The following is a 71,153-nucleotide window of genomic DNA, read 5'->3' as shown; positions in this document are numbered from 1 at the left end:
AAGGCGCCGCCTCTCGAGGTCGGCGATCGGGAACCTGCCCCCTTGGCTGAGGAGGTATCCGATGTGCCGGCTGCAGGAGGTGTCGGCGCCTTGGAGGAGGGAGGCGCAGAACCGCGGCCCGTCCTGGGGAGCGGCGACCTCATCCTCGCGTGGCGAGGTCCCAATGAGCAGCGTGGGGAGAGGCTCCGGTTCTGGACCAGTGGTGCTTCGGAACCCCTCCTCGTTCTTGACGATGAGCGAGAGGAGCAGACCTGGGACGAGCTTCGCGAGTGCGCCGAGGCGACGGTGGGGTCGCTTCGGTCGACCCTAGAGGCCCTTTCCAGGGACGTTCCCAGGATCCTCCAGGTAAGGATTTCAGGCATACCTTTCATGTGATCAAGGCATTCTTTGTAACGTCCCGCTTCCCTTCCTCAGGATCTGATGGATCTGAGCGCCACCAAGTCGTCGTTCATCCGCCGCGAGGCCGACGTCTGGGGTTCGCTGCGGTTCCTGAGGACCGCGCTTGCTGAGACCACCGAGTGCCTCTCCCAATGGAGCGCCGAGGCGGCGGACCTTCGGTTGCTCTGCGACGAGCTGGGGGCAGAGGCAGTGGCGGCGCGCGCAGAGGCGCAGCGGCGGCGGTCGGAGCTTGGCCAGGTCATCGGCGAACGGGACCAATCTCGGAGCCGGGCCACCGAGGCTAAGAGTCGGGCTGAGGCCCTTGGAGGCCAGCTAGCTGAGGCGTCTGCCCGGGCCGGAGCCCTTGCGGCGGACCTGGCCGTGGCCGTCGGGTCTGCTCAGTCCGCCCAAGCCGCAGTCTCGGAGCAGCGTGCCCGGGCCGAAGGTATGTCTTGGCTGTTTCGAGATTTCGATTCAGCTTCATTCTTCAACTTGCGTTTGAAGACTTCTGCTTTGGCTGTTTGAAGGGCTCAAGTCTGCCCTCAACGAGTCTGCCAAGGCACTTGCCCAGGCGGCCGAGTAGAGGGAGGCCGACCACGTGGCCATGTCCGTGGCTATCTCGGCCTTCTGTCAGGTCTTTGGTCTCGACGACGTCCCCTCGAGGAGCTCCCCTCAGAGTCGCCTGCAGGCCTTGAGTGACCACGCGCGTGGCAGACTCCACGAGGCGCTGCATCACGGCGTCAGGCGGGCCTTCGCCGTGCTCGCTTCCCACTACGACGTGGATCTGGAGCGGGTCAGCGAGGGGTACTGCCTTCCCAACAAAGATGAAGCTGCCCTGGCCAAAGTTCAGAGGCTCGACGCGGTCGCCGCGGGCCTAAGCGCGGTGCTGGCGTCCACCTTCGAGGCGGAGATCCTTCCGCTTGCGCCGCTGTCCGAGGGCGGGGCGGATCTCGCCGAGGGTGGAAACGAAGCCGAGGGTGCAGCTCCTTCCCCGGGCAATGCCTGATTCTGCCGGGACAATTTATTTTGAATATGTATGTGTCTTTTGTGGCCGCCGAGGCCTGAACACTTTGTCGTCGTGATATAAAGTTGTGTCTCTTTTCCTCCTATTTCGCGTATCCGGACTCGTTTGTTAGTAGCAGAATTGCTTACCCAAGTAAGAGTTATTTTTCTCGGTAGGTGACGAGTGAGGTATCCGTATCCCGGAGGCGTAGGAATCCCTCGGCTCGGTCGGCCTTGCCACTTATATACACTCTTATTCGTTTCTCGGGGTTCTGTTACTGATTTAGTCGAGAAACACGAAAGTCGTTTTGGTGGAAGACTTTTTTTGAGGAAAATTTTGACGCAGAGGGGGTTCGCCCCTTCTAGCCCCCGAGGGAGGGTCGGGCTTTGCCGAGGCAAGGCTGACCCTTCCTTGATGGTTAGACTTTGTTGGCGTATGTAAACGAGGTGTATGAACGACTTGAAAACATCTTAAGGGTAGAAGCGACGTAGCTGTCGGATGTTCCAAGCATTGTTGTAGACCTCGCCTTGACTGTTGGCCAGCTTGTATGTTCCGGGCTTCAAAATCTTGGCGATGATGAATGGCCCTTCCTAGGGAGGCGTGAGCTTGTGACGCCCTCGGGCGTCTTGTCGTAGCCGAAGCACCAAGTCGCCCACCTGGAGGTCTCGGGACCGAACCCCTCGGGCGTGGTAGTGTCACAGGGACTGCTGATACCACGACGAGTGTAGTAAAGCCATGTCCCGAGCCTCTTCCAGCTGGTCCAGTGAGTCTTCTGGGTTGGTCCGGTTGTTTCGGTCGTCGTACACCCTCGTCCTCGGGGATCCGTATTCTAAGTCTATGGGCAAGATAGCCTCGGCCCCATAGACTAGAAAGAACGGCGTGAAGCCCGTGGCTCGGCTCGGCGTTGTCCTCAGACTCCAGACCACCGAGGGGAGTTCCTTCATCCATCGCTTGTCGAACTTGTTGAGGTCATTGTAGATCCGCGGCTTGAGACCTTGCAGAATCATGCCGTTGGCACGCTCTACTTGCCCATTCGTCATGGGGTGAGCTACAGCGGCCCAGTCCACCCGGATGTGGTGATCCTCGCAGAAGTCCAGGAACTTTCTGCCGGTGAACTGGGTGCCGTTGTCGGTGATGATTGAGTTCGGGACCCCAAAGCGATGGATGATGTTGGTGAAGAACGCCACCGCCTGTTCGGACCTGATGCTGTTTAAGGGTCGGACCTCGATCCACTTGGAGAATTTGTCGATGGCGACCAGCAGGTGCGTGTAGCCCCCGGGTGCCTTCTGTAAGGGACCGACGAGGTCCAGACCCCACACAGCAAACGCCCAGGTGATGGGTATTGTTTGCAGAGCCTGAGCGGGCAGGTGCGTTTGCCTTGCGTAGAATTGACACCCTTGGCAGGTGCGTACAATCCTAGTGGCGTCGGCCACCGCGGTTAGCCAGTAGAAACCCTGTCGGAAGGCATTTCCAACGAGGGCTCGAGGTGCTGCGTGGTGACCGCAAGCCCCTGAGTGTATTTCTTGTAATAACTCCTGACCTTCGGCGATGGATATGCATCGCTGGAGGACACCTGAGGGGCTGCGGTGGTAGAGCTCCTTCCCGTCACCCAGCAAGACGAACGACTTGGCGCGCCGTGCCAGTCGCCGAGCTTCGGCTCTGTCGAGGGGTAGCTCTCCTCGATGGAGATATTGCAGGTACGGGGTCTGCCAGTTTCGATTAGGTGGGACCCCATTCCGCTCTTCCTCGACGCGCAGTGCCTCACCCTCGGGGGTCGAGGATGCCTCGGGCTGAGCCGAGGGTGCCTCGAGCTGAGCCGAGGGTGTCTCGGGCTGAGCCGAGGGTGCCTCGGCCAGGGCCAAGGCCTTCTCGGGCTCGGGCGTGTTGTCGGTCTTGACTGAGGGTTGATGTAGGTCTTGGGAGAAGACGTCCGGGGGAACCGTTGTCCGGCCCGAGGCTATCTTAGCCAGCTCGTCCGCAGTCTCGTTGTATCGTCGTGCGATGTGGTTGAGCTCGAGCCCGTAGAACTTGTCCTCCAGGCGCCGAACCTCATCACAGTAGGCTTCCATCTTTGGGTCACGGCAATGGGAGTTCTTCATGACTTGGTCGATGACAAGCTGCGAGTCGCCACGAGCGTCGAGGCGTCGGACCCCTAGCTCGGTGGCGATTCACAACCCGTTACCAGAGCCTCGTACTCGGCCACGTTGTTGGACGCCGGGAAATGGAGGCGCAGCACGTAGCGGAGGTGCTTCCCGAGGGGTGAGATGAAGAGCAGGCCCGCGCCCGCTCCTGTTTTCATCAACGACCCATCGAAAAACATGGTCCAGAGTTTCGGTTGGATCGGAGCTACTGGAAGCTGGGTGTCGACCCATTCAGCCACAAAGTCCGCCAAGACTTGGGACTTGATGGCCTTCCGAGGGGCGAACGAGATTGTCTCGCCCATGATCTCCACTGCCCACTTTGCAACCCTACCCGAGGCCTCTCGGCACTGGATGATCTCTCCCAGGGGGAAGGATGACACCACAGTCACCGGATGAGACTCGAAGTATTGTCGCAACTTTCGACGCGTCAGAATTACCGTGTACAGTAGCTTCTGGATTTGCGGGTAGCGGATTTTGGTCTCGGACAGTACTTCTCTGATGAAGTAGACCGGCCTCTGGACGGGCAATGCGTGCCCCTCTTCTCGTCTCTCGACCACGATCGCGGCGCTGACCACCTGAGTGGTAGCGGCGACGTAGATCAAGAGGGCTTCTCCAGCAGCGGGGGGCACCAAGATGGGCGCGCTTGTGAGGAGCGCCTTTAGGTTCCCGAGGGCTTCCTCAGCCTCGGGGGTCCAAGTGAAGCGCTCGGTCTTCCTCAAGAGGCGGTACAGAGGTAGGCCTCTTTCGCCGAGGCGTGAGATGAAACGGCTCAGAGCCGCAAGGCATCCCATGACCCTCTGTACTCCTTTCAAGTCCTTGATGGGGCCCATGTTGGTCATGGCCGCGATTTTCTCTGGGTTGGCCTCGATGCCCCGCTCGGAGACGATGAACCCCAAGAGCATGCCTCGGGGGACTCCGAAGACACACTTCTCGGGATTGAGTTTTACGCCTTTCGCCTTAAGACACTTGAATGTCGTTTCAAGGTCGGAGAGGAGGTCGGAGGCTTTCCTCGTCTTGACTACGATGTCATCGACGTAAGCCTCGACCGTTCGACCAATGTGCTCTCCGAACACGTGGTTCATGCACCTTTGGTATGTCGCACCCGCATTCCTCAAACCGAATGGCATAGTAACGTAGCAGTACATGCCAAAGGGTGTGATGAAAGAAGTCGCGAGCTGGTCGGACTCTTTCATCCTGATTTGGTGATACCCTGAGTAGGCATCGAGGAAAGATAGGGTTTCGCACCCAGCAGTGGAATCCACGATTTGATCGATGCGAGGTAGAGGGTAGGAAACCATCGGACATGCTTTGTTTAGACCAGTATAGTCTACACACATCCGCCATTTCCCTCCTTTCTTTCTCACAAGCATAGGGTTGGCAAACCATTCGGGATGGAATACCTCTTTGATGAACCCTGCAACCATCAGCTTGTGGATCTCCTCGCCTATGGCTCTGCGCTTTTCTTCGTCGAATCAGCGCAGAGGCTGCTTCACGGGTCGGGCTCCAGCTCGGATATCCAGCGAGTGCTCGGCGACATCCCTCGGTATGCCAGGCATGTCCGAGTGACTCCACGCAAAGACTTCGGCGTTCGCGCGGAGAAAGTCGACGAGCACTGCTTCCTATTTGGGGTCGAGCTCGGAGCCGATCTGGATCTACTTGGAGGCGTCGTTGCTGGGGTCGAGAGGGACGGACTTAACCGTCTCAGCTGGCTCGAAGTTGCCGGCGTGGCGCTTCGCATCTGGCGCCTCCTTGGAGAGGCTCTCCAGGTCGGAGATGAGGGCCTCGGATTCGGCGAGGGCCTCGGCGTACTCCACGCACTCCACGTCGCATTCGTACGCGTGTCAGTACGTGGAGCCGACGGTGATGACCCCCTTGGGGCCCGGCATCTTGAGCTTGAGGTAGGTGTAGTTGGGGACGGCCATGAACTTAGCGTAGCATGGTCTCCCCAGCACTGCGTGGTAGGTTCCTCGGAACACGACCACCTCGAACGTGAGGGTTTCCTTTCAGAAGTTGGAGGGGTCCCGAAGCAGACGGGTAGATCGAGTTGCCCAAGGGGTTGGACGCGTTTCCCGGGGATGATCCCGTGAAAGGGCGCCGCGCCGGCCCGGATCGAGGACAGATCGATCTGCAGAAGCCCGAGGGTCTCGACGTAGATGATGTTGAGGCTACTGCCTCCGTCCATGAGGACCTTGGTAAGCCTGATGTTGCCGATGACGGGATCGACAATGAGCGGGTACTTTCCTGGTCTCAGCACGCGGTTGGGGTGGTCGCCCTGGTCGAAGGTGATGGGCTTGTCGGACCAGTCTAGGTAGACTGGCGCCGCCACCTTTACCGAGCAGACCTCCCGGCGCTCTTGCTTGCGGTGCCGAGTCGAGGCGTTCGCCACATGCCCACCGTAGATCATGAAGCAGTCGTGGACCTCGGGGAACTCCTCTGCCTTGTGATCCTCCTTCTTGTCGTTGTTGTGGGCTCTGCCACCTTCCATCGGTGGCCCGGCCTTGTGGAAGTAGCGCCGAAGCATGACGCATTCCTCAAGGGTGTGCTTGATGGGACCCTGATGATAGGGGCATGACTCCTTGAGCATCTTGTCGAACAGGTTGGCGCCTCCGGGAGGCTTCCGAGGGTTCCTGTGCTCGGCGGCGGCGACAAGGTCCGCGTCGGCGGCGTCGCGTTTCGCTTGCGACTTCTTCTTGCCCTTCTTCCTCGCGTCGCGCTGAGCGGACGCGTCGGGGACGTCTTCCGGCTGGCGCCCCTGAGGCTGCTTGTCCTTCCGGAAGATGGCCTTGACCGCCTCCTGACCAGAGGCAAACTTGGTGGCGATGTCCATCAGCTCGCTCGCCCTGGTGGGAGTCTTGCGACCCAGCTTGCTCACCAGGTCGCGGCAAGTGGTGCCGGCGAGGAACGCGCCGATGGCATCCGAGTCGGTGATGTTGGGCAGCTCAGTGCGCTGCTTCGAAAATCGCCGGATGTAGTCCCGGAGGGATTCTCCCGGCTGCTGGCGGCAGCTTCGGAGATCTTAGGAGTTCCCAGGGCGCATGTATGTGCCTTGGAAGTTGCCGGCGAAAGCTTTGACCAGGTCGTCCCAGTTGGAGATCTGCGCAGGAGGCAGATGCTCCAGCCAGGCTCGGGCGGCGTCGGAGAGGAACAGGGGAAGGTTGCGGATGATGAGGTTGTCATCGTCTGTCCCACCCAGCTGGCAGGCCAGCCGGTAGTCCGCGAGCCACAGTTCCGGCTTCGACTCCCTTGAGTACTTGGTGATGGTAGTCGGGGTTCGGAACCGGGTCAGGAACGGTGCCCGTCGTATGGCCCTGCTGAAAGCTCACGGACCGGGTGGTTCGAGCGAGGGGCTCCGATCCTCCCTGCTGTCGTAGCGTCCCCCACGCCTGGGGTGGTAGCCTCGGCGCACCTTCTCGTCAAGGTGGGCTCGACGGTCGCGGCGGTGGTGCTCGTTGCCGAGGCGACCCGGGGCCACAGGTGCTGTGTTCTGCGTGCGTCCGGTGTGGACCGAGGCTTCCCGCATGAATCGGGAAGTCGCGGCGCGATGCTCCGGGGGGGTACCCCTACCTTTGGGAGGTAGAGCTCTCGGCCCGTCGGACCGCGGCATCTTCCAGGAGATTCTTGAGCTCTCCCTGGATACACCGCCCCTCGGTGGTGGATGGTTCCGGCATCGCTCGGAGTAGTATCGCTGCTGCAGCCAGTTTCTGGCCGACCCCACTGGAAGCCAGGGGTAGCCTCGCCCTGGCATCGTTGGCGATGCGGTGCTGGACGTCCTGGGCCAGATGACGCGCTTCTCCGGACGGTGCTCGGCCTGCCCACTCCTGCCCGATATTTTGCCGAAGCTGCACAAGTTGTCCTGCTTCCTCGTCGAGCCTGGTCTGTACCTCACGGATTTGCTCGAGCTGTGCGTCCTGACCCCCCGCAGGGACTAGGACCACAGCTAGCTCTCGAAGGATGTCAACGCGAGGCGCAGGCCTAGTGGGATCACCGTCCTCCGGCATACCAAGATGGTTGCCTTCGTCGAGACCCCCTAGATCGACGTGGAAGCATTCGCGACTTGGGCCACAGTCCTCGTCGCCGAGGCTGTGGCTGCTATCGGAGCCATATGAGAGGCAGTAGTCACATGCGGTCATGAAGTCCCGCATGGCACTGGGGTTATCGAGCCCGGAGAAATCCCAACCAGAGTCGGGCTCGTCATCTTCCTCGGAACCCGGGGGCCCGTAGGTCGAGACGGCCATCAGTCGGTCCCAGGCTGACCGCATATGATTCCCCGGAGGGTTTGGACATGCCTTTATGAAAGCATCCACCGAAGCGGGGTCGCTTGGTGGGTCGCAGCTGAATCTAAAAGGCATGGGATGGGAAACGGACGGTACCTCTTGATCGACGGGTGGTGACGAAGTCGCGTCAGGGACGGACTGCACCGTTATCTCAGGTACGAGGCTAACGCCCAACAAGTCCTTCGCGAGCGTGCTGGCGTCGTCCGTCTGCTTGGGGTTGGTGTGTTGCGGGGAAATGATGCTCGTCTTCGTCTCAGACACGAGGTCGACGCCCGATGTGTCCCCCGTTGGGGAGCCAGCGCCGTCGACTCGCTCGACAGCCGACGAGGTGCCGCCTCCTGCTTGGCCATGCCTGCCCCGCCTCCTCCTCCGTCGGCGGGGAAGGTGACGGGATAGACCTGGATGTTGTTCTTCCGTCATGTGGGGAAGACGTCGTCGATTCCACCGCCGGCGGGCGGGCTGACGGCCGCCATTGTCGTTGCCGCGCGGCGGAGGAAGGAGTATCATGTCGTAGCTGCCGTCGAGGGACATGAACTCAAGACTCCCGAAACGGAGCATCGTCCCGGGTTGGAGAGGTTGCTGGAGACTACCCATCTGGAGCTTGATGGGAAGTTGTTCGTCAACACGCAGCAGGCCCCTACCTGGCGCGCCAACTGTCGGCGTTTCGACCCCGGGGGGTCCCTGGACCGACGAGTAAATTGTCGCTGCGTGTCCCAGCCCAGATTGGTCGGCGCGAGACGGAACACAAAGGGGGGAAAACAGCAAAGGGGAACCCGCGGCCTTCGTGTTGTCCTGCGCCCAGGGCGGATGCACTTGCAGTAGGGGGTTACAAGCGTTCGCGAGGGAGAGAGAGAGAGACTGTCCGCCAGCCCGTTCTCCCGCGCGGCCAACCTTCTCGTACGAGAGCCCTGGACCTTCCTTTTATAGACGTAAGGAGAGGGCCCAGGTGTACAATGGGGGGTGTAGCAATGTGCTAACGTGTCTAGCAGAGAGGAGCCAGAGCCCTAAGTACATGCCGTCGTGGCTGTCGGAGAGGTTTTGGTGCCTTGTTCATGTGATGTCGTGGTCGTCGGAGGAGCGCTTGAGCCCCGTGGAAGTACAACTGTCGGGGCTATCGGATCCTTGCTGACGTCTCCTTGCTTCCGTAAGGGGCTAAGAGCCGCCGTCGTCACGGAGCACGTGGGGTGCCATCATTACTTGTTTACCGGGGCGAGCCAGATGGGACACCGGTCTTGTTCCCCGTAGCCTGAGCTAGCTGGGAGTAGGGTAATGATGGCTCCCCCTGCGACGTGGTCGGTCCGAGCCTGAGGTCGGGCGAGGCGGAGGCTCCTCCGAGGTCGAGGTAGAGCCCGAGCCCTGGGGTCGGGCGAGGCGGAGACCGTCGTCCGAGGTCGAGGTAGAGTCCGAGCCTTAGGGTCGGGCGAGGTGGAGTCCGTCTTCCGAGGTCGAGGTTGAGTCCGAGCCCTGGGGTCGGGCGAGGCGGAGTCCGTCTTCCGAGGTCGAGGCTGAGTCCGAGCTCAGGGGTCGGGCGAGGCGGAGCTTCTTATGGCGCCTGAGGCCGGTCTTGGCGGCGGTCAGCCTCACCCTGACGGGTGGCACAGCAGTCGGAGCTGCACAGGCGGCGCTGTTTTCCTATCAGGTCGGTCAGTGGAGCGGCGAAGTGACTGCGTTCACTTCGGCTCTATCGACTGAGGAGCGCGCATCAGGATAGGGTGTCAGTCGATCCTTGCATTGAATGCTCCTGCGACGTGGTCGGTTGGCGTAGCGATCCGGTCAAGGTTGCTTCTCCGCGAAGCCTGCCCGAGCTGGGCCTCGGGCGAGTCGAAGGTGCGTCCGTTGCTTGAGGAGATCCTCGGGCGAGGCGTGAATCTGCCTTGGTCTACTGTTCCTGCCCGAGGCTGGGCTCGGGCGTGACGAGATCGTGTCTCTTGAGTGGACGGAGCCTTGACCGGGATCGCGCCCATCAGGCCTTTGCAGCTTTGTGCTGATGGGGGTTACCAGCTGAGATTTAGGAGTCTTGGGGGTACCCCTAATTATGGTCCCCGACAATTATGCTTGGGAAACATTGTTAATCATGTTTTTTGAGGACCTTCGGAAGACGAAGGCCCCCAACAGTTAGGCCCTCAGATCTTTATTTAATCAGAAAAATGCATTTAAAATAGAGTTTTTAATCCCATAACTTTGTCATATGAACTCCAAATCAGGTGCTTCAAATTGTATATTTTCATTTTATTTCTGTCCATCTATTGAAAGTATATTCACCCACTATTTTGATATCTCAATTTATAGTGGGTCTCTAATTTGGAGATGATGCTATTAGAACCTTAATAGAAATAAAATAAGGATAGAAAACCCTAACAAATGTTTAAATGATGAAGTTTATAGGCTTAACACCATCTAATGATTAATCTCATCACTGAACTAATTATACTTGAGAAAATCTTATAGCAACATAGACTTGGTTAGTGAATAATGAACTTTCTTTTGCTATGGTGATCCACCCTAAGCTTAGAGAACACCTCTCTGCCTGTACTTTTCTGTTGAACCTATGATCGCTCTATTGCATATGATCACTCAGTGGCGCCAGCGTGTTTGACCAACTCCGTGGTGCGAGCATTGTGCGATGATGTTCATTTATGTTATCATTGTGTATGTGAATTTCTGATCCTGGTACATACGCACATAGTTCGCATTCGGTTTGCCTTCTAAAACTGGGTGTGACACCGTTGCAGACAGAGTGTTCGGTGTGCCACCGGACACTCTGGTGCACCCACAGACAGAAGGCAATTAGCGGCTTCCAAATAAAACTCCAACGGCTCCTAGGCCTCTTGGGGCTATAAAAGGGACCCTTAAGTGCATGGAGCTTCACACCAAGCATTCCTAGAGCACACCACAAATCCGAGTCCACGTTGTTTGAAGTGTTTGAGAGATTCGAGCGCGTTTTTGAGCCGCAACTCTATCGTTCTTGTTCTTGCGCTCTCTCTTTGGCTTGTGTGTGTGTGTGTTGTTGCTGTGATTGTGCTCTTATGTGTGTACTCTACTCCCTCCCTTACTCTGTTTTGATTGTGATCACTTGTGTAAGGCTTGAGAGACTCCAACGTGTGGAGATTCCTCACAAAAGGGGTTGAATTATAAGGAAGACATACATGTCACTCAAGTTTGATTTTTGGATCTCTTGAGAGGGTTTGAGTGCAACCCTTGACCAAAGGAGGTCACCAAAATGTGGAGTAGGCATTGACCGGACCACGGTAAAAATCATTGTGTCTCTTGTCTCTTTACTTTATTGCGATTATCGTCTTCTTGAGTTCTCATATTCATTTGGAATATTGATCCTAGTTTAATACTCATCCCAAGAGAGCAATCAAGTGAAGTTCTCATCTCCTTCACTCTACTCTCAAACTTAGTTTTATTTACAATAACCCATACTATAGACCAAGTTTGTGTTCTTTTGAGCAAAAATTGTAGGATCACCCATTCACCCCCCTCTAGCTGCTCTTAGAAGGGTCTTGGTGGTCTGGCGCGCTAGAACAGTTCTCTAGAGAAGGCTTAGGAAGAACCAAGAAGCCCCTGGAACACCATCCTAGTTTGGTGGTGCACCAGACCTCAACTCCAACAACTACTTCAAGCCCCAACAGTCGACTCCAACGGGCGCCTGACACGTGGCAGACCAGTGGTGGACCGGACTTGTCTGGTGCTAGACTGAGAAGGAAAGGACCAAACAGGATCCCGAAGTCCAGGCTACATACCTAGTTCAGTTGTGCACCAGACTGGTCCGGTGCCCCCGCTGAAGGAAATTTTCCAGCAATCAAGCAACGACTCTTTTGACCATTTGAGCTATAAATAGAGCTCCTAAATGACTTCTACTAGTACCCAAGCATAAGAAGAGCTATTGATCACTCCCATACTCTGCCACAACACATTTGTGTCATTCTTGAGAGATCCGAGCACCGTTCTAAGTAGTTCTAGACATTTTTGTGAGAGTGTGCTCTCGGGATATACATTCTTCTGTTGTGTGCTGCATTTTTTCTCTTGTGTGGGTGTTAACGTTCTACTCCTCCTCTTGATGTTCTTTGGAGTTTAAGCTCCCATAAACCATGTATGGCTGCAAGAGACCTCGATCTATGAAGATCCTTGCAAGGAGAAATTGATAAGGAAGAATTGTGGCTGTCGGTACCCTGAAATAGGGGTACCCCTTACTACAGTGTGAAGGCCTGGTGCCCGCACGGCTATCTCTAGTCGCGAGGAAAACAGCACCCAACCCCACCACGTGGAGGGCTCCAAGGCCGCCACGTGGCCAGAGAAGACAATATCCTCCAAGATATCAACGGTGGGTCCGGACCCCATGGGAAGGTGACGGACCCCTGCATACACGGACCGGACCTCAGGGCAGGGTCCAGGACCTCCGCAGGTACAAACCGGACCCCCGGGACGGGTCCCGGACCTCTCTGAGTAGGGTCCGGGCCACCCACAGCAAGGTCCCGAGATTCCGAGATAAGAAATACCCAGGCCTTAATCAAGGCCAGGCGGGGATCCGGTGCTGACACGTGTCCGGACCATACCGCGTGCGCTCCCACTCCCTGCTCAGGCGGAGGCCCGATGCTGCAACATGGCCTACTGCCCGTGACATAAGCCAGCGGGCGGAGCCTGACGTAAGGCCTCTGGGCCACGCGGCCTCTACATTTAATGCGGATAAGGTGCGCCGCCTGTCCATTCCACTGGCAGGCGATGTACCGCCTCAGCATTAAATGAGCTCTGTCTACTCCACTGGCAGGCAATGTGCCGCCTTAGCATTAAATGAGCCCTGTCCACTCTACTGACGGGCGGCGACCAGGCCATCTTGCAGGCGGTGTGCCTGTCCATTCTGGTGGCAGGCAGTACGCTCATCATCACTCGCGTGTTACCGAGGAAGCAACGCAGGATATCAATACAATATGCACTACGAACATTATGGCGCTCGGATATCTTCTGGGCGACACTGGCATTGGATACTTCTATATGTATTCCCTCTGTTTTGCCCCTGGGCCCACATGTCGGGGCTCAGTATCCTTGTACGTGTCCCCCTTGAGCTATAAAAGGGAGGGCACACGACGTTACAAGGCAGACCCAACTTAGGCTCACACACTCACTCAAACTCACAAGTTCATACAAGCTCTCAAGCTCAATACATCACACAGTGGAGTAGGGTATTACGCTTCGGCAGCCCAAACCACTCTAAACCCTTGTGTGTTCTTGTGTTTCTTCCTGATTCCATCTAACAGGCAAAATGCTTAGGCCCCTCCTCATCTTAGGATTTAGGGCGGGTGCATTCCACCACCCGGCCGGAGAATTCCTCTCCGACAGTGGCCTTAAGTTGATCATTGGATCACTTGAATAAGGTTGAGTGTAACCCTTGTCCATTAGGACACCACAATGTGGAGTAGACAAGCATTTGAGGCTTGACCGAAACACGGTAAAAATCAACGTGTCTTATGTGTTCTTTATTTCTTGTGATTTATTCTTTCTCCCCTATTCTAAGTTTCTTGATTTCACTTGTGATGTTGCTCTAAGTTATAACTCTGCATCTAAAAGAGCAATCAAGTGAAAGAACTTCTCTTCCTTGTTGCCTTAATTTGATTTACACTTTGTGCTAACATCTAAGTTAGATCAAGCTTGTTTTTAAGTTGTTATTCTCTAGGCTTCACCTATTCACCCCCTCTAGGTGATTATCACCATCAAGATCATGAATAAGGATCACCTATTTGAGTTAAGCGTCATGCAACAAATGATCATGTGTGAAATCGTTATCATGCACTGGGTGTGCCACCCCCATGTCGTGCACATCTCCACGAGGTCATGGCCACCAAGAAGAGCATCTTCATCATCATGGAGTTTGTTGGTGGTGGCTCCCTCGATGCCTACCTCATCCATCGCAACGATTGCGGTATCAGTGAGGCCTCAGTGCACTGGGTCTTCTAGTAGCTCATGTGTGCACTCAACTAATGCCACTCGCTCCCCGTGTACCACCACAACAACTAGTCCGACAACATCCTTGTTGATGCCATGGGCAACATAAAGGTTTTTGATTCCATGCTCTCATCCCTCATCTACATGGCACAACAGAAGGCACTGCTCTGTACCGTTTGTGGGATGCCCATGTTCATCGTGCTGAAAATGTTTTTGTGTGGTGGCTATGATGGCACCAAGGCCAACATCTAGATTTGTGGTGTCGTCCTCTTTGTGGCCATGGCAGACCACTTGCCCTTCAATCACAAGGATAATAGTTTGTACCACATGATTATCGTGCGACTACCACTTCTTATCGTGGTTCAACATCGACCTCGCCTACCTCATCTATCACATCCTCTTCCCTGACCGAGTGTCTCGTATTATCGTACCATAGATCAAGAAAAATATTTGGTTCATGGTGGACTTCAAGGAGATCCCACAGAACCATAGAGAGCCCGGTCTACATAACATTGACTCTGATTCTGACAATGAATCGACGATGTGATCTACATGGTCAGAGGATACGACCTCTCTGATGTGCATGCCCCATGCATACCTCAGTATTGACGTCTTTACTGACCACACTCAAGAGTATTGGCAGTGCCACTATCAAAGCCTAGTCGCACATGAGCCGCCCCAAGAGTCTGAACGGATCTGATGCCATCGTGTCCTTACTAAGCCTTGACCTATCTGGGTTGTTCTAGGAGCCTAGTGAGTATATGCATTTTATGTCTATCACACTCATGTTAGAGATCATCTCTATGCTAGAGGAAATCATTGGTCACATCAGCTGCATGACATGCACCAAAGAGTACCATATGAGCATCAAGGAGACAAAGAATGGGAACCAAGTCATGCTCCTTATCTCTTCCATGATCTTCAAACTCACACCAGAGCTCGTCTTGGTGAAGGTGAGAAAGAAGGTTAGCAACACCACTCAATGCCGTTAATTTATCAACAATGAGCTCAAGCTCGACTTGCATGGCCTCATCGATGGATTATTGAAGGAGTATTTCATGTTTATCATTGTCTACCATATTGATGTGTCCTGCATGACATGTCCATTCCCAAGAATGACACATCACATAACTCCCTATTAGTGTTAGGTTCATTGATACCCGCCATGTCGACACATCCTCCATGACACGTCCACTCCTACGAGCGACCCATCGCGTGACTCCCTGTCTGCGTTGTTTTTGTCATCACCTGCCCTGTTGACACGCCCTGCACGACACTTATACCCATAAGAGCCACCCATCATGTGACTCCCTGTCTATGTCGTGTTCGTTGTCGCTCGCCTTGTCCATGCTCTCTGCATAGTATGTCCATATACGTGAGCGACCCATCATGTGACTACTTGTTTGCGTCATGTTCATCGCTGCCCATCATGTCATTGCATACTGCATGACACATCACTTTGTTCGTGAGCATGTCGCCCCCGATCATGTCCGTGTGTCATCAATATGACCGCTTCATCATAGTACACCAACATATTCACCAAGGGACTGCTCATGTACGTCTTCATGGAATTTCGCTCTAGCCTCAATGTTCGACCACCTACCATTTCGACAACGGGGGAGTGTTAGACTTATTCCATGACCTCTCTATATGTGTTGTCGATAGGCAACTGTGACATGCACAAATTTTTGTATCTGGCGAATAAGCTAAGTTAGGTATGACTAGGATTAGGAGATCCAACTTTGATTGCTTTAAACTCCATACATATATGTCGGTTCGACCAATGCAAAGAACCATTGCATGAAAATCTTTACTCTTTCAAAACACTGCTCACCACTCATAATAGTGCAGCGCAATCGACGCAATAGAGCCCTCCGACAACCAAGCATATGTTAAGAATCACGTTGATGCACCATCACCAAGACGTATACCGACGCAACAGACATCACCTTGACCATGTGCTTAGTCCTAGCTGGCAACATAGACAAGTGGTAGATGCGTTTGTTCTTTTGTCATTCCTAGCGAAGTTTGAAAGCGAAGCCAACAATCTGTAGATCGAGAATGCCTATTCCTGCATGGAGAACATTAGGTGTACATAGAAATTTGGTGCATATGATGCACATATTAAATTACGACAATCTATTATAGATCTAACATCTCTTGTTGCTTTGTATATTTGGTAAAGAACACCCTCCACTACTACCCTTCACCACTTTCAGCCTGCTCTATACATGGAGAGGTATGTGTGGAAGAATGCTGAATCTAAAATGAATGATAATGATTTAATATGTGTAAATAGGGGGTGATAAAGGTTTCTTCACAATTTGTTTGAGCCCTTAATTAATTTTAGTTCAAAAAAAGAATAGAAATAAAGGTCGATCTTAATCCGATCCGATTCTTAAATGTTATAGTGTAAAATTTATAGCCTACTAATCGGTTGCCCGTGCGTTGCGACGATTCACAACAATACCCACATAAACTATCCACCAAAAAGATCTCAAGATTTTTTTATGGATTGTGTCCACTTTGCACATAATATTTTTTTGATTTGACAAACTGGTGTTGTTGTTTACTCCATCCAATATGTTTTGGTACAACACAACCAATGAACGGAGTGATTAGAAGAGAGTTCACAACGACTGACTAAACTAACAGAGATTATAGAATGACATAATTCCACCATACAAAGACCAAATAAGAGAAAGTTTGTGAGCTCAAGTTTCTAAAATAAGTCGCATGAACTCAAACTTATAAAAAAGATAGATCAAAATATGGAGTGGTTGCTAAAGTCATGCATCGATAAAAACTAGATGCGCTCCATACAAATTATGGTACTTCATAGCAATTACTAATGTTTAAAACCAACAAATAACCTTTACTTTTACTCTTAGTGTGACAAATCATTGTTGCTCCATCCAGTTCAGCAACCTCAAACAGCATGGAGTCCATTGCGCCAATGTGGTCTCAGAAACGACCTAATGCTTGCAAGCGTCAAGAACACAAGGGATGAGCACCTTTTGGTAGTGCCCACATGGATCTCCAAATCCTAACACATATTTTGTAGGATCCATGAGCCATTATCAGAAGAACATAAACAATGTGCAGACAATAAATAAAGTATTAACACACCCAAATTATGTTCAGTCCTTAGCACAACAAAAAACTAACACCCAAAAGAACAGAGGAATAACACAATGTTTTTTGCATGACAGAAGGATGGGTGACAGGTACATAGAAGCGGCAGAAGCATACCGAGTCGACATCATGGTAAGGAAAAGGCCATGTAGACATGCGATGTCGAGCCATCGAACGGGTACCATAGGAAGCAAATCAGTGACCCCCATCCCTCACCTCCCCACTTCCAAGGTTTCGTAGAGCAGGAAGGGAAGGGAAGAGGCGAGCATACATGTCCGTTGCCGGAGAAGGACACGACGAAGACTTGGGCATCTAGAAGCGACATAGGTAGTATACCGCTAGATACATATAGGGAGATAGCATGCAAGCGGAGAAAGAAGCCCAGCTGGAGTAGCTCCAAATCGAGAGGCATCTGTACCAGACGTCGGTCCAAGAAGGGCAAGAGAATGCGAGTGCCTTCCCAGCCTTGGACCCATCGAGGCGACACAACACCACCACCAACTCCATAGCATATGCGGACTACTGCCGCGCCAAAGGCCTTGGTTGTCCAATATCTCTGACCTGGACCCCTCATTGCCAAGATAACCTAAGCGTGGCAGGCGCCACCGTGTCCTCCTCGGCGGCACGCACGAAAAAAGGCCAGGAGCAAGACCGACTCGCCCCGTACCCACGTCGAAGAGCATTGGTCGGCTCGCGGCTGCGACCGTGGGCGGGGTAGTTGGACGGGGAGGAAGAACATGGCGAAGGCCGGAAAGACGAACGGGACGCCCGACGATGGCGAAAACGATGGTGCACGCATACTGTGAAACATCCTCGTGAACGTGCAATAGCCATTGCATGGGTCTGTGTCGGGGCTGGTGTTGGACGAATACGGGGAGGAGGCGCCTGCTCCCACACCCTCTGCCGAGAATGGGGTGGCGCGGAGGTGGATGCATGAGGGGAGAGAGAGAAAAGAAGCAGGATGACGAACGAGATGGCAGCAACTAAGGCGAGGAGCATCATTATTGTGCGGAGGTATAGATGGCCAAATGAGACATGTCTGACGGGTCGGCCTGAGGCATGACCCATTTAATAGTGCCTGGGCTAGCCCGGCACGAGCGTTGTGCCGTGCTTGGGCTGTAGCCTCGGCCGTAGTGCTGGCCCGGCTTGAGACGATTATGTTTTTATTTTGCAAAAAATCATATATACATATATACAATTTATATTCAATATTAAAAAATACATGATCATGATGTTCTACTGGTTAGACAGCTTCACCCAGTGTTTCCCGCCCTTTTTTCATTAGGGCGTCTGCACTGTTTTTTAACATTTTACGTTGATTTAACCAAATGGCCCGATGGGCTAACAGGCCGGCCCGGCACAGTCTGCAGGCCGGCATGTGCCTGGACTAGAGCTATGGCGCGCGGGCGTTGGGTCCGTGCCGGGCCACCGTTTAGCCATCTATATGCGGAGGTTTATTTTGTGCAGTGGACGGACGTGCAACAAGTTAATTTGAAATAGATGTGAGGGGTTATTTATAAAAAATAACGCGGGACGAAATATAGTATATATAGATTGCCATCCTTACGCGTAATATGTACACTTTGCCGTTACCATTTTCACGAAATATGTCAATGGTACACATGAATAGTTTTGTGCCACTCAATCAAGAAAGAGTGGCTCGTCGCTAATCTTTGCGTGTTTCAAAGGCATGAGTAGGCCAGATTGCCAGAATGAGGCCCAACAGCAATAGTACATATTCATAACAGCCCAATAAAGCTGATAGCAAAGATTCTGCTTGTCACGAGTTTTCATTTCGTGGCGGAAGCCGGAAGGGAGACTCCTTTCCCTTGGCGCCGGCGCGCCGCCGTGCCGCCACCACCCTTCGAACCATAGCTGGGCGCCATCATCTTCCCGCAGAGCCGCTCACTCATCATGTGCTTGCGTGCGCGTATTCTATGATCACGGGCGCTCATCTACCTCCGCTCCGAGCAGCCCGGGCGATCTCGGCCCGGCTCTGCCTGTCGCGGCGTCTCTGCTGCAACGGTTCCAGAAACGGCGGTGAGAGTCCTCCAGACACTGCACAGCGCAATGGTGACGGTGTCCGTGAGGGAGCGGAGGAGGTGGCAGGCCTGAACGCTGGCCGCTTCCCACGTGAAGTAGTACTCCAGCTGCCACCACCGCGAGGCCAGCCGGAGAACGATGACGATGACGGCGAAACCTTTTCCCCTGGTCAAGATTCCAGGAGGCGGTTCTTTGGGGATGTGAGGCTGGAGGCGGACAGGATCTTTAGGATCCTGCTGCAGGACGGCCCGGGGTTCAGCACCCGCCACGCGCTCGATGAAATGCGCCCGAAGGTGTCTATTGAGCTGGTGAGGGAGGTGCTGTTCAGGATTGTTGTGTCCGTGGACAGTGTGAACCGTGAGAGGTACCCGAAGCTGGCGTATAAGTTCTTCATATGGGCGGGGCAGCAGGAGGGGTACCAACATAGCACAAGCATGTACAACCTCGTCATGAAGGTTTTCGCCGAGTGTGGGGAGGTGAAGGCGATGTGGCGGCTGTTTGAGGAGATGGCAGCCAAGGGGCTACCTGTCTCTTCCCGGACGTTCCACCTCTTGATATGTGCATCTGTGAAGGTTGGGTTGAGGCGGAGACTGGTGGAGAGGTTCATCAGGTCAAGTACTTTCAATTACCGCCCATTTAGAAATGCATTTAATGCAATATTGTACACACTTCTGACCATAGAGCAGTACTCACTGATTGAGTGGGTTCACGAGAAAATGATCCTTGAGGGGTACTCACCTGATGTCTTGACATACAATGTGGTGTTGCGTGCAAAGTATATGCTTGGGAAGTTGGATCAATTCCATCAATTACTTGATGAGATGGGAAAAAATGGGCTTACGCCGGACCTCCATACTTACAACCTGTTGCTTCATGTACTTGGTAAGGGAGACAAACCCCTCGCAGCTCTCAATTTGCTGAACTATATGAGTGATGTCGGATGTAGGCCAAATGTGCTCCATTTCACAAATTTGATAGATGGTCTTGGCCGTGCTGGCAACCTAGAAGCCTGCAGGTATTTCTTTGATGAGATGATGAAGAAAGGGTGTGACCCAGATGTTGTCTGCTATACTGTTATGATCGCAAGCTATGTGGCAGCTGGGGAATTTGAGGAAGCCCAGAGGTTTTTTGATGATATGCTGATGAGAGGGCAGCTTCCTAATGTGTACACATACAATTCAATGATACAGGGGCTTTGCGCAGTCGGGGAGTTTGATAAAGCATTCACTATGCTGAAGGACATGGATTCACATGGATGCACACCAAACTTCTCTGTGTACAGTAGTCTAGTAAGGAGACTGCGGAACGCTGGGAAGGATACTCAAGCTAATAATGTCATTAAGTACATGACAGATAAGGGTCATTATCTTCATCTGCTATCAAGGTTTGGAGGGTTTAGAAGATGCTGAGAAGCCTGAGATGAGAGATGCCCCCCTACTTAGGTGCAGAGGTTCATTTCTTTTGGCTGTTTGCATTTCTGACAGATGGATTATGAGGGAGGATACTATGGAAGTGGTTACTCTATATTTTTTTATGCTTGATGTAGCACATGTCCTGCAGGATTCTTTGTTTGTTGATGAAGTACAGAAAAAGAAGTGTTGTATGCTGTTCTTGTTTGAGATAGGGGACACTAGTCATGAGTCATCAATAAATCATGTTTCCCTGTTCCTCTGATCTGATATAATGAAAAAGATTTAATTGCTCCCTCAACTAAATATGCTCAAGATATCATACCTAGATAGTTGCACGACCTGTTACTGTTAGCAACATCACTGCATTAACTTGTGCCTTTCCTGGTATGGATTCTGCACAGAAAATCTTTTCTACCAACCCTAGCATAGGATTTGTAGATTACATGTTAGAAATTAGACAGGCCTGTAATATGTGTCCTGAATTATCTCTAAGCACTAAGAGGTGAAAGTCTGCATTATTGCCCCTTTCTGGATTCTGGTGCTGTTTAAGATAATTGGCAGCATCTGGTCACTTGACTGCTTTATTGGTACTCATACCTGTTAAAAAGCTTACCTTTTCTTTAAGTAGTAGCGATAGGTGCAACATGGCAGTTTAAGTATATTAATTATTGTTCATGTAGATTTCAAGATTCAGTATGTCCAGTCCTCCGTTGCTTCAAGGAGTATGCATATTATTCTTTTTTTAGATACAGGTCTGGCAGGATATTTGAGTTTCCTGATAATTGTTAGTTAGATTGAGCATCTAGCCAGTGGCGGACACAGCTGCTATGTTTAGGGTGTGCCAAGAAAAAAATAAAAAAACAAACAAAAAATAATGATCAACAAGACTCGAACCTTGACCACTAAGTTTAAAATATAGCACTTACACCACTATGCTAACTACACTTATGTGATCTTAGGGTGTGCCGTGGACCATATGGACCACCCGCTGGGTCCGCCCCTGCATCTAGCCTATAGTCTCTCTTTTCTACCTTAATTGAAAGGCAGAGCTTTTCACTTTACTACAAAAAAGGGGAACACCTACTTACTTATGAACATAAGTTGCTTAGCAGGGAGCATAGATGCTAAAAGAAATGCACAAATTGCACTTTTATTATTAACTAATATGTACTCTGTAGTATAAGTATTACATAGTAACTCCACATAGCAACAACAGTGCAAAGTCAATGCAACTGAAGATAAGTGAGGCCATGCGATGATATATATGTTTTATAGGTTTATCACTTCTTTTCTTCTTTCTTCTCTTCTTTCTTCTCTTCTTTCTTCTCCTCTTTCTTCTCTTCTTTCTTTTCCTCCTTTTTCTCCTCTTTCTTTTCTTCCTTCTTTTCTTCTTTTGCAGGTCCAACAGACACAATGTCAATCTTTCCAATCTTCTTTAACTTCTTGGCAATCGCTACTGCATCCATCTCGCCTATGATGGTCATCTTGTTCTCCTTCAGATCCGCTGCTATGGAGTCAATACCTGTGAATGAAAGAATGTATGTATCATCAAATTTTCTTGCTGACACATTGTTATTTCTTCTTGTTCAGCGCTTTGTAGAAGTATATTTATTTTCCATTTTATGTGCTGTACTACTGTTAAGAAAAACCAGACTGAGAAACCAATCTTTCGAAGATTATAAGTGCTTACTGCTAACAAGTAAATATTCTCATAGCAACTAGAATTGAATAGACAGGTTGCTAAGTTTTCTTCAGTCTACATGTTTTTTTCAAATATTTATGTAGAGGGTTTGAAAACCCTAGTTCTTTTTGTGAAACATATACCAACCTGCTGCATGACTGTTCACCTGCACCGAGCATATATAACAACTTTCATGCATAAAGAAGAGTCCTTCCGACCACACGTGGATGTCCTGAGTGGTCCTCATCTTTGCGTTAACATGTTTTATAAGCGAATTCTTAAGGGCATGTTTGCATGCCCATGGATCCGCCACAATCCATGTGTGTTGGAGTGAATTGGTATGGAAACTCACCCCAACACACATGGATTGAGGTGGATACATGTGCATTCAAACAAGGCCTAATATGATTTATCCTCTCGAGCTTCTGTCTTAAACTCAGCCTAATCATTCAAAGTATGTGCCTTGAACATTGTATGGTGGGCAAACATTGAAACAAACAATATGCTAGTATGTGGAAATATCATATCCAATGCCTTCTTTTGCAGAACATATTTTCCAAGCCTCAACAGCAGAACAATCCATCATCCAGAAGAGAGGAAAAAAAGAACAGGAAGACAGTCAACCAGAGGTGCAAAATGTTACCGTAAATGTCCGCAACAGCTTCGATGGCCTTCTGCTTGATCTTGTCATCTGTCATGGTTGGAACCCTGACCACCACCTTCTGCTGCTGCGGAACCGATGAAGCGACATACAGAGCTATGAGCAAACAAATGTGCTGAGCTACCGAAGAACCAAACCAAGAGGGAGAATTGTGCGTACCTGAGCCATCTCGAAGCTTTGGACAAAGGAGTGGACGAGAGGAGAGGAGGGGAGAGAGAGGCAGAGAAGCTATGCTCGAGAATGCCCTGCGATGGGTTTGTGTGCATACAAGGAGAAGAAACCAAAGCTAATGCTGCTGGTGGATTCCTTTATATAAAGGCGCGAGTGCACTTGGCCGTCTGTTCTTGGTGCTGAGTAGCCGGATAGGCCGAGGGAGGGACTGTTCTGGTTGGCACTGCAGGCTGAGGAGGTGAGCTTGTTTATCTCGCCAACCCACTGTTTTGCATCTTTTCTGCCTGTTTTCTTATCTTTTTTTTTGAAGGAAGCAATATATTGCGCGTTCGCGTACGTGCGGCCGGCCTGATCCATTGCTGTCTTGCTGATGCGCCATGAGTCAGACTTGTGTCACCTTTGTGTTGAGTGTTGACGGAGGGGCTAGTTGTCCCTCCTCGCAGAACTCTGCGTTCAAGAAGAGGTACGAAAAGGATGGTTGGTTATCGATACCACTCTTTCGTTTGGAGGAACTATGGTTGTTTTTTTTATTTATATTCTGTTTGGGCACCTGTTGTGAATAGTTCAGTCTGAATGCATTTGCATGCGTGCAGTCGTGAAGGAAGGATTGCAGCTGCAGGCCCCGCGACAAGCCGACGCCAACCGACCACGCCACCGAACGCAGAAAGGACGCAGGACTTTATTCCGGAACCGGAAGAGGGTGGTTGGATGCGGCGTGCCAGCACGGGGTCACGGTCGAAGCCGTCGGCGTCGGGCTGACGGGGTGGGCGGTGGTGGCACTACGCCTGGTACAGTGATGCCATTCATCTTTTGTCCGATTCCGTTTCGAGCGAATGATGCGACTCGGTCCTTCAGGCGTTACATGATGCTTGGCGCAGCAGCGGAGGGTGATAAGAATGGGTACGAGTGGCTCTTTGTCAGCCATTCCCCGTAGGGATAGGGGGGTCAGGGGTGAGATTGAGAGATAAATGGAGTTTATTTCTGTCTTGTTTGTTTGTGTCGGATTGTATCGAAATCGTTCCGGCTAATCAAAATTTATATAAATTAGAGAAGCAATCTGGTTAGAAATCGTTCCGACCCACTAATTCAGCACAAACGAACAAGTCCTTTATCTTCTCCGATCTCCATAGGGAGTGAATGTATCAAAGGAGCAGGTTGTTGCTCTCCAGTTGTTTGGCACCCAGGAAGAACTATAAGTGTGTGTGTGGCTAACAATGTTTGGGGGACAGGAAACGGTAAAAATTCGGACTCCGCCGAGCTATAGAGCCGAACTGGAGCTTTGAGAATCGCAAGATGAAATCTCTGTGGAAAATTTTCGTTCCAGGGAACTTTTTTGGGCGCTCGGCGCAGAGCAATGCGCCAGCAATTAATTTTCCCGTGCGATTCATCGAGTTGTCAGCAGTGAGCCAAGATATACTACAATGGATTATTTATATAAAATATACTTCTGTACAAAACTTTGACTAGAAACCATCAGCCGATCATTTATGCATGCAACTATGCAAGAAATCTGAATTTGCTGGCATAAGTGCACATGCAACATGGTTTAAAAAGTTTAAAAGTGTTATATCTGTCAAACCGAAATTTCAAATTAAATTCTGATTGCACCATTATATTTCTTATCTGCAAAACAAGATCCCACTTAAGTAACATTTGGATAAAATTTATTAACGGACATTTTTTTTATCATGGAACAGATTATAGGTAGGGAAAATATATTTAGGACTAGTTTGACAATCTCATTTTTCTAAAGAAAAATAGTTCATTTTTTATTGAAAAAATATAAATCCCTTGGGAATATATTTTCCCAAGCGATTTTTATTTTTCTAAAAAAACAAACTAATTTCGTTTAGGAAAATAGAAATCTCTTGACAAAAACGGGTTTTCCCAAACTAGCACTAAATGATTCACAATGCCTCATTGGGAACCCTTTAATTAACAATATGTTGACTATGTTGTCTGACACATTTGGCACCTGTGCTTCGATCAAAAATAATCTTCTGATATGTTGGGTTAAAGGTTCCTTGAGTTGTTTGCGATTAAAAGGTCTACAATTGTGAGCCTCGTTGGCTGAAATATTTGGAAGTCAATGAAAAGGTTGGCCTTTATCTGGTTCCAAAATTTGATTAACTTTGGGTATAATGAAGAATACCATTGCTGAACTAGTCCCGTGATCGCCATGATAAGTGATTTTGTCAATGTTGCTTCATCACCTCCCCTCAAATTAATATTTCTTCGAAACTCATTAGAAATTGTCTTAGATCGGATTGGCCATCATAGGTTGGGAACACATTGAATTTATAGCCTAGATGCCATTAGACCATCTGTAGGTTTGTTGATAGTGGGGAGGTTGGATTAATGGAGATGAATGATCGTTGTGAGCACTTTTTCTAGCAAAGCTTTTGCTACAGATCCAAGGTTATCAGCATGTATGTCATCTTCACTGATATTGTGATTTTTTTTCATTTAAGTGCCTAAGGGTGGCTTCGGGTTTATGGATTCTTTGCTTTAACGATTTATCACTTGCTCTTCTGAGTTCTTCATGTTTGGATTGTTGTTGGTTTTGTAATTCTCTAAGTCTTTGTTTTTCTATTTCATCTTGATTTTGGTTTGTTTGGGCGAAGTCTCGGTTTTCATTGTTGTCGGAGGTTTTGTTTCCATTTATACTGGACATTGTCTTCTTTGTGGGTCTAGCCATTTGTGGTTGTGCGTGGTGTTAGAGAGCGCACACAAACGATGGGCGCTAGATGTTGGGGAGTGAACTAACCCAGACACAATATAATAAACGGTTTTTAAGGTGGTGTTCTTGGTTTTGCTGGTGTCCTCATTTTTACCTTTAGTCGTGTTTTTTTCTCAGTTTTGCCCTTCTAGTGCTATAGAGTAGAAGGGTAAAACGTAGCAAAAAATACAACTAAGGGTAAAAATGAGGAAGGTGACAAAACTAAGGGTATGAATTTAAATAGCCCAAAAAAAGCAAACTAAATTGGATAACAATTTCCTGTCTATGAATAGTCAATGTCAGAGGGTATTTGGAGAGGTCCCTATCTTTGTAATACATGTTCAAATTCCTAACTACCCTCGGACTATAAAATTACAACCACTTGTCTACTCAAGGGTAAATTGGTCAATATCTATCTTTATTAGTTGTCAAGTCCTTGTTGATAAACAATCTTCATAGGCACATCTTTAATTCCATCGAAGATTCTTTGTCATCTTTGCTTGATTGTTCAAAGACATCTCTTTTCTTTGAAGCTTCGTTGGTCCCAAGGTTCAAGATATTGAATAGCATAGTTTAATCGATAGGCTAGACATGAGCTATTAATCGGTTATCGAGGATTAATCGAAAAATAATTGATAGACACTATTCGGCTAAATAGTAGTCCAAATGTGCAATGTAAGAAATTAAAATATAAAATAGAGACATCTAGTCATTATCAATGTTCACTGCCTTGCTCATAATATTTTGTTGGGAGCACTTCATCATAGTCTGACTCAAACACAACATCCTCATCCTCAATTTCGATGTCTCCACATTCGCTATCAAACTTGAAATTATCTTCATGAAGTTCTTTTAACTCTTGAACTTTTATGAAGTTGCATAACTTCATTTTCTTCGTCAATATCATCACATCCTTCAACCAGCCAGTCTTGAGCATTAGAAGCAACATTAGATAGTGGGATTTGTTTGATTAGGCTAGTCAATGGCTAATTAATCAGGTCAACGACCGATTAATCTGGTATACCGATTACTTACCTAATTACCTATTAATCATATTGGATGCCTATCAATAGCCATTAATCATCGATTAATTCTAGTTTTTAGAACCTTGGTTGGTCTTGTGGCTTTGTGTGAAGTCTTCGTAGACGATGCTTCACATGTTTTGACTTTTGAGCTTTCACATATGTTGGGGCTTTGTATCTTGTCTTCATCATTGAAACCTTCAAGCATAGAATGAAAGGCGATAGGATAACTTTGATCTTTGTGTGGTCTTCGTTGTTGGGTTTTGACAGGTGGAACCAACCACTTAGAAGTGTTTAGTAGTGTGATAGAAAGGAACAAAGGCTCTCAATATCTTGTCATGTGTGCCCGTGGTTACCTGCTACATCCTCGGAATATACTGTATAATAGGGTAATTATAGGACATTGTTGTCTAGATCCTAATTACACTCAAAATATACCCACGAGTAGGATGACAGTGTAGTCTAGGTCAACAAATAGACATTGCATGCTTGGTGGAAGGCCCACCAGGTCTCCACTACTTAGGCTCGGTCTTCTGGCTCTATCCCGAGGATCTTTGCTTTGAGGTCTTCGTGGGCGTCCCTTCAGTTCACCCTCAGACTTCACGCTGATGGGGAGACAAGGTCTTCGCATGTAGTAGGTTCCTTGTCTTGATCTCCACGATTTGCATTGGAGGAGGCAGTTATCACAGATGTCGGAACACTCGGAGCCTTCATGCTCAACAGCGTGAAGCCCCCGCTATGGTCCTAGCCTTCGACGCTTTCTGCTTCTGACTAAGCATGTTGGGGCCATCATGTCGAGGGAGGGGACTTCACCCTGTGTCGAGAGGGACGCGGACTTGATGAAGCTCCGTCTTTGGGTCCTGTACGGGGTCTTCCGCCTTGCATTCGCGCATAAGATTACTGTGTTAGCTACATCCGAGTTGGAGGGAAATCGAGGTCCAATTCGGCCTTCACTCCGATATTAGTGTTTGAGTGAATTGATATGTTCAACTTTTCCTTTCTTATTATTTTTGTTGCTTTGTCTAATGTGAAGTTGATTCTAAAAGCCAAATGTAAAACAACGAATTGTTGTTTGTTAGTTCAGAAATATCGAGGGATGTGTTCACCTATGGTGAAATCTCTAACAGACTATTTTGATGAAGTTAAAACTTCTGTTATTCATTATTTCAACAGACCTATGTGCCCATCACTATTTTGTCTTATGGTTTACTACCTCTGTTCATAATAGGCAACTCACTCACAAAGGTGTATTATGCAGTGGAGATTATTAGCATTTACATCTAAGAGGTAAATTACAAAGGTACTTTCCATATCTATATAATGAATTGTTGTTTATTGCACAAAATTAGGTTCAATTTGTTAAGTATTGAATAGACTTAGATTAGATTTATTAGATTTCATGCACCAACCAGATAACCCCAAAAGATCAAACCATTAGCAAGATGTGGACAATCCAGTTCCACACTTCAACAAAATTTAGGATGGTTTGACTTCTAAAAATCCCTTACATTTCAAGACAAAGGGGTGACGATGCAAATGATGACATGCTAAAGTAGCCCCAGCCCTAGATCCATCACACCCACGTTTCTGGAAGAGACCTCGAATTTCACATCAGTATCGGTAGTCAATAAAGTTATATTTTAAGACAATGAGTAGCGAAAGGGCCTCTAGCCGAGTTAGTTAGGTGGTCTGAGTAGCACTTCTTAGGTCCTGAGTTTGAATCCCAGTGTGAGCGAATTTCAAGGTAAGCTTAAAAAGGTCACTCGATGATTTCCCTTGTCGTGTGCACACGAGATAGACTGGCCTATGCAGGACAGATCCTTATGTAGAGGATATGAAGGCTCAAAACACGAGTAAAGATCTAAGCTATAAGAGGACGGACCCTCATGTTGCAGGAAGACAGCTTTCATGACCTTTCTTGGTTGAGGCTTCAATTGAGCTTCTTCTTAATATAATACCGTGGGAGCGATCTTTCCTCTACCGACCGAGTTTGTAAGGCAACGAGTATATACGAAAAAAATTTATGAAACAAGTCATTAACATAGGCACTCAGAACATCCACCAAACTCATTAGCCAGGAAGTTTGGTTGAGCTAGTTTGTGTTTTCTAGAACAAACTAAACTACAAGCAATACCACACTGCTTTGTAAATATTTTTTGGGTTTTCCCCTACATTAACTCCTCGAAGAAGCGCAAAAGGTGAGATGATTCTGCAGAACCGTGTTGGCCATTCCCGCGTGAGGATTGTCAGCACGCTACACGTCAATGACAGCTTTCTTCAGGGCACCCATGTATGTCAAAACCTTCTCCACATGAGATCCGTAGTAAAGAGAGAATATTGCCTCTGCTTGAGCGAATGTGGCTGCGGCGCTTGCCCCATCTCCCAGGGACAGCAGAATCGAAACAAGCTTAATAAGCTCGTGAGCAATGATGATGTGTTTTGGGTGGTACAGCTTCTCGAGGATCTGCAGTATCACAGGGGGGGGGGGGGGGGGGGGGGGGGGCACCTCATCAGCATAATGCAACAGCATATGGACCCCTCCTTTTGCGTAAAGATGTTCCAGGCCCCAGACAAGTGAATATTCTGAGTGGCAACTGAGGATAGGGAGAAACATTAGTTACCTGAATTGATGCTTCACAGTGCTTTCGTGCTAGTTCTTGGTCTCCGACCTTCGCAAAGGCCTCTGCGATTGTGTCTTCGGCCTACATACAACATACTTCCATGTGTTCATAAGTGCAAGGTGAACTTGGATACTGAATTTGAACAAAGGCAAGTGAGCAACCTCACCTGCGCGAGAGCCTTGCTATATGGGTGCCTCAACTTCTTGAGTTGTTTTAGAGATTGTAATGCCTCTGTGATGAGAGTCTTGTCTAGGAATGTATGTTTCTTCAACCTGTAGAGTGCAGTCGTTATCAAAATTCCAGGTACGGAATATTGATGAAACCCCAAATTTTACAGTTCCCAAAAGAACAAAAGAAGTTGAGGTAATCAGTTGAAGTTTCATGTGCAATTGTGAAGAACATACCTATCGATGGTAGATTCTTCCCTGTGTGATGTAGCCAGAGCAGACGACAGATCAATACAGGATCTACAACTCATGCAACATCCATGATCTATGTTCAGACTGACACCACTATTTTGCAAGAGAGATTTGGCGACATTCTCCATATCCATATCAACCTTCGATACATCCTAAAAGAAACTCAGCATCATGTCATATGTGATCCATCAGCATTAAGTACTCACTCCAGTCACAAGTGTCGTTTTGAAGTTATCTCAAGTTAACCATTCAAAATTTTGATCGTATACTAGTTTTTATATGTTGAGTTTGGATATTTCAAAATAGCACGAGCAGATTTGTCAGAGTTTTCATTAAATATAGTTTCATAAAAGTAACCAATTTTCTTTGATTCATAAATATTTTGTAACAAAAACAGTACTCAAAGTTGTGTTTTGAAGATCATATCAATGTTTAAAAGGTCAATTATTTGTGACTAGAGTAAATGAGAAGATATTAAAAACCATGGTAATGAAAATAACCGTACGGGCAATGATAGTTTGCAGACATAAGATCCTCCAAGGGAAACATTCACGAAATTCTCTTTGGACCTGTAGTAAGTTGATTCCGATATGGCACCAAGGCAGTTGCTTTGTGGACAACAGAATGAATTCATAACAAGGTCTGATAGGTTTAGCTCTGAACAACTTGAACATTGACAACTGAAGTAGTAATTCTCTTGAAGTGACTTCTGTCTCTCTGAAATATGCATCTCGCCAACCTAGAAATCAGAAGCATGAAAAGTTCAAAGCAGAAGACATTCATATCTGATTCAGAGAGAAATGGAGGCCTGGAGGGAGCTGGGGTTCAGTGAAACCTGTGGACCATATGACAGTTCAACTGGGCTCCCGGACTTTATAAATTCAGTAGTTCTCAGCACGAACGCACGTGAAAGAAAATATGCGTGCACATTGGGCTGACATGAGTGATTGAACAGGCTACCAGATACATAAAGAGCTTGTGCAACCCTGACCTAACAGTGAGCAAACATAACATAAGACAAAGGTTACAGACACAATACCACAATTTAGAGTGAGATGCCTTTTTAATAAAAAGGCCTCATATACTGTGATTATTGTTACTTGATAATCGATCCAATAACTTTTCAAATAATACTTTCTCCGTTTTATTTTTTAATCTAATCTAGTTTTGACCTTCTGGGTTGAAATTGTGTTTTATCAGCATGAGATAAAGCCCAATGATTGACAACAACCAATCGACCTTTTGCAACTTTAATAGTTGGATGATATATTGCTCCCAGTCCCAGAAAAAAATACAGAAAGTATAAAAAGACAGACCTGCTCCACACTACACATTTTTGCACCTTCAGCTACATAAAAACCTCTATTTATTGTGTGCTCTGGGCCTCTGTCCATCGACCTCATACAGACAATAGCAATTGAATTGACTTTGATTTGAAATATCAAAAGAACCAGCTGTAGAGGATAATCAACACATGAGTTTCTTCTTTCCCAAAAACAAAATGTGAATGTGATACCCCATAGTTTCTCTATACCCCCAGAGAAAAAAGTTTTGGGGGAATTGCAGTATATAGGAAAGCTTAGTAATGAGAAACAAAACCATGGTATAGATAAGAACATCGTTGAACCCAGGTACCTTAGGCATATCTGACTGAAGCTTGAGTTCCAAGCTTGTCTGATTTCTTGTCTGACCACCATGAGTGTAACCAGTGGGCTTTAGGTAACATGTTAGACACAGTTGCAGACTTGCATTGCAGGATGGCTATTGATCTAGAGGCTATTTAGTCATTTAAGATTTGATTATATAACAATAATCCTCGTTGGTTCTGCTTTTCTGCCTATTTTGTTTGGTTTGATGTGTTCACCTAATTTACAAGTGAAAGAGCTTTTATTGTGTCCTTTTTTAAATGTAATGATACAAATTCTTGCATGTTAAAAAATGGCTTTCTAAGTATCAGAACAAGTAAAAGTGTGTAAAGAGGACTATACAGAAGGAAGTTCAAAGGGACTATACAGAAGGAAGTTCGACAAACACTGGTATTGTAGAGATGAGATTAAGATTACTAAGGAACATGAAACTGGCAATCCCCAAGGAGACTGGTTATCTCCACCAAAACAGTATGGACCAAGACATTTGATAACAATTAGCATTGTGAAAATTTATAAAAAATCTTGAGCTGAAATCGCCATCAATTTCAGATCATACTCATTAACCAGGTATATCAGAACAATAATGTCTGAAGATAAACGCCATATATACCTGTGATAAAGAATCTTCTGTCCACAAAAGGTCTGATCTATAATGATTTTGGAGGCATAACAATAGGACAATTGCATATATATGTGATTCCAACTTGTTGGCAGGAGAATGTTGATCATAATGGTGAACTAGATCCTGCGATGGTCAACTTCGCTCATTAATTCCTGAAATGATATCATCTATGGCACAACATTTGAGTGCTAACAGCATAAGAGAATGTCAAGCTAATGAATAAATGAGGTATTTACCAAATTTGGGCCAGAGAAAGCAAAGCTCTTCCCAGACGGCATCCTTTTTACTATGCTGTGTGCTATTATTCGTCCAGCTAAAACTACATCAGCTGGTAAAACAGCTGCCCAGTGGGCACCTCCACATTCATGCCTATGTTCAGCAAATAGCTTAGATCTTGGAGACTTGCAACTCGAAGTTATACTCAGGTTTGCAACATTCGTTGAATATCCAAGATTAGTATCTTCATCACGAGAAATATGACCTGCTGATTGCTCCTGGCACCTTTTTGAACAATAAATTGGTATTGTACATGAAGGACAGAATACAACATCGGCTGGAGTTTCACTGAAGCAAAAGTGGCAGTGTGTTTCACGGGAAGATTTCATGATAATCTGCATTCAACTGTTACAAGTAAGAGGCACACAAACCTTCAGTTCATGCTTATGAAGAAACTGTACAGAAGCAAAAATTATTCAATTAATTAGGGGAAAACAGGCTAACCAGGCCTCATAAAGCAATTTGTATGCACATTGAACAAAAATTTAGGGCCACTGGATTCATATATGCAACTTATTGTGGTTTCAGCAATACATACTATAGGAAGACGGAACAATATCATTTGGCATAAACAGATATGGGTCTTAGTTATACCGCAGCAAGAGGGTCCTCAACATGAATCAACGAAGCTGGGGGGATATCATCTGTAGAAATCATTCCTCTACCTTTGTTTGGTGTTGAAATACTCTCTATAACAATTTTATGAGGTTGTCCTGTCAATTAGTCAAACAATATTTGTTGTTAAGTACGCATCCCATAGAAGAAAATAGCATGGACTGCACAAAGTATGCATAAGAAGTTCTAACCTGCAAGAGGCAAATCTCTATCCTTGCTATCACAGTTTGATGTCCCAGCTTCATTGACACTTTCATGCTTCTCTAAAATCAACTTCAGCTCTTGTTCTATGTTACTCTTCCCCGAAGAAGTCACTTCCTGGCTCAATGCCACCTCTAAATCATGTATTGCAGATGAATAATTCTTGAGCGCTGTTTTTACCATTCCCTTCCTGTACCAAGCCTGAAATGCAAAAATAGGCAAAATGAGAAGAGTGGCTTCCATGCTTTGCTTGAATTATACAAAACAGAGACATCAGTATAATTATGTAAAACAGCAATGTCATGCCTTAGAATAATTAGGAGAAATGGTTATGGCCCTGTCACAGTCCCTTAGAGATTCTTCGAACAGACCTAATTTCTGCATAGTTGAGAAAAAAATGATTAGAATACAGAAACTCTTCAGCCAAAAGGACAAAGTAATATTATTTTCAGTGATAGAAATAAATAGTAGCAGAAAACACATTTAGTACATCAATTCCAGCTTTTCAATTTTTTCAAAAATCTTGACCAACTGACTCAAACTGTGGAACTGTGGGTATAGACTTGTTCTGCTATCCACCTGCCATGAGTATATCTTCACGTCCTATTTTCAGCCTAACAGACTCAAATACTTATCGAACTCAATACTAAAAATCTAAAATGGCACCAAGTTGTCCACTGTTCATATTCTGCAAACAAGTAAATGGAAGACTAACATGCATGGTGGAGGCTCGATTGACATATAATGAAGATACCAAGTTCACATCCATGCCACCCGAATTAATTGGGACATGGCGCAATGCCTGCAAGATATAATTTAAACAACCTGTTATTGTCATGATATAATATTCAACAATCAGCCACCATTACAAATGGATGGATGGGGATCAGTTGTGTAAATATGCCACTATTTTAACATTCTAACTGTCCACAAACTTCAATGGTGAAAAATACAATTGCTTCTGAACTTGGTGAAAGAAGTTAGCTACTGGATTCTTTATAATCATAGTTACAAAAGTATAATGAACTAGCCACAATTGATAAGTTTTTCTATCTAATGAACTGCAAATTCTAGCATGATTGCACAACTGCTTAACTTTGGTGTTACAATAGGTAAAAAAAATTGTAATCATAGCTACAGAGACATCTGTTTTTTAAGTGTTAAATCCAAAAGATTGTATATTTGGTGTGAAACACTGAAACATTAGACTCATTTAAGCTTACCAACCAATCCCAATGTTGCAGATATATACCGTTTATTCTGTGATTATTTTAACTGTTCCATCCCGTTAATATGATTTCTTGACACAGCAACAAACAAAGATGTTCGATTTAAGAACCACCTGACTCTTATTTCACAAAATATCAATCAGCTTTACAGCCATTACGTAATTTCGACCAACCAATGTGAACATTAAATCCGCACGTTCCAAATGAGTAGGCGCAAACCTGCGAATAGAACCTGAGAGCTTTCCCGAACTCCCTCCTAGAGAAGCACGCGTTGCCGTGGCCCTTCAACTCTACAGCCTTCACCTTGTCTTTGCGACACAACGCAAGCTCGGGGTCGGTCAGTTCTTGCATAACCTTGCAGTCGGAAACAGCCATTCAGACCCAGCGACCTAGCAGCCAAGCTCAGGTCTCCTTGGGTAGAGGGGAATCGATAAACTAAAGGGTAGGGTGGCGGTGGTTACCTGGTGGAAGAGAGGAAGGCTGTCGAAGAAGGCGAACAGGCGAGAGGTGGTGTTAGCTAGATCGGCGGCCGTGCCCTCGCCGACGGCCCGCCGGAGGTCGGGCGGCACCGCCGATTTGAGCCGTTCCATGGAGAGCCCGTGGCGGCGGCCGGAAAGAGAGGGTGAATTAGTGACGTCAGCCGGGCTATTGAGCGAATTTCTACAAAGTGTCGGTCCACTCATGAGGAAACATTTTCGGCAGAAGGAAAACGTTTATTTAGGGCTACTTTCCCATTTTTTTCAAGTTATTTTTATTTTCTCAAGAGAAAAATAGTTTTTTTTTGGAATATGGAAAACACTTGAAAAAGTAGAGTTGTCAAACTAGACTTAGAGCTAGTTTGGCAACCCTATTTTTCAAGGATTTTCATTTTTCCAAGTAAAATGAATTTATTTTTTTTTAGAAAAATGGGAATCTCTCGAGAGAAAAATATAATTCCCTTTCGGAATTCCCGGGAATTGAGTAGGAAATTAAATTAACTTCCATTCAATCCTCAAAATCCTAGAGTAGATTTATATTTTTAAACTAGCCCTTAGTCTCTTTATTAAACTCTCATCGAATCCCTATTTAACCCCCTTGATCGAAAAACATATTTTTTTATCTTCTCCACCTTTAAAATGGTATATGAATAATCAGCGAAGACAAACCTAGGGAGGGAGCTAGTTTGGAAATTAGGAGAAAACCTAGGGAGAGAAACCCCATAAATAACTAAATATCCTATTCAAATCTTACCTAAGTGGATCTTTACTCTAAAAATGGAAGGGATCCCAAGAAGGATTTAGGTTTCCAAAATAGTTCTAAGGGTCAGTTTGGAAACCCATGTCTCCTCCAGGATTAGAGGGAATTAAAAGAGAAATTAGCTCATTCCCATCTCAATCCCGTCCAATTTTGAAGAAGATTTAAGTTTCCAAACTAGCCCTAAGTGTCGTATTCAAATAACACCCCTACTCACCTAGGAAAGATAGGGATCTTAAAAATATCTGAGTTTCCAAACTAGCCCTTAATGTGTTGACCCTAAAGACCCCTAAACAAATTCTCTCCCAAAGTCTTTTGCATGTATACTAACTCTAAGGTTATCTCCAGCAAACTCTCTATCACACCTCCTATTTCAAACTACACTATATAAACAGTGTAGTTTATAGTGCAAAACATGTTTTACGTGGCTATATGCACGATCTGGTCTATTTTGCACTGTAGACTGCACTGTTTATAGAGTGGAGTTTGAAATAAGAGATAGGGATGAGTATGCTGATGGAGGGCTAGGGTTTCTGTTCAAGGGCTTCTCTGAAGGAGTTGGAGCCTTTTTGTAGGAGACACAATCTATAGCCCCTTTAAAAATAATTTTGACTCATTTTTTACTAAAACAGCTCTAAATAGTTTCTTCCATAGAGGAATCCTACCAAGTAGGACCTAAATGTGTTCCATTATACATGGCCATTTGACTCACCTAGCCCGATATGATACAGGCCCAGGACAAACATGGCACCTTAAGCCATCGAGTCAAGCCTAACTGGATATTATGTTTAACCAATGGCCCAAGCACAGCATGTTAAGCCATTTTTTGAGAGCACCTAGAGGGGGGTGAATAGGTGATCCTGTAAAATTCAACACTAATAGCCACAAAACTTAGTTGTTAGTGCAAGTTAATCAAGTCTGTGAGCTCTTGCGAACACAGACAATCAATAAAGAAGGCAATCACAAGAGACACACGATTTTTATCCCGTGGTTCGGCTAAGTAACACTTGCCTACTTCCACGTTGTGGCGTCCCAATGGACGAGGGTTGCACTCAACCCCTTTCAAGTGATCCAATGATCAACTTGAATACCACGACTTTTCTTCCTTGTCTCTTTTTCCCGTTTGCGAGGAATCTCCACAAGTTGGAGTCTCTCACCCTTACAACAAAGATCACAATGAAAGCACAAGAGTAAGGTTGGGGAGCAACACACACAAATCCGCAGCACACACACGCACACAAGCCAAGACTTGAGCTCAAAATGAAGCACAACGAGTTCACAACAAGAACGGAGCTCAAATCACTAACACAATCGATCAAGTGCGTGGAGACGGAGTGTGGGAGACTTAGAATGCTTAGTGAATGGTTGGGTGTCTCCTCCATGCGCCTAGGGGTCCCTTTTATAGCCCCAAGGCAGCTAGGAGCCGTTGGAGACCAACAAGGAAGGCTATCCTTGCCTTCTATCGGGTGACGCACCGGACAGTCCGTTGCAGATTTGTGGCAGTTGGCACACCGGACACTGTCCGGTGCACACCGGACAGTCCGGTGCCTCCTGCCGACCGTTGGCGCGGGCCATGCGTCGCCCACGGATTGCGCGACCGACCGTTGCGCAGTCGACCGTTGGCTCACCGGACAGTCCAGTGAATTATAGTCGTACGCCGCCGAATTTTCCCGAGAGTGGCCTGTTCACCGGAGTTTAGCCTGGCGCACCGGACACTGTCCGGTGCACCAGACCGAGCAGGAGTTGGTTGTACGCGACCAACTCTTTTCCAATTCCTTTTCTCCTGTTTCTAGCACTTAGACAAAATATGTTAGTACTCAAAACAATGTATTAAGTCTAGAAACGTACCTTGTTACATGATTTGCACTTCTTCAATCTTTGGCACATTCAGAACTTAGAGAATATGTGTTAGGCACTTAATCACCAAAACATTATAGAAATGGCCCAAGGGCACATTTCCCTTTCAATCTCCCCCTTTTTGGTGATTTATGCCAACACTTCACAAAGCAACCAAAATAAGTGCAATATCAATGCAAAAGAGAACCAAATTGTTTTTTGCTCTAATTTGGCATATTTGGATCAATTTTTGCCACCACTTGGTTTGTTTTTGCAAATCAAATTCATTTTCCTATCTCTAAGTCAAACTCACTTGTTTGGGCACAAAGAGAGATATTTCAAGAGTGAAATTGATCAAGATCCAAAAACTCCCCCTTTTTCCCATAATCATAGATTCTCCCCACAAGAGACCAAATTTTGACAATAAGAGTATTTTGACAAATCAAAAGTTCTAACTCTATTGTTTTCAAAATTCACACGTGGTAGCTGATCCATTTGCTTGCTTTAGCCTTAATTTCTCCCCCTTTGGCATTAAGCACCAAAACAGGATCATTTTTTGCCCTTTAACCCCATTGCCTCACCAAAAAGTGTCAATTAAGAGCAAAAGGCAATAAGAGCATAAGAATGAACTTGGAGGTGAGTACACTAATATCGGAGTGCAGTGGAAGTCTTTGGTCCAAGTTCACCTTTCCCTTTCAATGCACCTTTGAGACTACATCAAGTAACTCAAACACAAGGATTAGTCTCAAAGGGTCAAGTTGTAGCACTTCTCCCCCTAAATATGTGCATCATTCACACATGGACTTGTGAGGTCCGGGGATCCCTTGCACAACTTGAGCACCATAAGTAAGCAACAAATTGCATAAATGTATAAGTAACATGATCAAAGGCATAAAACACATGTATGCTATAGATCAATCCAAGTTACGCGAATCTAAGACATTTAGCTCACTACGCAGCCTGCAAAAGGTTTTCTCATCTAATGGCTTGGTAAAGATATCGGCTAGCTGGTTCTCGGTGCTAATATGGAACACCTCGATATCTCCCTTTTGCTGGTGGTCTCCCAGGAAGTGATGCTGGATGTCTATGTGCTTAGTGCGGCTATGTTCAATAGGATTGTCCTCCATGCGGATTGCACTCTCATTGTCACATAGGAGTGGGACTTTGCTCAGATTGTAGCCAAAGTCCCGGAGGGTTTGCCTCATCCAAAGTAGTTGCGCGCAACACTGTCCTACGGCAACATACTCGGCCTCAGCGGTTGATAGGGCAACGGAGGTTTGTTTCTTTGAACTCCAAGACACCAGGGACCTTCCTAGGAATTGGCACGTCCCTGATGTACTCATCCTATCAACCTTGCATCCAGCATAATCGGAGTCTGAATATCCAATTAAGTCAAAGGTAGACCCCTTTGGATACCAGATCCCGAAGCAAGGTGTAGCAACTAAATATCTAAGAATCCGCTTAACGGTCACAAGGTGACATTCCCTTGGATCGGATTGATATCTAGCACACATGCATACGCTAAGCATAATATCTGGTCTACTAGCACATAAATAAAGCAAGGAACCTATCATAGACCGATGTGCCTTTTGATCAACGGACTTACCTCCTTTGTTGAGGTCGACATGTACATTGGTTCCATAGGTGTCTTCGCGGGCTTGGCGTCCTTCATCCCAAATCTCTTGAGAAGATCTTGCGTATACTTTGTTTGGGAGATGAAGGTGCCGTCCTTGAGTTGCTTCACTTGGACCCAAGGAAGTAGTTCAACTCGCCCATCATCGACATCTCAAACTTTTGAGTCATCACCCTGCTAAACTCCTCACAAGACTTTTGGTTAGTAGAACCAAATATTATGTCATCGATATAAATTTGGCACACAAAAAGGTCACCATTACAAGTCTTAGTGAAAAGAGTGGGATCGGCTTTCCCAACCTTGAAAGCATTAGCAATTAAGAAATCTCTAAGGCATTCATACCATGCTCTTGGGGCTTGCTTAAGTCCATAGAGCGCCTTAGAGAGCTTACACACATGGTCGAGGTACCTTTCATCCTCAAAGCTAGGGGGTTGTTCCATGTACACCTCCTCCTAGATCGGCCCGTTGAGGAAAGCGCTCTTCACGTCCATTTGAAACAACCTAAAAGAATGGTGAGCGTCATAGGCTAATAGAATGCGAATAGACTCTAGCCTAGCCACAGGAGCAAAAGTCTCCTCAAAATACAAACCTACGACTTTGGCATAACCTTTTGCCACAAGTCGAGCCTTGTTTCTTGTCACCACCCCGTGCTCGTCTTGCTTGTTGCGGAACACCCACTTGGTTCCCACAACATTTTGCTTTGGACGTGGCACAAGGCTCCAAACTTCATTTCGCTTAAAGTTGTTGAGCTCTTCCTGCATGGCCAACACCCAGTCCGGATCCTGCAAGGCCTCTTCTACCCTGAAAGGCTCAATAGAAGAGACAAACGAGTAATGCTCACAGAAATTAGCTAGACGTGAGCGAGTTGTTACTCCCTTGCTTATGTCACCCAGTATCTGATCGACGGGGTGATGACGTTGGATCATCGCTCGGACTTGAGTTGGAGGGGCCTGTGGTGCTTCTTCCTCCATAACTTGTTCTTCTTGTGCTCCCCCTTGATCACGCGCCTCTTCTTGAGGGACCTGTTCATCATCTTGCGTTGGGGATGCACCATTGTTGAGGAAGAAGGTTGATCTTGCTCTTGTTGTTCCTGTGGTCGCACATCTCCAATTGCCATGGTGTGTATTGTGGCCGTTGGAACATCCTCTTCATCTACATCATCAAGATCAACTTGCTCTCTTAGAGATCCATTAGTCTCATCAAATACAACGTCGCTAGAGACTTCAACCAAACCCGATGATTTGTTGAAGACTCTATACGCCCTTGTATTTGAGTCATACCCTAGTAAAAACCCTTCTACAGTCTTGAGAGCAAATTTAGAATTTCTACCTTTCTTCACTAGAATGTAACATTTGCTCCCAAATACACGAAAGTATGAGACGTTGGGTTTGTTACTGGTAAGAAGTTCATATGAGGTTTTCTTGAGGAGGCGATGGAGGTAGAGCCGGTTTATGGCGTGGCAAGCTGTGTTCACAGCTTTCGACCAAAACCGCTCAGGCGTCTTGAACTCTCCCAGCATCGTTCTCGCCATGTCGATAAACGTCCTGTTCTTCCTCTCTACCACACCATTTTGCTGTGGTGTGTAGGGAGCAGAGAACTCGTGCTTGATGCCTTCCTCCTCAAGATACTCCTCCACTTGCAGATTCTTGAACTCGGACCCGTTGTCGCTTCTTATCTTTTTCACCTTGAGCTCAAATTCGTTTTGAGCCCGCCTTAGGAAGCGCTTGAGGGTCCCTTGGGTTTCTGATTTATCCTGCAAAAAGAACACCCAAGTGAAGCGGGAAAAATCATCAACAATAACAAGACCATACTTACTTCCCCCGATGCTAAGGTAGGCAACGGGTCCGAAGAGGTCCATATGTAGTAGCTCCAGTGGTCTTGATGTTGTCGTCACATTCTTGTTGTGATGAGTGCTTCCCACCTGTTTCCCTGCCTGACAAGCTGCACAAGGTCTAACTTTTTCGAAGCAGACATTGGTTAGTCCTAACACATGTTCTCCCTTTAGAAGTTTGTGAAGGTTCTTCATCCCAACATGTGCTAGACGGCGATGCCACAGCCAGCCCATGCTAGTCTTAGCTATTAAGCATGCATCTAGATCGGCCTCCTCTTTCAAAAAATCAACTAAGTAGAGTTTGCCATCTAATACACCCTTAAACGCTAATGAACCATCACTCCTTCTAAAGACAGAAACATCAACATTTGTAAATAAACAATTGTAGCCCATGTGGCACAATTGACTTACAGACAGGAGATTATAACCAAGCGACTCTACTAGAAATACGTTTGAAATGGAGTGCTCGTTGGTGATGGCTATCTTGCCCAAGCCTTTGACCTTGCCTTGGTTCCCATCTCCAAAGATGATCGTATCCTAGGAGTCCTTGTTCTTGACGTAGGAGGTGAACATCTTCTTCTCCCCTGTCATGTGGTTTGTGCATCCGCTGTCGATAATCCAGCTTGAGCCCCCGGATGCATAAACCTGCAAGGCAATTTACACTTGGGTTTTAGGTACCCAACTCTTGTTGGGTCCTACAAGGTTAGTCATAATAGCCTTTGGGACCCAAATACAAGTCTTATCTCCCTTGCATTTGGATCCCAACTTCCTAGCAACTACTTTTTCATTCTTACAAAAGATTGCAAAAGAAGTATTGCAAGCATGGTAAATAGTAGAAGGTTCATTACATACTCTCCTAGGCACATGATGCACAACATGATTTCTCCTAGGCTTACTTCTACCATGCACAAAAGTAGAGCAAGAAGCAAACATAGCATGTGAATTAAACGCATCATAACTCCTATTATAATGAGCATTTCTAGAAAATTTTCGATCATTATACATGAAAGCATGATTCCTTTGAATGCTACTAGCCATAGGAGCCTTCCCTTTCTCCTTGTTGGGAATGGGAGCCCTTTGGCTTGTTAAGTTCTTGGCTTCCTTTCGAAAGCCAAGTCCATCCTTAATTGAGGGGTGTCTACCAACGGTGTAGGCATCCCTAGCAAATTTTAACTTATCAAAATCAATTTTGCAAGTCTTAAGTTGAGCATTAAGACTCGCCACTTCATCATTCAATTTTGTAATAGCAATAAGATGTTCATTACAAGAATTAACATCAAAGTCCTTACATCTATTACAAATTACAACATGTTCTACACATGAACTAGATTTATTAGCTACCTCTAGCTTAGCATTTAGATCATCATTCAAAATCTTTAAACTAGAGATTGATTCATGGCACACAGACAATTTAGAGGATAGCATTTCATTCCTTTTAATCTCTAACGCAAGGGATTTTTGCACACTAACAAATTTATCATGCTCTTCATACAAAATATCCTCTTGCTTCTCTAGCAATCTATCTTTTTCATTTATAGCATCAATTAAATCATTGATTTTATCTACTTTATTTCTATCTAAACCCTTAAATAAATCAGTATAATCTACTTCATCATCACTAGAATCATCATCGCTAGAAGTAGTGTATTTAGGGGTATCACAACCACTTACCTTCTTTTCCTTGGCCATGAGACAAGTGTGTCGTTCGTTGGGGAAGAGAGAGGACTTGTTGAAGGCCGAGGCTGCCAGTCCTTCATCGTCGGAGTCGGATGAAGAGCAGTCCGAATCCCATTCTTTGCCAAGGTGAGCCTCGCCTTTCGCCTTCCTATAGCTTTTCTTTTTCTCCTTCTTCCCTTGTCTTTCTTCCACCTGGTCATTTTCATTATCGGGACATTGAGCAATAAAATGACCGGTCTTACCGCATTTGATGCAGGAGCACTTCTCCTTTGCTTTGTTCTTGTTGGGATACTCCTTGCGTCCTTTTAGTGCGGTCTTGAAGCGCTTGATGATTAGGACCATCTCATCTTCGTTTAGCCCGGCAGCCTCAACTTGTGCCACCTTGCTTGGTAGCGCCTCCCTGCTGCTTGTTGCTTTGAGAGCGACAGGTTGAGGCTCGTAGACGGGTAGAGGGCCATTAAGGGCATAATCCACGTATCGCGCTTCCTTTACCATCATACGCCCGCTCATGAATTTTCTGAGTATCTCCTCGGGCGTCATCTTGGTGTACCTAGGATTTTCACGAATGAGGTTTACAATATGGGGGTCAATTACCGTGAATGACCTTAGCATAAGCCAGACGACGTCGTGGTCCGTCCATCTTGTGCTTCCATAGCTTCTAATTTTGTTGACCAGGGTCTTAAGCCTGTTGTAGGTTTGTGTTGGCTCCTCTCCTCTGATCATCGCAAATCTTCCTAGCTAGCCTTCCACCAACTCCATTTTGGTGATCATGGTGGCGTTGTTTCCCTCATGTGATATCTTGAGGGTATCCCAGATTTGCTTGGCGTTGTCCAAGCCGCTCACCTTGTTGTACTCATCCCTGCACAAAGATGCTAGCAAAACAGTGGTAGCTTGTGCATTCTTATGAATTTGCTCATTTATGAAAACGGGGTTGTCAGTATTATCAAAATGCATTTCGTTTTCAACAATCTCCCAAATACTAGGATGGAGAGAAAATAGGTGACTACGCATTTTGTGACTCCAAAATGAGTAGTCTTCTGCATCAAAATGCGAAGGTTTACCAAGAGGAATTGAAAGCAAATGAGCATTGGAATTGAAAGGTATACGAGAATAATCAAATGAAAAGTTTTGATTAACCGGTTTCTTCTTAGACGAGTCGTCGTCGTCTCTTGGTGAAGAAGAGGAGGCGTCGTTGTCGTAGTAAATGATCTTCTTGATCCGCCTCTTCTTCTTCCCGTCCCTCTTTTTGTGACTCGATCCTGAGTCAGTGGGCTTGTCGTCCCTTGGCTCGTTGAAGAGGGACTCCTTCTCTTTGTCGTTGACCACCATCCCCTTTCCCTTAGGATCCATCTCTTCGGGCGATTAGTCCCTTACGTGAAGAGAACGGCTCTGATACCAATTGAGAGCACCTAGAGGGGGGGTGAATAGGTGATCCTATAAAATTCAACACTAATAGCCACAAAACTTAGTTGTTAGCGCAAGTTAATCAAGTCTGTGAGCTCTTGCGAACACAGACAATCAATGAGAAGGCAATCACAAGAGACACGCGATTTTTATCCCGTGGTTCGGCCAAGTAACACTTGCCTACTTCCACGTTGTGGCGTCCCAATGGACGAGGGTTGCACTCAACCCCTTTCAAGTGATCCAATGATCAACTTGAATACCACGACTTTTCTTCCTTGTCTCTTTTTCCCGTTTGCAAGGAATCTCCACAAGTTGGAGTCTCTCGCCCTTACAACAAAGATCACAATGAAATAACAAGAGTAAGGTTGGGGAGCAACACACACAAATCCGCAGCACACACACGCACACAAGCCAAGACTTGAGCTCAAAATGAAGCACAACGAGTTCACAACAAGAACGGAGCTCAAATCACTAACACAACCGATCAAGTGCGTGGAGACGGAGTGTGGGAGACTTAGAATACTTAGTGAATGCTTGGGTGTCTCCTCTATGTGCCTAGGGGTCCCTTTTATAGCCCCAAGGCAGCTAGGAGCCGTTGGAGACCAACAAGGAAGGCTATCCTTGCCTTCTGTCGGGTGGCGCACCGGACAGTCACTGTAGACTGTCCGGTGCCGATTTCTTTCCTATTCTGGCGCAGACGACCGTTGCAGATTTGTGACAGTTGGCGCACCGGACACTGTCCGGTGCACACCGGACAGTCCGGTGCCTCCTGCCGACCGTTGGCCTGGGCCACGCGTCGCCCGCGGATTGCGCGGCCGACCGTTGCGCAGTCGACCGTTGGCTCACCGGACAGTCCGGTGCCCCACCGGACAGTCCGGTGAATTATAGCCGTACGCCGCTGAATTTTCCCGAGAGTGGCCTGTTCACCGGAGTTCAGCCTGGCGCACCGGACACTGTCTGATGCACCACCGGACTGTCCGGTGCACCCAGACCGAGCAGGAGTTGGCTGTACATGGCCAACTCTTTTCCAATTCCTTTTCTCCTGTTTCTAGCACTTAGACAAAATATGTTAGTACTCAAAACAATGTACTAAGTCTAGAAACGTACCTTGTTACACGATTTGCACTTCTTCAATCTTTGGCACATTCAGAACTTAGAGAATGTGTGTTGGGCACTTAATCACCAAAACATTATAGAAATGGCCCAAGGGCACATTTCCCTTTCAATTTTTTGTCCAAAAAGTATGGCCACATTAACAAGCTGGGCCAACCCAAAGCTCGCTATCTCCATATCCCAACATATAACTCTATTTAGTGTTCTCAATTCTATTCAAAGCAATGCATCAACAAAATCTAAGTTAAGAGTCTTAAAATAAAAAAGTTGGCAAGATATGGAAAGCCAAATTTACTGAGTTGATGTGTATTGTTACCTCATTAAAAAGTTTCTAAATAAACTCACACCTTGTCACAAGAGCATCTCCAACAATGTGACCTATAAAAATACCCTATAATTTAAAAATGGGTATATTTTGTAGAATTTAGGGCACCAACAAAACACCCCGCTCCCACAGTAAAGCCTCAAATCTAGATTATAGGGCAGGCCACTACGTTGTAGTATATTTGAGGCACTTGAGACGGTGCCATATAATTTTTTGATCAAATTTTATGAAATGAGGCACTGTTGGAGTAGTTTTTACTGTGTAGAGCCTTATATTTCAATTTGATGCACTAGTTTGAGGCATTGTTGGAGATGCTCTAAGAAACCCTAAAAATAGTAGAACTAGCTCAAAGTTTAAATGTTTAATATCTTACAAATGATATTTCAAACATAATATCTCTTTTAGATGACACTCATACTCTAAGTCTCTCACAGGCATATAATCCATGACATAGCACCGACTATAGATACAGAAGCACCAACCACCATGTCGCCACTTCATGAGTTCACCTTTAGGCTTTAGTCCTTCACCAACACTAAGCAGCAAGCACCACCAATTTAGCAAAATCAATCAGCAACAACAGAATCTTCTCAATCTCTGTCTAACCATAGATTCTTGAATGACTTCAATTTTTTGGTTGTCAATTGCATGGTGCTCTCTTGATTCACCAAGTTTCTAGTATTTCAAGGATGTCAACATCTACACCATTTCACCTGCCAATTGTTCCCACTAGACAAACTAAAGGTGGACTTCGAAGAAGTTGAAACTAGAACAACAATAATATATTTATCCATTATGGTCAATATGAGTTAGGTTAGTTTTCACTCATGTCACCAATGAAGGATGTTAAACTCATCCCCACAGGAGACAATGTTGTCACTGTCCAAGTACACAATCAGCTCAAAAACACTAGGAGTCGTAGTAAATGAAGAAGAGGAAGACTAAACATAGAGACATGTGTAGTGACAACTACGAGAACCAAAAAATTGCACCATGCTTGCTTTCTCTTATCTATAACACATGATGGTTCGACACCAAACTTTGTTTTATACTTGCTAAATAGTTTGAACAATTTAATCTTAGCATTAGCATAGTAGTTAGTGTAATCAGTAACATTGCACTAAATAAGGAGCTAAAGAACATTTCATAAACCTCTCATCATAGCTTCATGGGAACAATAACATTTCTAAGATTGGCATCATCTCCATATGAATGAAGATGGCTAGAAATCTCAAGTATATGATGCAACATCAAGAACTAGTGGGATAGTAAAGACCATATAGAACAATTGTTGAATCATAGAACAGTTCAAAGGACTTATATGGAACGATGATGTCTAAAAAGGGATGAATTAGACAATCTAATTTCTCTAATCTATGACCATGACAATATATATAGAAAACAATGAACAAGAGAAATACAACCATGCTAGTTATACTTACTTGAAGGTGTGTGAGTGAGAAGAGACCATCATTGATATCTTTGGTATAAAGCACAAAATGTTGTTGGATAATTGTTCTTACTAGTCATTGAGTAAAGATTGCCCATGTTATTCTGGATTAGTTTGCTCATCAAACATTTGTTTGCTAGTCTCTCAATGGATGTGGCCTCACCCATCACCTCCACGGTCACCCAGTGCCAAACTATCATATATTGCCTCCTGCTCACCAAACTCACCTCTAAGAGGGTCCTCCTCGATGGCAACATTGTCTTCTTTTCTGCCACCCATGATCCACATTAACATCATCATAAACCTTTGTCAGGGATACAATCCCCAGACCTTGGGGCTCATCGGTCAGCGAGCGCAGTGGGGAAAGTCCTCTGGAAACTAGGGCCCGTTGGTCAGTCAGAGGTAAGGGTGGTGATGGATCATGATCCAAATGCCCCTTAATAAAAAGTTAGGGCCCATAAATAATTTTAGTTCAAAAATGAATAGGAATAGGGTCCAATCCTAATCCGATTCAATTCTTAAAGTTTGTAGTGTAAAATCTAGAGCCCATTACCACCCCTAGCCAGAGGAGATAGGTAATGTCTACCATAGAGGCACCTACCCCTGGATGGACCCCACGACAACGAGCCCGGGATCAGGCACGGCTGAACCTGACAAGGGGCTTAGGCGCGCCGAAGGGAAACTACTCCAATGGATCCTGCGCCTGGCCTGAGATTGACCCATCATAAGTGATCGGACGCATTAACTACACCTAGCGACGAGCCACAGCGGAGGCACCAGTCTACCTCCCACTCATGACCTATGAACCCCTCAGGTTGTAGTCTCATGACCTACAAACCCCTCGGACCGCAGCGCATTTATGGCCCACACACCCCGCAGCCTACGACGCACTCATGACCTATCGGACTACCTGAGTGCACAGATCGCTGGCAGGGCACAACACGACAAACTATATCGAATCCGAGGCTACGAAGGCTTGGGGTCGACTTAGCCCAAATGATGGTGCTCGGGCCCCATGATGTTCGTGTCGTTCGCCATAAAGATTACAAGACAGCCATGCGACCCTGGGGCCGACGAGCATGTGTGGCTTCACCTCGGGTAGAAAACTTAGCTTTGCTTTTGCCTGATGGCTCCATCCTAGAAAGCCACTACTAACCAACCCCTCCCTCAGCCTATAAAGGAAGGGGTTGGTCCTTAGATGAACGGATGCACAATCACACGGACGAACCCTGTAACACCCCAGGTGTTACCTTGGCTAGAGCCCACCTTGGCACTAAAGGCTGTGATCACATGTGGTAGAGACTTAAGGGAACATATAAGAACCTTGGAGGTATTGTGTTAATCAAGTTGTTAATGGCCTAAGAAGTATTAATCAAACCCTTGCACACTTATTACCTTGGATAAGAGGGGGGAAAGAACCCTAGGCCCTCCTAAACCCTATCTCCCATACCCTGGTTAAGGGGGGGGGGGGGAAAGAGAGTAAGCAAGATGCAAAACATGAATGATCTTTAGCAAAGCCCTAACTAACCTTATAACCATCAATTAGGGGAGGGTAATATTGCAAAAGACCCCTGGAGAAACCCCAATTCAAATCTCCAAGTGGAGAGAGGGCTAGAGCTCTCTATTTCTCTCTAAGTCCAATTTTTAACCCTAATCTAAAGATCAACCGTGTTCACTTTGAAGATGGTACCAAAACCACTTAGGATCTATACCAAAAATGTGGCATACCACCTAAGGCACCCCCTGGAAAAAGTGGAAACCGAGACTTTGACGTTTGACAGGTCTTGGCATCAGTTTTGTCGCGATGTGGGCAGTGAGACAAGCCAGATTTGGCGTCCGTCTATCTCTTGATCTAGGGCGTATCCTCCATTGGAACTCACACATGAGAGATAGCCCTAGGTGCCAGGAAGAGGTCTGCGCCGGATTCATGGCAAGATTCGCACGTTTGTGATCTCTGCACGCGTTTGAACAATGGAAGAAACACACCTCCACGTGTTCGACGCCTTCTGCCCGCGCCAGAGCACGCCCGCGCGCGCCCCCGCATGCCCAGCGCCGCGCCCGAGCCAAGCCAGCGCCATGGCCCGCGCCTATAAAGCCCTCCCAGGCTTCGACTGTACTCTTCCGCGCACACTCAAACTTCATCGGAGCTCAGCTCGCCGCCGTTTGCCCGTGCGCAGCGTGTCCGCGGCCGCCCGATCCTCTGTCACCGTAGACCGGCCAATAGAGCCATTCCCAACCCCGTCCAGCCCTCGGAGAAGACTGTGCACACCTCCGTGAAGCTCCCTGAGCGAGGAATCGGAGTTTGCTTCGCCGGAGAGGCCATTCCACGCTCGCCGGAGCTCTCAACCCCGCCGGAGTACGTGGATCGGGTAATCCACTCAACCATCCTTCGATTCCTTGTGCACACGGTCACTATGTTACCCAGTGAAGCTCACCGTGCCCTTGGATTGAACCAGTTCACCGTGGTTTGGCCGGTACGCTCGCCGCCGACGAGAACACCCGCCTGCGCGCGTGGACCGAGCGATTCCAGCCATCCCCGACGTCAAGCCGTACCTCGACGTGACCGCCAGAGTCTCCCCGAGCCAACCCTGCCCTTCGCCGGACCTCCCTCGCCGCCGGTAAGCCGTGCCACCCTTTTCTTTCCCGCGGTTACTATTTGCATTGGGGGAAGGACTGCGGGTGAGAGGGAGAGAAGGTCAGGGGGTTTTGTGAAATGTCAGAGACATAGGGGAATAGTGGTGCAAGGGTAGAATTGCGAAGGTTGATTTAGTTTAAACCCAGGGACCTCGGTGTAAACTGTTTTTCCAGAAAACCTTTATTAAGTCTGTTTTTAATTTGAACAGAAACTTTAAAAACTTATAACTTCAGTTTAGTTCATCCAAATTTGGTCAAACTAATTTTGCCAGACTTTAATTAATGTAACCTACTTAAGAAAAATATAAAACCCCTTGGTACTATAGAAAACTTTAAAGTTCTGATTTAATGATAGTTTTAGCCAAAAGCTCAATAATAGAAAGAAAAATAGTTGTGCTATTTGGCTAGGGTTAGAAAAATTTGGAGAAGTTTATATCTACCTACTGACCTGTTTAAAAATGTTAAACCTCTCTATCCACCCCAATAAGTTAGTCTTTACCCCTTATTTTGCAATATGCTTAGGATTAAGAAAAATAGAAAAGGGGGTATAAATAATGAACCAGAGAGCACCTCTATTTTTGTTGAGATACTTATTCAAGGTAGTTCACTGGAAAAATATATCATGCCCTGTTTTAGTATAAAATAAGTAGGATACCTTTTATTTTAATAAAATAAGGATAACTTAGAAAAACCCTACAAAAATAACCCCAAGGTAAAAACACCCCCACCCTTGGGATAACTAATGTTTTATTAATGAGAACTTAGGAAAAATATGAAATCTGCTGTTTGACATTTTTCAAATAATAATGTAGTAGAAAGTGCCTTTTTGACATTAAACTTAAGAAAATCATAACTAAATAACCACCCCTTAGTTTTCTGTGATTTTTAGCACAGAAGCCTATTATTACTATTGGATGCCAGCAAAAATAACCTTTAGGACAGAACCCACCCCTAACTAAGAGATGTAGTGTAAAGTGGCCCATTTTGCATAACTCTTGTTATTTTTGTTTAAAGCCTAGCCTTTGTACTTTAAGCCTCAAATTCTTAAAACAAGCTAGAATGGCAAATGGCAACCCACTGTACTTTTTACAGAATTTTTGGAAATTTTTAAAACACTGTCATAGTTCAAACCTACACTAGAAATCATAAGAAGAAATTAAAGTGAGGAAAAAAATGAATAAGGATAATTAGTGCCATCCAAAACCCTTGTAATTTTGTCCACTGAAATATATAAAGGCAATACAAGTCCACTATGTTATCTTCAATGGAAACCTAAGACTAAAAGGTAATAAGTATAAACCACTTGGAGCCTCGCATGACTAAGAAACCCTAAGTCACTTCTTGACGTAGTTCTTTTTAGCATAATGTTATTAAATCTTACATAATCATGACATACATGTTCATTGCATTTCGATAGACTGTAACCTTGCTGACGGAGAGTACGTCCTCGTGCCGGAGCAAGGAGCTGCTCAGGAGGTAGCCCCGGATCCAGCACCAGAGTCTGCACCAGAGGACCTGCCTGCCACTGCTTTGGAAGGCAAGCCCCAGTTTTATGCATAACCTGTTAATTATGCTATTTTAATATACTTAATGATTGTAGGATTGATTGTGCACTTAAGTGTAGGAGTTGTTTGAAACCCTAGTTGCATGATCTCAGGGACCCCATTGAGATGAATACTAGTATGCTAAGTCGAGTAGCTGCTTTATTAATTAGGATCTCGGTAGAAGTCGAGTGATTTTTCTAGCACTCGCGCGAGGTCAGGAAATTGGTTGTATCCATTTTCTATCATAATGGTGTTGATATGTGGACAACAATCCATGGGGATTGGTTGTCCACGGGATAAAAATTGGAATAAGGATTAAGGTGTGGTACCGTGAGTCAAGCGTTTGAACGTACTAAACACATACCGAGAAATATGGTAAATCGGTAAGCCTAGTACCTGAGGGAACCTGCCCGCAGACATATCCCCTCACGCGACCTGAGACGAGGTCTCCCATTCCGGTTATGGTGGGTACAAGTGCGGTCACTGCACGACGGCAGTCGGGGTCAGTGAGGCATTGTACGCCAAGGCGGTGAGCCCTGATCTGTTGCCAGGGAATCGATGGGGACGGTTGATGTGTGTGGGGACGGAGTGCCCCTACATGTCGTGTGTTTAGGTTTACCTTGCAAGGATAAAAACTCGATTCGAATCGTCTGCTTCTCGCAGCTAATGAGATTGCTTGATCCATGCTGCTACATTGAGTAACAAGTGGAAATATGATGAGTTGATGTAAGCTGTTGATTGATAATAATGCTTGCTACCATGTATGAATAGATAGTACATCTTTAGCCTTAAGAGAGTCACACTTAAATTTGACAAAGTTAAAAACTTGATTTAGAAACTCAGCTAGTGCTTTTGGCAACCAAACCCCACAGCCAAACAGCTGCATGTCTAGAGGTAGAGGAGTAGACTCCTCACACCGGGTAAGTCTAGCTGAGTATTAGTATACTCAGCCTTGCTTGTGGCATAATTTTTACAGGTTCTCTGGAGGACATGGTTGCTGGAGTGACTTGGCCGTCCATCTTGCCACCGGGTTGGACTGTCGAGTGGGACCCTACCTCGGCTGAGGAGGAGCATGAGGAGTGATGGGACAGGCTTCCCCATCTCTCTATTTATTTACCGTTAGTTTATTTCCGCTGCACTTCGAACAATGATGGTTACTTTTGCAAAACTTCTATGATGATGTAATAACTTACTACCTCTTTCATGCATGGTTTTATGCTTTATTGTATTTGCTCTGTGACTCACCATCGAGTGAGATTGTGGTACTTGATCCTGTCAGTGGCCGTGTCGGACTAGATCCGAGGGATTGACGGGTTATTCCCATTTAAGTGTGGTCTAGCCTCTAAGGCGGGGCTTAGGCACTTAAGTTGGAATAATTCGGGCAGTTCCGCCACAGCTGGTATCGGAGCTTGTACCACCACAGAGGAATCAATAAAATGTGAATACCATCGTTTTCTAAAGTAAAACTTGGTAGAAACAATGTTGGATAGATAGTAGGACGAGCAGGATAGACCTAGGACGTGAAGCCTTAGGGTAATAGAAGGGTAGCTAGGTGGCTAAGTAACTAGGCCCTACAGGCCACTTTTACAGGATGGGAGTTCTTCCCGATTCCTTTTATCTTATTGTGAGGTCGTTCAGGACGAGCATGCATGCATTCTTAATTAAGCAAATGGATAACTAAGTAAGGACTTAAAAACAAGATAACAATCAACGAAGTTCCCAGTACCATTTTATTTTAACTAGAGAAAGGGGCTGAGTTTTATTTTTCTTGTTCTTTTTATAACTCTTTTTTTCTTTTACTTACGCTTAACCGTACACAGATGACTTCCCACGGATCCTCCGATGACGGAAATGCACTGTCCCACACTGACAGACTTGCACGAGAGGGCTTTCCCCGCATTTTGTGGGAGGTACTTCAGGGGGACGGATACACGACGCCTCCTCAGTACGCGGTGCAGCAGTTCGAGAAGCACCGAGTGCCCCGCTGTAGGGTGAGGATGACTTTGGAGCCTCATCCCCTGCAGCCAGGCTGGCGCTCTTTGGACTCCGAGTCTTTTGGATACCGAGCTGAGGACACCATTGAGGCGATTGCCTTGCATGGGTTGACCACTTTCTGCGGATTCCATCCGTTGGAGCTGTCTACCCACCCCATTGGCTTGTTCCCCGCCGAGAAGGAGGACGGCCCAATGTGGAAGGATCGGGTGGAGCATGCCAAGGACATCTGGGCCATCTACCCCGGACAGACTGCGCACTTGACCGTACGGTGCATGAATGCGTTGTACCGTCTGCAAGTAATGCGCGGTGAGGCAATGTCCCACCTGATGGCGTTATTGGAGGCTACCAAGATCACCTTGGACAACAGAGAGGAACTCGTGGTTGACTTGTCCCAAGAGATGGTGGAGAAGGACTTGCAGGTGGAGCAGCTATCCACTGATATCCAAGAGTTGGAGGAATTAGTGGGCACCAGGGAGAACACCATCGAGGTTCTCGAGGACCAGCTTATCAACACTCAGCAGCAGCTTGCCGAAGCTAATGAGCACCTGGATATGCATCACCAGGAGGCTGACGAGGAAGCCGACATCGAGGGAGGAGATGAGCCTGCCTCTAGTTTGGACACTGCCGGCTCAGGGAGACCACCATCCCCCGAGTCGAGTGTTGCCTCGTTCGCTCACTAGGTGTTCAGGATAGAGTTAGACGTTGGTGATGGTAGGACTCCTCGCAGCTAGCTTAGCTTTTGCACCCTTGGGGTACTAGGCTAGATAGAGTTGAGTCATTTTGGGACAATTGATGTAATCGTGCTAAACCCTCTTGGAAGCTTGTTGATGGATGCTGTCATCAGTTTAAATTTGGAAGGAAGAATTTATGCCTTTTTAAAATCTTTTTGTTGAAGTTGGAGTCTATCATTTTGTTTCTGACTCTTTTCTCCGCAATAAAATATTGAACTTGGAAATAAGGTGTTAAGTATGAGGTTTTTCAGATGGCCGGGAGGCAGCGTCGTGGCCAGAATGAGCACGTTCCTCCACCGCCGCCGCCACCTCCCACTCTGCAGGAGCTCATGGCTCAGCAGAATGAGATTTTGAGGCAGCTAGCTCAGCGTCAGCCACCACCTCAGCACTATGGTGGTGGAGACCATCAGCGTCACCCCGCGGCAGCCACCTACCAGGAATTCCTCAGCACCCAGCCTCCATTGTTCACAAGGGCAGAGGACCCACTTGATGCAGACGTGTGGTTGCGAGTGGTGGAATCCAAATTCCCACTACTCCATGGAGCTTGCTCAGAGGTCACCAAAGTCAGGTTCGCCACCCAGCAGCTTCGCGGACCTGCAAGGACTTGGTGGGATCATTTTCTTGCTATGCAGCCAGAGGACCGAGAGGTGGAGTGGAGAGAGTTCAAGGCAGCTTTCAGGGGACACCATATACCAGCCGGGATTATGGATCGGAAGCTCAATGAGTTTTTGGCACTCACTCAGGGCAACAGGACAGTGTTGCAGTATGCCCAGGCTTTTAATGACTTGTGCCAGTATGCTGGGTATCACGCAGATACGGATGAGAAGAAGAGAGACAGGTTCAGGAGGGGGCTCAGCACCAAGCTCCGTGACCGTCTCAACACCGTCAGGGCCAACAGTTACAATGAGTTGGTCAACATGGCTATCTCCCAGGAGGACTGCATTATAGCTCGACAGGCGGAGAAGAAGAGGAAGACCCCTGTGGCAGGACCTTCAGCTCAGCCACAGCGCTTCAGGATTGTATCCAACACTCAGAACAGGGGACCTCAGCAGCAGCAGGGGAGATGGGTGATCCGACCGCAGCAGCAGGCACCCAACCGCACCCAGTTTCCAGCTCAGAGGAGCAATCAGCAGCAGCAGCAGTACCGCCAGGCAAATGACAACAGGTGCTTCACATGTGGCAACACCGGACACTATGCCAAGAATTGCCCCCGGAACCAGCAGAGGCATGGGCAAAATGTTAATCAGAACCAAGGGAAGAGGCAGAAGGTGCAAGTGAGGCAAGGCAGGCTGAACTTCACCACCATGGCTGATATTCCAGAGGGAGCACCCGTCATGACTGGTATTTTTACAGTTTTGAATTATCCTGCTATTATTCTTTTTGATTCTGATGCTTCGCATAGTTTTATCAGTGCCAAATTTAGTGCCAAGTGCCAATTACCTTTTCACCACACCAATGGAGGTATCACAATTTCAACACCAGGAGGCAGGGTTGCCACCTACCAAATCAACAAGAATGTGCCTATAAAGTTTGGTAGTCTGATAATTAAAACCAACCTCCTCATTTTGGGTTTGGATAGTGTGGATATCATATTGGGAACTGACTGGTTGACCAAACATCAGGCTGTGATTGATATTGCAGCTAGGGCCATTGAGGTGCACTCACCAACTTGTGGTGAAACTACACTATATCTGCCTGACCAGGGTTGTACCCGTTCTTGTGCCTTCGTCATGATAGATTCCCCAGTGGAAAAGATCCCAGTGGTCCGTGACTACCCGGATGTTTTTCCCGATGAATTGCCAGGGATGCCACCTGACCGAGACATTGAGTTCGCAATTGAGTTGCAACCCGGGACTGCTCCTATCTCCAAGAGACCCTATAGGATGCCTCCCACGGAATTGGCAGAATTGAAGAAGCAATTGCAAGAGTTATTGGACAAGGGGTTTATTCGCCCAAGTACTTCACCATGGGGATGTCCAGCTTTATTTGTGAAGAAAAAGGACGAGAGTTTGAGGATGTGTATTGACTACCGCCCTCTCAATGCGGTGACTATCAAGAACAAATACCCACTGCCCCGTATTGATGTTCTGTTTGATCAGTTGGTAGGAGCCAAGGTATTCTCCAAGATAGACCTTCGCTCAGGTTACCATCAAATCAAGATCCGTGCCAGTGATATTCCCAAGACGGCCTTTTCTACCAGATATGGGCTGTATGAGTTTTTGGTGATGTCTTTCGGGCTGACCAATGCCCCGGCTTATTTCATGTACTTGATGAACTCAGTATTTATACCAGAGTTAGACAAGTTCGTGGTCGTTTTCATTGATGACATTCTGGTTTATTCCAAGAATGAAGCCGAGCACACCAAACATTTGCATACTGTACTTCAGAGACTGCGTGACCATCAGTTGTATGCTAAGTTGTCTAAGTGTGAGTTCTGGCTGAAGGAAATCAAATTCTTGGGTCACACAATTTCTCAGGATGGGATATCAGTTGATCCTGAGAAGGTGCAGGAGGTGATGGATTGGAAACCCCCGACTACAGTGAGGCAGATTCAGAGTTTTCTGGGATTGGCAGGGTATTATCGACGATTTATCTCGGATTTTTCCAGAATTGCCAAACCAATGACTGAACTGTTAAAGAAAGGAGTCAAGTATGTTTGGAGCCAGAAGTGCAAAGATGCCTTTCACACCTTGAGGCAGCATTTGACAACAGCCCCAGTGCTAGCTCAACCGGACAACACCAAGCCATTTGAAGTTTATTGTGATGCTTCTGGTACTGGATTGGGATGTGTCTTGATGCAAGAGAACAGAGTCATTGCTTATGCTTCACGAGCACTCAGGCCCCATGAGCAGAACTACCCCACACATGATCTGGAATTGGCAGCTGTGGTTCATGCTCTTAAGATATGGAGGCACTACTTGATGGGAGCTCACTGTAACATCTACACTGATCACAAGAGTCTCAAGTACATCTTCACTCAGGCAGATCTGAACATGAGGCAAAGGAGATGGTTGGAGTTAATCAAGGACTACGATTTGGAAGTGCATTACCATCCGGGCAAAGCAAATGTTGTGGCAGATGCCTTGAGCAGAAAAGCCCAGTGCAATTGTATGAGCATGGATGCAAGAGTCACCACCCTGTGCGATGAGTTGTGCAAGCTGAACCTGGAAGTTGTTTCTTCGGGTGACTTAAGTTATATCTCGGTAGAACCCACATTGCAAGAGCAAATAGTAAGGGCACAGATTGAGGATAAGGGTGTCCAAATGATTAAGGAAATGGTCAAGCAAAGGGCAGAAAAATACAAGTGTTTCCGACAGGACAGCAAGGGAATTCTATGGTTTGGAGATAGAGTGGTTGTTCCCAAGGACCCTGAGCTCAGAAAGAAGATACTAGATGAAGCTCACCTTTCCAAATTCTCCATGCACCCTGGTAGCAACAAGATGTACCATGATCTCAGATCTTTATATTGGTGGACCAGAATGAAGAGGGAAATTGCCAAGTACATCTCCGAGTGTGATACCTGTCAGAGAATCAAAGCTAGTCATTTGAAGGCAGCCGGCCCTTTGCAACCCCTTCCCATACCATCTTGGAAATGGGAGGACATTTGCATGGACTTTATAGTGGGATTACCCAATACATCCAGGCACCATGATTCTATTTGGGTTATTGTGGACAGATTGACAAAGACTGCGCATTTCTTACCAGTGCACACCACCCACAGGACAGAGAAGTATGCGGAGATCTACATTGACCAAATAGTTCGTCTGCATGGGATACCAAGGACTATAGTCTCGGACAGAGGAGCACCATTTGTGGCACGATTTTGGGAGCAATTGCAGGAATCCCTTGGGACCCATGTCATACGAAGCTCAGCCTACCATCCTCAAACAGATGGCCAGACAGAAAGGATAAATCAGATTTTGGAAGACATGTTGCGAGCATGTGCACTACATTATGGGAAGGATTGGGACAAGTGTCTGTCTTTGGCAGAGTTTTCTTACAATAACAACTATCAGTCCAGTCTGAAGATGGCACCTTTTGAAGCCTTATATGGGAGAAGGTGTAGGACCCCACTAAATTGGTCTCAAGCAGGAGAAAGGGAAATTTTTGGGCCAGACTTGGTACTTGAGGCAGAGGCAAAGGTCTGGATCATCAAGAAGAACCTAGAAGCTGCTTAGGCTAGGCAAAAGAGCTATCATGACAAGAGGCGGAAGCCTCTACAGTTTGAGGTGGGAGATCATGTCTATCTTAAGGTATCACCCACCAAGGGTGTCCAGAGATTCGGGATCAAGGGCAAGTTAGCTCCTCGCTATATTGGACCCTACGAGATCAAGGAGGCTTGTGGACCCGTTGCCTATCAATTGGAATTGCCACCTCACATGTCAGCAGTTCACAATGTGTTCCATGTATCTCAGCTGCGAAAATGTGTTCGCCTACCCACTGAAGTACTGCCAGAACCAGATATTGAGATAGACCCAGACTTGTCCTACCAAGAGTACCCCGTCAAGGTATTAGATCAAAAGGAGAGATCAACTCGGGCAAGGTCGGTCAGAATGCACAAGGTTCAGTGGAGTCACCATTCAGCAGAAGAAGCTACATGGGAGACTGAGGATTTTCTACGCTCTCACTTCCCCGACTTTCTACCCAAAGGAGTCGGTATGTAACCCCAAAACCCCACCCCCACCTGCCCTTTGAATTCAATTATAAGAGAAACTTAGATAATAAGGATAGTCTAAATTGTGGATTTAACTTAAGAAGGGCTTCCTTCTGAAGTTGCAAAGAGAATGACATTCGAAGAGCAGTTAATAAGAGAAACTTAACACACCTTCAAGCACCCCTCCAAGGGACTCTACCTGAAATCTCGGGACGAGATTCCTTTAAGGGGGGAGGGCTGTAACACCCCAGGTGTTACCTTGGCTAGAGCCCACCTTGGCACTAAAGGCTGTGATCACATGTGGTAGAGACTTAAGGGAACATATAAGAACCTTGGAGGTATTGTGTTAATCAAGTTGTTAATGGCCTAAGAAGTATTAATCAAACCCTTGCACACTTATTACCTTGGATAAGAGGGGGGAAAGAACCCTAGGCCCTCCTAAACCCTATCTCCCATACCCTGGTTAGGGGGGGGGAAGAGAGTAAGCAAGATGCAAAACATGAATGATCTTTAGCAAAGCCCTAACTAACCTTATAACCATCAATTAGGGGAGGGTAATATTGCAAAAGACCCCTGGAGAAACCCCAATTCAAATCTCCAAGTGGAGAGAGGGCTAGAGCTCTCTATTTCTCTCTAAGTCCAATTTTTAACCCTAATCTAAAGATCAACCGTGTTCACTTTGAAGATGGCACCAAAACCACTTAGGATCTATACCAAAAATGTGGCATACCACCTAAGGCACCCCCTGGAAAAAGTGGAAACCGAGACTTTGACGTTTGACAGGTCTTGGCATCAGTTTTGTCGCGATGTGGGCAGTGAGACAAGCCAGATTTGGCGCCCGTCTATCTCTTGATCTAGGGCATATCCTCCATTGGAACTCACACATGAGAGATAGCCCTAGGTGCCAGGAAGAGGTCTGCGCCGGATTCATGGCAAGATTCGCACGTTTGTGATCTCTGCACGCGTTTGAACAATGGAAGAAACACACCTCCACGTGTTCGACGCCTTCTGCCCGCGCCAGAGCACGCCCGCGCGCCCCCCGCATGCCCAGCGCCGCGCCCGAGCCAAGCCAGCACCATGGCCCGCGCCCGCGCCTATAAAGCCCTCCCAGGCTTCGACTGTACTCTTCCGCGCACACTCAAACTTCACCGGAGCTCAGCTCGCCGCCGTTTGCCCGTGCGCAGCGTGTCCGCGGCCGCCCGATCCTCTGCCACCGTAGACCGGCCAATAGAGCCATTCCCAACCCCGTCCAGCCCTCGGAGAAGACTTTGCACACCTCCGTGAAGCTCCCCGAGCGAGGAATCGGAGTTTGCTTCGCCGGAGAGGCCAGTCCACGCTCGCCGGAGCTCTCAACCCCGCCGGAGTACGTGGACCGGGTAATCCACTCAACCATGCTTCGATTCCTTGTGCACACGGTCACTACGTTACCCCGTGAAGCTCACCGTGCCCTTGGATTGAACCAGTTCGCCGTGGTTTGGCCGGTATGCTCGCCGCCGACGAGAACACCCGCCTGCGCGCGTGGACCGAGCGATTCCGGCCATCCCCGACGTCAAGCCGTACCTCGACGTGACCGCCAGAGTCTCCCCGAGCCAACCCTGCCCTTCGCCGGACCTCCCTCGCCGCCGGTAAGCCGCGCCACCCTTTTCTTTCCCGCGGTTACTGTTTGCATTGGGGGAAGGACTGCGGGTGAGAGGGAGAGAAGGTCAGGGGGTTTTGTGAAATGTCAGAGACACAGGGGAATAGTGGTGCAAGGGTAGAATTGCGAAGGTTGATTTAGTTTAAACCCAGGGACCTCGGTGTAAACTGTTTTTCTAGAAAACCTTTATTAAGTCTGTTTTTAATTTGAACAGAAACTTTAAAAACTCATAACTTCAGTTTAGTTCATCCAAATTTGGTCAAACCAATTTTGCCAGACTTTAATTAATGTAACCTACTTAAGAAAAATATAAAACCCCTTGGTACTATAGAAAACTTTAAAGTTCTGATTTAATGATAGTTTTAGCCAAAAGCTCAATAATAGAAAGAAAAATAGTTGTGCTATTTGGCTAGGGTTAGAAAAATTTGGAGAAGTTTATATCTACCTACTGACCTGTTTAAAAATGTTAAACCTCTCTGTCCACCCCAATAAGTTAGTCTTTACCCCTTATTTTGCAATATGCTTAGGATTAAGAAAAATAGAAAAGGGGGTATAAATAATGAACCAGAGAGCACCTCTATTTTTGTTGAGATACTTATTCAAGGTCGTTTACTGGAAAAATATATCATGCCCTGTTTTAGTATAAAATAAGTAGGATACCTTTTATTTTAATAAAATAAGGATAACTTAGAAAAACCCTACAAAAATAACCCCAAGTTAAAAACACCCCCACCCTTGGGATAACTAATGTTTTATTAATGAGAACTTAGGAAAAATATGAAATCTGCTGTTTGACATTTTTCAAATAATAATGTAGTAGAAAGTGCCTTTTTGACATTAAACTTAAGAAAATCATAACTAAATAACCACCCCTTAGTTTTCTGTGATTTTTAGCACAGAAGCCTATTATTACTATTGGATGCCAGCAAAAATAACCTTTAGGACAGAACCCACCCCTAACTAAGAGATGTAGTGTAAAGTGGCCCATTTTGCATAACTCTTGTTATTTTTGTTTAAAGCCTAGCCTTTGTACTTTAAGCCTCAAATTCTTAAAACAGGCTAGAATGGCAAATGGCAACCCACTGTACTTTTTACAGAATTTTTGGAAATTTTTAAAACACTGTCATAGTTCAAACCTACACTAGAAATCATAAGAAGAAATTAAAGTGAGGAAAAAAATGAATAAGGATAATTAGTGCCATCCAAAACCCTTGTAATTTTGTCCACTGAAATATATAAAGGCAATACAAGTCCACTATGTTATCTTCAATGGAAACCTAAGACTAAAAGGTAATAAGTATAAACCACTTGGAGCCTCGCATGACTAAGAAACCCTAAGTCACTTCTTGACGTAGTTCTTTTTAGCATAATGTTATTAAATCTTGCATAATCATGACATACATGTTCATTGCATTTCGATAGACTGTAACCTTGCTGACGGAGAGTACGTCCTCGTGCCGGAGCAAGGAGCTGCTCAGGAGGTAGCCCCGGATCCAGCACCAGAGTCTGCACCAGAGGACCTGCCTGCCACTGCTTTGGAAGGCAAGCCCCGGTTTTATGCATAACCTGTTAATTATGCTATTTTAATATACTTAATGATTGTAGGATTGATTGTGCACTTAAGTGTAGGAGTTGTTTGAAACCCTAGTTGCATGATCTCAGGGACCCCATTGAGATGAATACTAGTATGCTAAGTCGAGTAGCTGCTTTATTAATTAGGATCTCGGTAGAAGTCGAGTGATTTTTCTAGCACTCGCGCGAGGTCAGGAAATTGGTTGTATCCATTTTCTATCATAATGGTGTTGATATGTGGACAACAATCCATGGGGATTGGTTGTCCACGGGATAAAAATTGGAATAAGGATTAAGGTGTGGTACCGTGAGTCAAGCGTTTGAACGTACTAAACACATACCGAGAAATATGGTAAATCGATAAGCCTAGTACCTGAGGGAACCTGCCCGCAGACATATCCCCTCACGCGACCTGAGACGAGGTTTCCCATTCCGGTTATGGTGGGTACAAGTGCGGTCACTGCACGACGGCAGTCGGGGTCAGTGAGGCATTGTACGCCAAGGCGGTGAGCCCTGATCTGTTGCCAGGGAATCGATGGGGACGGTTGATGTGTGTGGGGACGGAGTGCCCCTACATGTCGTGTGTTTAGGTTTACCTTGCAAGGATAAAAACTCGATTCGAATCGTCTGCTTCTCGCAGCTAATGAGACTGCTTGATCCATGCTGCTACATTGAGTAACAAGTGGAAATATGATGAGTTGATGTAAGCTGTTGATTGATAATAATGCTTGCTACCATGTATGAATAGATAGTACATCTTTAGCCTTAAGAGAGTCACACTTAAATTTGACAAAGTTAAAAACTTGATTTAGAAACTCAGCTAGTGCTTTTGGCAACCAAACCCCACAGCCAAACAGCTGCATGTCTAGAGGTAGAGGAGTAGACTCCTCACACCGGGTAAGTCTAGCTGAGTATTAGTATACTCAGCCTTGCTTGTGGCATAATTTTTATAGGTTCTCTGGAGGACATGGTTGCTGGAGTGACTTGGCCGTCCATCTTGCCACCGGGTTGGACTGTCGAGTGGGACCCTACCTCGGCTGAGGAGGAGCATGAGGAGTGATGGGACAGGCTTCCCCATCTCTCTATTTATTTACCGTTAGTTTATTTCCGCTGCACTTCGAACAATGATGGTTACTTTTGCAAAACTTCTATGATGATGTAATAACTTACTACCCCTTTCATGCATGGTTTTATGCTTTATTGTATTTGCTCTGTGACTCACCATCGAGTGAGATTGTGGTACTTGATCCTGTCAGTGGCCGTGTCGGACTAGATCCGAGGGATTGACGGGTTATTCCCATTTAAGTGTGGTCTAGCCTCTAAGGCGGGGCTTAGGCACTTAAGTTGGAATAATTCGGGCAGTTCCGCCACAAACCCTAGACGAGAAGACACCCAGACGGACCGACGAACAGGAGGAGGACGCACCAATGAGGAACCATAGGGTAGAGCCCCACCACCAAGCCAAGACTTAGCTAGGACTCCATTCTTTAACCTTTAGCTCCCCTTCCACCCTAATAAGATACTTGGGAGCCTCTCCTCCCTCTCTCGTTCGCTTGTATCCCCCACTATGAGCTTTGATCATCAATGGTGCTAGTAGCACAAGTCGCCGATGACTGGAAGTAGGGACATTCTGCCCAAACCAGTATAAACCTTGTACCCACCGTCCACACCGTCCAGAGCCCAAAACATGTACAATAAATTTACTTACCGGAGTGAGGTTCGAAAAACTGACAGTTGGCACAACAAGTAGGGGCATTGCACGTTCCCGACAAAGTTCTTCATGCACCAGATGGCTAGCCGCGACACCAATCAATCTCTCAGAACGACGATCCACTTCAGGAGCCTCATTTTCTCCTTCGACGATGAAGGTGAAGCGGTCAGGGCCCTAGAAGCCCGACCCCCTCCGCCAAGGAATCTTGGCACAACCGCGAGGGCCGGCGGTGGCCCTGCACTGACTACACCGATAGAGCGTCCATCCGCTTTGGAAGCCTAGATTTTACCATCAGCTAGGAGGGCGATATGGGTAGGGCGACGCTTGCCTGGCCTCCTCCATTTGGGAGCCCCGACACTGTCTCGGAGGCCCTCAATGCTCTCGGCCTCGCCCCACGCAAGCGGCATGAAGGGCCCAGGCTGGCCCCACTTTCTGAAGCCAACGAAATAAGGCGACAGATCATGATTCATATGGGGCCAACCCCCTCATATGACAATCTATCAACTTTCTTCATGTCCTACACAAAGTTTTCTACGTCATACGATGCGAAAACGTCATCCTACTATGACGGCTCCAGCAGCAGATCCAGTGCCTTCTCGCCTCGACTTTGCCATGCCCTAGCGGTGATCGCCACCCTAGTGGCCCATGGCCATCTTCCCACCTCTAACGACTTGGAGTTTGTAGGGATGGCTGACGGCGGCGGGGACCTCATCTTCGACGCACTTTGCACGGACTCAGACTCAAATCTAAATCCCCCTAAGAGCAGTGAGGAAGAACCCCGCCCCGGAGGCAAGGAGAATGAAGACCACCCGACTGTTGCGGCCTCATCGATGATACCAGCACAATGGGGCGCCACACATGGTAGGAGTCGGAGGGGTCATCGGACATAACACCTCTGACGAGAGCCCGTAGTAGGCATCCGTCCAGAGCGAACCAAGCCTCGTTTGTCCTTCAGGTAGGGATGAATAAAACATACTTGTAGAAGTCTTTCTTAGAGCTGAGCGTGGGACATTGACAAGAAAGGCTCATCGTAGTCAAGTGACGACGAGTGCCCTGCGCATCCAGTCATCAACTATCACACCCGGATTTTAGGGGTCCAAAACTCGGGCGCGAAATAATCACCAAGTGTGCTAGGATCTAATCTTACACATATGATGATTCATGGTACAAAAAAGAATATTACATCTTTACTATATGATAGGAGTTCTGTACAAAATAGTTAAATAATTACATCATACGAAGACAACGATCCAGCAACCCAAAGTTGACTGGGAGACGACGGCCTAGACCACTCACAAACTCATCACAACATCCTTCATGCGCCTCATCCTACAGTACATGTTCTAGACCTGGGGGTGTGAGTACAACAAGGGTGAGCTCACATATGTTCATCGCTCAACAAGTTGTGGGGAATAATGTGCATGAACTCATCAATGGTAGGAGCTCATGTGAAGTGTAAGGCTTACCAAAGGAGATGATTAAAGCTGAGCATTACTTTTAAAGTTGGTCAAAATTTTATTAGTAGTTACTAGGTATAAGTAGATACCAACCCAATTAAATAAGAGATCAAAATTAATAACAACACCCATGATGCAATGCATATGACAAATTAAGTTTAATTCCATACATTAATCATGTGAGTGTCTGAGCCGCTCATGACCGTAAACATGGCCAATATACCAGTTTTGCACTTTGCAGAGGTTGCACATCTTTACTGAGAGCACCTAGAGGGGGGGTGAATAAGTGATCCTGTAAAATTCAAAACTAAATTCCAACAAGCTTGATTAAGAGATGTTAGCACGAGTTAATCAAGTCTATGAGACGAGCTCTTGTGAACACAGACAAACAAAGAGAGAGCAATCACAAGAGACACACGATTTTATCCTGTGGTTCGGCCAAGTATTACTTGCCTACTTCCATGTTGTGGCGTCCCAATGGACGAGGGTTGCACTCAACCCCTTTTAAGTGATCCAATGATCAACTTGAATACCACGGTGTTCTTCCTTATAGTTTTCTTCCCGTTTGTGAGGAATCTCCACAAGTTGGAGCCTCTCGCCCTTACAAGAATGATCACAAAGAACGCACAAGAGTAAGGTTGGGAAGAGCAACACACACAAGACTCAAATCGCAGCACAACCACGAACACAAGAGAAGACTTGAGCTCAAATGACAACACGGGGAGTCCTCGACTCGAATAGAGCTCAAATCTCTAACACAATGAAACGAATGCGCGGGAACAGAGTCCGGATGCCTTAGGATGCTTAGTGAATGCTTGGGTGACTCCTCCATGCGCCTGGGACCCCTTTTATAGCCCTAAGGCAGCTAGGAGCCGTTGAAGGCCAACAAGGAAGGCTATCCTTGCCTTCTGTCGAGTGGCGCACCGGACAGTCCGGTGCGCCACCGGACAGTCACTGTAGACGGTCCGGTGCCGATCTCCTTCCCTTTCTGGCACAGACGACTGTTGCAACTCTGGGCTCGTTGGCGCACCGGACACTGTCTGGTGCACACCGGACAGTCCGGTGCCCCCCGCCGACCGTTGGAGCTGCCACGTGTCGCGCGAAGATTGCGCGGCCGACCGTTGGCGTAGTCGACCGTTGGCTCACCGGACAGTCCAGTGAATTTTAGCCGTACACCGCTGATCCACTTCCCGAGAGCGACAAGTTCGCCGCAGACGACTCACCGGACAGTTCGGTGCACCACCGGACAGTCCGGTGAATTATAGCAGTACGCTGCCGTCGAGTCCCGAGAGCGGCCTGTTCACGCGGACTAGCCTGGCGCACCGGACACTGTTCGGTGCACCACCGGTGCACCACCGAACAGTCCGGCGTGCCAAGCCGAGCTGAAGTTGGCTGCACACAGCCACCTCTTTTGCAATTTTTTCCTGTTTCTAGCACTTAGACAAAATATGTTAGTACTCAAAACAATGTACTAAGTCTAGAAACATACCTCATGTCTTGAGATTTGCACTTTTCTCTTCATTTAGCACATTAGAACTTAATTAAATGTGTTGGTCACTTAATCACCAAAACATAATAGAAATTGCTCAAGGGCATATTTCCCTTTCAATCTCCCCCTTTTTGGTGATTTATGACAACACATCCAAAAGCAACCAAAAGAAGTGCAACATCAATGCAATTGAAAACAAAATTGTCTTTGCACAAGTTTTGACATATTTGGATCAATCTTTGCCACCACTTGGTTTGTTTTTGCAAATCAAATTCATTTTCCTATCTCTAATTCAAACTCACTTGTTTGGGCATCAAGAGAGATAATCCAAGAGTGAAAGTGATCAAGAGCCAAAACTCCCCCTTTTCCCATAATGAAAAATTCTCCCCACAAGAGACTGGATTTTGCAATAAGAGTATTTTGGACAAATCAAAATTCTAACTCTACTATTTTCAAAATTCTCAAGTGGTAGCTGATCCATTTGCTTTGGCCTTAATTTCTCCCCCTTTGGCATTAAGCACCAAAACAGGATCATTATTGGCCCTTTATCCCCATTGCCTCACCAAAAATGTCAATTAAGAGCAAAAGGGCAATAAGAGCATACGAATGAACTTGGAATTAAGTACACTAATACCGGAGTGCAGTGGAAGTCTTTGCATGGTCCAAGTTCACCTTTCCCTTTCAATCCACCTTTGAGACTACATCAAGTATACTCAAACAAACGGATTAGTCTCAAAGGGTCAAGTTGTAGCACATCTCCCCCTAAATATGTGCATCACTCACACATGGACTTGTGAGGTCCGGGGATCCCTTGCACAACTTGAGCACCATAAATAAGCAACAAATTACATAAATGCATAAAGTAACATGATCAAAGGCATAGAACACATGTATGCTATAGATCAATCCAAGTTACGCGAATCTAAGACATTTAGCTCACTACGTAACCTGCAAAAGGTTTTCTCATCCAACGGCTTGGTAAAGATATCGGCTAGCTGGTTCTTGGTGCTAATATGGTACACTTAGATATCTCCCTTTTGCTGGTGGTCTCTCAGAAAGTGATGCCAGATGTCTATGTGCTTAGTGCGGCTGTGTTCAACAGGATTATCCGCCATGCGAATTGCACTCTCATTGTCACATAGGAGTGGGACTTTGCTCAGATTGTAGCCAAAGTTCCGAAGGGTTTGCCTCATCCAAAGTAGTTGCGCGCAACACTGTCCTGCGGCAACATACTCGGTCTCAGCGGTGGATAGGGCAACTGATGTTTGTTTCTTTGAACTCCAAGACACCAGGGACCTTCCTAGGAATTGGCACGTCCTTGATGTACTCTTCCTATCAACCTTGCATCCAGCATAATCGGAGTATGAATATCCAATTAAGTCAAAGGTAGACCCCTTTGGATACCAGATCCCGAAGCAAGGCGTAGCAACTAAATATCTAAGAATTCGCTTAACGGCCACAAGGTGACATTCCTTGGGGTTGGATTGATATCTAACACACATGCATACACTTAGCATAATGTCCAGTCTACTAGCACATAAATAAAGCAGTGAACCTATTATAGACCGGTATGCCTTTTGATCAACAAACTTACCTCCTTTGTTGAGGTCGACATGCCCGTCGGTTCCCATCGGTGTCTTTGCGGGCTTTGCGTCCTTCATCCCAAACCTCTTGAGAAGGTCTTGAGTGTACTTCGTTTGGGAGAGGAAGGTGCCATCTTTGAGTTGCTTCACTTGGAACCCAAGGAAGTAGGTCAACTCGCCCATCATCGACATCTCAAACTTTTGGGTCATCACCCTGCTGTAACATCCCAAAAATCCTTACCTAGGTTTGAAACCCTAATCTACCCTTTCCCTTCTTTTCTTCCTTTAATTCCAAGAACTCCCTTATATTTTCTTTCATCATATGCATACACCTTGGTTGATCACAAGCACATCACTTAGATTCTATTTTCCAGCACCTAGATTACCCACAAAATAATTTGTTCAAAAGAAAAAGATGCAAAAAGGGAAATAGGATTTGGAAAATAAAAAGAAAAAGAGAAAAACCCTCAACCCCTGCTGGGCCGATTCCCGGCCCAAACCCGCGGCCACCTCCCCCTCGCGCCCGCGCTCCTCCTCCTCTTTCGGCCCATCTCCGGCCTGCCTCCGCGCGCGCGCCAGCCCGCTCCGCACCCCGTCTCTCTCTCGCTGTCAAGCCAGCCCCACCGGCCAGCCGCTCTCTCGCGCGCTCGCTCCCACTGGCGGACCGGCCCCACCGGTCAGCCGCTTCGTCGTCCTCCCCGCGTACGGCTCGCCGCGGTCACCTCCGGCCATCACCTCCGTCCCCTCCTCCGTCTTCTCGCCGCACAGGGAAGTTTGGCACCGCCTCGTCCCCCCCTTGACCAACGTACTCGCCGGTACCGCCCCCGCCGTGGAGTCTCGTCGGCGGCGCTGTGCGGCATTAATGCCGGCACTGTGAAGCTCACCGGCGTCCGCCAAGCTCTGTCGCCCCCTCCCCTCGGTCGCCTATAAAAAGGCTACCCCGGACACCTCCTTCCCTGCACCGGCCTTGGCCACTCCCCTCCTCCCCTCACCCGAGCGCAAATCGCGAAGCGCCGTCGTCGTCCCCCTCTCCGGTGAGTCCTTTCCCCCTCCTCCCTCTCCCCCTCCGTTGGTCCAGCGAGAAATTAAGTGAGCCGAGCAGCTCCCTCACGAGGCCACGGACCCGAAGCACCACTCCTCAGCCCCCGTCCCCCACCCAGAGCCCACCGGCGGTGATCCCCGCCACGGAACTCCGCCCCCTCCCCGTGGGCAGCCCCCTCCCAACCCTCTCCGGCCAAATTGAGCCTACCCTTAGAATCGCCAGCCTCCGCCCGTGCTAAACCACCCTCCCTTGGGCCGAGAACCGGGCCACCGGCGGCAAACCGCCGCCGAGCTCACCGGCGGCCGGCTTTCTCCCCCGCCCGCTCAGCCGGTTCGCCCGTGCCGTCTGGCCGCGACGCCGTTTCCCTCCCTCCTCTCTCGCTGACGAGTGGGCCCGCAGCGACACCGTCGTCCTCGTGCGCCCGCGCCGTCTCCCCTCGCTCGTGGGCCGCCGCTGGGCCGAAAGTGCCCCCGCGCGCGCGCTCGCGCCCGGGGTGGGCCAAAAACCGTGTCCCCAGCCCAGGAAAGAAGAATTCTCTTTTCTTTTTCTTTTCTACCCCCTTTTCTCATTTAAATAGTTTTCTCAATATTTTATGCACTAAAAATGATCAAAAAGGATTTCTAAGGTCACACACCATAATGATGTTAGAAAATGACACACTATGATTTGTAAACCCTTGTGATGTATTGTTTTATTGCCTGTTTCCTAGAAGAAGCGGAGACCGCGGATCCGGATCCCGTAGCCCCGGGAGAAGGACCGGAGCCCGCACTTCCGGAAGTAGATCTTCTGTGCCAAGAAAGCTTCGACGAAGGCAAGTCCATCCGTCCCTTGATGCATGAATTACCTATTCTCTCTACCACTGCCTAAGCCGGGAATCATGGGGGAATATTGCATTGTGAGGGAGAGATGGCCCGCATTAACATATATACTCTGGATACGAAAGATGGGTTGGGAAGATGGGAAGCGTGTTCTTCAAATAAAATCTCTTTTGAAAAGTTATGCGATGAAGGGTATTCACCCTCATCACCTTGGTAGTGGGATGATCAAGGACTCCCTGGTTTAGGGGAGGGCCTAAGGTGTTGGCTCAGCTGGTTTAGGCGTGAGCAGAAGGATTGTCCCCTCATATAAGGACCGGCTTGTCATTTTCACTACCTGTACTCCTCTTTTCGTACAACCACTCAAGACTGTGTGGGCAGTCACTCAATCCGAACTCTTGCGGTCCAACCCCAGGGTTAAGAAGGCTGGGGAGCACCGGGAGGATAAGGAGGGGGAAAGTTTTGTCCGGTTTGGACATGGTGGTGGCTTGACTTCTTCCGGATAACCGTTAAGGTTAGGACGTACGAGTAAGGAAAGAGATCCGGCATTCGGGTCTCGCGACGGTGAGATCGCAGAAACCGGACTAGTGGGTAAAGTGTACCCCTCTGCGCAGAGTTGAAATCTATTCGAATAGTCCATGTCCACCGGTATGGACGAGTCTGGTACGGTATGGCAATTAGAGCTTTTTCTACGAGTTTCATGAAAAGGGGAATGTGTGATTAAATAGGTGATGAGAGAGAAACTAAGGCCACGGGAGCGGGAAGCTCAGTGGTGGTTGAGTTTTGGTTATCTTTAAGACTATGGGAAAAACCTTTCAAGCAACTGCCTTTCTCTAAGAAAATGATGAGTGACTTCAACTACACCAAATAAAGCATGTATATTATAGGTCTCTTTCTCTCTACGGGAGCGGGGTGGGCTTGCGGAATACCTAGTGTATTCACCCAGATTTATTTATGTTTTTCAGCAGCCGAAGACTTCTTTTCTGCTATGCTTGACTAAGAGGGCTGTGTCTGCACCCAGTTCTGCCTGTGGCATGGGCTAGTATTTCTTTTCCTACTGCGCTTCCTATTTTGGCTCTCTCGAGCTTGTACCCCGGTATTGTAATAACCTTTATCTAAACTCTATACTATTTGAAGTAATGAATTTGTTTACTAGCCTCCTGGGACTAGTAATTGTATCACATTTGAGTCCCAAAGGATCGGGACGCTTCACCTGCTAAACTCCTCACAAGACTTTTGGTTAGTAGAACCAAATATTATGTCATCAACATAAATTTGGCACACAAAAAGGTCACCATCACAAGTCTTAGTGAAAAGAGTGGGATCGACTTTCCCAACCTTGAAAGCATTAGCAATTAAGAAATCTCTAAGGCATTCATACCACGCTCTTGGGGCTTGCTTAAGTCCATAGAGCGCCTTAGAGAGCTTACACACATGGTCGGGGTACCTGTCATCCGCAAAGCCAGGGGGTTGTTCCACGTATACCTCCTCCTTGATTGGCCTGTTGAGGAAAGCGCTCTTCACATCCATTTGAAACAACCTGAAAGAGTGGTGAGCGGCATAAGCTAATAAT

At 47.0% G+C, this 71,153-nt stretch overlaps 3 protein-coding genes and 1 long non-coding RNA gene across 18 annotated transcripts; 2 read left to right on the top strand and 2 right to left on the bottom strand.

The window, feature by feature from the left end:
* Window positions 1-18,657: 18,657 nt before the first annotated feature.
* On the top strand, window positions 18,658-20,590 carry LOC100273731 (Pentatricopeptide repeat-containing protein). Its single transcript, NM_001148141.1, has one exon. It carries the CDS (start codon window positions 18,812-18,814, stop codon window positions 20,324-20,326), a length of 1,515 nt encoding a protein of 504 aa, NP_001141613.1. The 5' UTR covers window positions 18,658-18,811; the 3' UTR covers window positions 20,327-20,590.
* Window positions 20,591-21,322: 732 nt separating this feature from the next.
* Window positions 21,323-23,164, bottom strand: LOC100276276 (Copper transport protein family). Of its 2 annotated transcripts, none has more exons than NM_001150105.2 (3): window positions 22,831-23,051; window positions 22,654-22,738; window positions 21,323-21,851 (listed from the first exon to the last, which is right to left on the bottom strand). In NM_001150105.2, the coding sequence occupies exons 1-3, from the start codon at window positions 22,837-22,839 to the stop codon at window positions 21,610-21,612; spliced, it is 336 nt and encodes a 111-aa protein (NP_001143577.1). In that variant the 5' UTR covers window positions 22,840-23,051; the 3' UTR covers window positions 21,323-21,609. The 2 variants fall into 2 exon arrangements, with proteins under 2 accessions (NP_001143577.1, XP_008670292.1); XM_008672070.2 differs by having other exon boundaries at window positions 21,452-21,851; window positions 22,654-22,735; window positions 22,831-23,164.
* Window positions 22,029-23,898, top strand: LOC103643387 (uncharacterized). Its single transcript, XR_560986.3, has 3 exons — window positions 22,029-23,080; window positions 23,153-23,305; window positions 23,436-23,898. It is a non-coding gene; the product is annotated as an uncharacterized lncRNA (long non-coding RNA).
* A 4,694-nt stretch (window positions 23,899-28,592) lies between these two features.
* LOC100280288 (uncharacterized) lies at window positions 28,593-34,905 on the bottom strand. Of its 14 annotated transcripts, none has more exons than XR_002750298.2 (16): window positions 34,677-34,896; window positions 34,435-34,569; window positions 33,702-33,788; window positions 33,293-33,364; window positions 32,977-33,187; window positions 32,765-32,883; window positions 32,131-32,505; window positions 31,883-32,017; window positions 31,259-31,336; window positions 30,940-31,077; window positions 30,459-30,609; window positions 30,129-30,362; window positions 29,609-29,775; window positions 29,371-29,476; window positions 29,205-29,285; window positions 28,593-29,047 (listed from the first exon to the last, which is right to left on the bottom strand). XR_002750298.2 is itself a non-coding variant. In XM_023301990.2 (16 exons), exons 1-15 carry the CDS (start codon window positions 34,803-34,805, stop codon window positions 29,234-29,236), a joined length of 2,208 nt encoding a protein of 735 aa, XP_023157758.1. In that variant the 5' UTR covers window positions 34,806-34,896; the 3' UTR covers window positions 28,593-29,047; window positions 29,205-29,233. The 14 variants fall into 14 exon arrangements, 10 of the variants coding, with proteins under 10 accessions (XP_023157758.1, XP_023157756.1, XP_023157763.1 ...); XM_023301990.2 differs by having other exon boundaries at window positions 29,205-29,299; window positions 30,459-30,614; XM_023301988.2 differs by having other exon boundaries at window positions 30,459-30,614.
* Window positions 34,906-71,153: the final 36,248 nt, after the last annotated feature.

Source organism: Zea mays, chromosome 1 (genome assembly GCF_902167145.1).
Source record: "Zea mays cultivar B73 chromosome 1, Zm-B73-REFERENCE-NAM-5.0, whole genome shotgun sequence".
Lineage (NCBI taxonomy): Eukaryota > Viridiplantae > Streptophyta > Magnoliopsida > Poales > Poaceae > Zea > Zea mays.
This window is presented reverse-complemented; position numbering and strand designations above follow the sequence as displayed.

Bases quoted from the DNA above. Each gene is read 5' to 3' on its own strand.
- LOC100276276 (NM_001150105.2), bottom strand. The intron at 21,852-22,653 runs GTAACATTTTGC...TTTCATTCACAG, and splicing joins AGCTGTTGCGGACATTTACG to GTATTGACTCCATAGCAGCG.
- LOC100273731 (NM_001148141.1), top strand. From the start codon at position 18,812: ATGATCACGGGCGCTCATCTACCTCCGCTCCGAGCAGCCCGGGCGATC.
- LOC100280288 (XM_023301988.2), bottom strand. From the start codon at position 34,805: ATGGAACGGCTCAAATCGGCGGTGCCGCCCGACCTCCGGCGGGCCGTC. The intron at 33,365-33,701 runs GTTAGTCTTCCA...TCAACTATGCAG, and splicing joins ATCGAGCCTCCACCATGCAT to AAATTAGGTCTGTTCGAAGA. The intron at 32,884-32,976 runs GTTAGAACTTCT...ACTAATTGACAG, and splicing joins TAGAGATTTGCCTCTTGCAG to GACAACCTCATAAAATTGTT.